The sequence below is a fragment of the Humulus lupulus genome, chromosome 9 (genome assembly GCF_963169125.1).
Source record: "Humulus lupulus chromosome 9, drHumLupu1.1, whole genome shotgun sequence".
Classification (NCBI taxonomy): Eukaryota; Viridiplantae; Streptophyta; class Magnoliopsida; order Rosales; family Cannabaceae; genus Humulus; species Humulus lupulus.
In genome coordinates this window covers 35088173-35160261 of record NC_084801.1, presented here as the reverse complement: position 1 = coordinate 35160261, position 72089 = coordinate 35088173, and the positions used below count along the sequence as shown (strand labels likewise).

Below are 72089 nucleotides of genomic sequence, written 5' to 3'. Positions count from 1 at the left end.
ACTATTATTGGTAAAGTCTTCCTCTCTCCCAAGTATGCGTAACATCAATGATTTGGAAGAGCCTTTAATTCCAACTGTGGTGGCTGCAGAATGGATGTTAATGGTCTTTCAGGCCCCTCTGCTAACTCTTCAAACTTCTTCCTATATGGTTGATAAGAATTGATCCAGTTTCCATATTCTCTCGTCTCAGCATCATCATCATCTACTTCACCACTTGTTAACACCGCCTCTAAAGCAGCACTACTCACCCTTCTTTTCGAGACTCCTTTCTCTATCACATCCACACAGTAGCAACTATCACTAGCCACAGGATATTTCATTGCCTTGAAGACATTTAATACAACCTCATCTCCTTGATCTCTGAGTTTAAGCTCTCCCTTTTGAACATCAATGAGAGCTTGGCCTGTGGCTAGAAATGGTCTACCGAGAATAATAGGTACATCCATATCCTCCTCCATGTCAAGAACGATAAAGTTAGCAGGAAAAATAAACGTATCCACCCTCAAAAGAACATCTTCAATGATACCCCGTGGATGCTTCACCGATCGATCTGCTAATTGTAGAGTGACTGTTGTTGGTCTTGCCTCACCCAAACCAAGTCTTCTGAAGACAGATAAGGGCCCAGATCACATAAAGCTTGCTTACATTCAAATTGTCCAATTGTGCAAGGTATAGTAAAACTCCCTGGATCTCTCAACTTTTGGGACAGCTTCCTCTGCAATATTACACTACATTCTTCAGTGAGCACCACAGTTTCATAATCTTCCATCTTTCTTTTCTTAGACAGAAATTTTTTCATGAATTTTACATAACTGGGCATCTGCTCCAAGGCCTCACCAAAAGGAATATTAATATGCAGCTTTTTAAACACCTCTAAAAACTTAGAAAATTGTTTATCAAGAGTAGTTTTTCTAAGCCTTTGAGGATATGGACCACGAACTGGCTAGTAAACAACAACTAGAGGACTCTTTTTTGAACTCTGGTGGTCCTCAGTAACTTCTTTCCAAATTGTATCAGATTTCTCTGCCAACTCTTTATTCTGAATTGCTGACTGTTGTACACTGGACTGCTCAATTTGTTTACCACTCCTCAGAGTAATTGCCTGAACTTGCTCCTTAGGGTTAACTTCAGTGTTGCAAGGCAAGTTTCCATGTGCTCTATTATTTAGCATATTAGCCAACTGCCCCACTTGAGTTTCAAGATTTCTGATAGAAGATCTAGTCTCTGTCATGAACTGAGTTTGGGTGTTGGTGAGAGTCAATAATGCAGCTTGTAATTCGTTAGGCCTGTTTGGTGGAGCTTGATTCATTGGTTGTTGAGGCCTAGGCTGTTGCGATGAAGAGGTTTGATGCATTGGTTGTTGATGCATATTCTGCTGAAACTGGCCCTGAAACTGAGGTTGCTGGCCTTGATTGTTCCTCCAAGAAAAATTGGGATGATTTCTCCACCCAGGATTGTAAGTGTTGGAGAATGGATTATTAAATGGCCTCTGAAAATTTCCCACAGCTAGAACCTAAGCTTGGTCCATGGGAATGTTATTATTACTACTAGCAAGACACTGATCAAAAGAATGAGAACCACCACACTTGTCACACCTAGCTGCCATATGAATCGCATTAGCAGATACAATATTCTGTTGTAATTGTTTTGTCAAGGAGGCCACTTGTGCTGTCAGAACAGTAATTGCATTAAGTTCATGTCCTTAGATGACCTCTCATCAGACCACTGATGATTATTTGTAGCCATGTCCTCTAGCAATTTTTGTTTTACCAAACTTCAAATATGTTGAAAGGGTGCAAAAACTTGTTTAAAATATCAGTATATGCTGATATATTGTAGCTATAAGGCCGATACATCGCCTAAGGTTGATACGGAAAACACGTCGACTTCGCACAAACGAAACCACGAAGGCTCGGGATATAGAGACAGGTGATGTATCGCCTATAGGGGGTGATATATCGAATGCCCTTATGTGTTTTTGAAATTTCATGGAACCGAATTAGAAACAGCCCTCAACAACCTAGATTTGCTCCTGAACATTTTTGACCGAGTTATGGGCATCTGTTGAACCAAAAATTCTATTATATTCAATTAATATTCATTTATTTATTCTTTCTACAAGGGTTTAGTTTCACTCCTTGAACTCTATAAATAGGACCTAGTACTCAGCCATTTCATTCATCATTCAAGCATTCTTCAGAGGCTCCAAGCTGCTAAGTTTATTCTAGAGAGAAAATACTAGGGTTTTGGGATTTAAAAGCTTTTCAATCTAAGCTTTTTCTAAACACTTGGGAAGTAAGATAGAGTGACATTTCGGTATTGAGGTGTAGATCAAAGTCTTAGACTATCCAAGGTATTCTTATCCTTAGATTTAGTTCATCATAGTTCTTTTTATTTTTTTCTTTCATTTTCTTTTAGATCCTAACTTTTTATTATGGTTTTGGTTAGGTGTTTAAGTTCTTGAAACTTAAGGTTTCGGTAGGTTTCTATCTTGATGGTTTAGATCTCCTTTTCATCTCCGTTTCTTTAGAAACTCATGATTCTTATTGTTGGTCTTAGGAGTTTTCCAATCCCGCTCTTGTCTCCAATATCCCAGTTTTTGGTAAGGAAAATATGTTATATTATATGTGTTATGTTATGTTGATATATTATGTTATGTTGATATGTTATATATGTATATGAATATGTTTTATGTTCTAGTCACTTGAGTATTATAGTTGCTTAGATAGCAAATCAAATCCCAAGATTTTTATCATTATCATAGATTAGAGTTATGATTTACCCTACCTCGATTAGTAGACTGAGGGCCTAGATGGGTTATCAAATACTACTTTATGATCTAACCTACCTCGATTAGTAGACTGAGGACCTATATGGTTTTATCACATGCTACGGTAATGAGTTAATGGCCATTAATATTGTAGTCCTATGTTACGCCCTGGGTAGCCAAGATCGTTACACCGTTTGTTTAGAAAGGTGCAATGCTTGCTAATCAAGTCATTTAGTTAGAAACGTGTTACTGAAACTATAATTGAACTACGGTTAAAATATTTTGGTCATAAAAGATACATTTCATTTAAATAAACATTGCGTACATGGGATCCCAAAAGAAATAGAGTTTAAAGGACAGTATACAAAATTTCAGGATATATACAACTACTGGCAACTCTATGGACAAAATAAACATTTTAGGTTCTCCTGTCCCTGTACCATCTCTCGGCCCTGACAGCCGATCAGTTGACTATGTACATTCAGCCCCAGAGCTCTCCAACTCAGGACTGTTCCACCTTGCCCTTGCCTTTACCTGCACCACGCTGCCCCTGTGAGCCAAGGCCCAGCAAGAAAGCCATATTACAAAGCATACACGATAATCAACTGTCAGATATTTCACAAATCATCACTTAGATATACAATAGGTCTTATCGCCCACACAATCAAAGACAACAAACAACAAGCCATTAATCAGTCATCCAGATAACAAACTTGTCACAATCATCAGCTAGACAACAATACATATATCACACAATATCCAGGGCCGGCGCCCTTAGGCCGCACCCTCTAATTATCCCACTGACTCTGACTCGCTTAGGTCGAGCTCAGTGATTATGTACTTAACCTCAATAACCAATGGTCGAGCCGCGTCCTGTACACAAATCTTGATTCTGGCACTCTTAGGTCATTTATCATATGCCAAATGGCATAATACCATCTTATGACATCACATACACGTATAGGGAACTCTTAGTCCCAACATAACTATATAACCAAGTGCAATTTCTTACCTTTGAATCCAAGCACTTTGGTTAATAGAAACGATCCTTGAGCACGATCCCGACCGAGCCTTAGCGTTCACCAGTCACAACCATAAAATATAACCCTCACTAACAATCCATTTTGAAACCTAACTTCGGGACCAATCTCGAGCCCTCGGGAAGGCCCAATTCAACCAAACGGGGTGGTGGAATCGACCCCCGAGACCCCGAGCAAAAACCCTAAGAAAAATACCCAAAACCCATTTCTGGAGGCAGGGTAGCAATACAACGCCACAAGGTGGGCACTACAGTGCTACAAGCAGAGAAAAAATCGCCCAAAAAACCCAGGCATAGCACTGTAGCGCTCTATTGCTAGTGCTACAGACAGCACCAAAAATCCCTTGAGTTTTTCCTTCGAATTTCCCTGAGCCAAAACTCCATAAATCCCCTCCAAACCTCAACCACACTTCAAATTAAGCCTACCATCCACTACATCTCATCCCACATGGCCCAACAACATCAAACATGGCCACATGCATCATTAAACACAGAAAAATAAGAATTGAGTTTGAAGCTCAAAAACTCATCAGAAAAACCAGAAACAACCCAGAAACTCAAATGATCAAGTCTAGAATTGTTACCTTTAATGAAGAATTCGACCCTAGGTTGCCCTCTTTACCCTTCTAGCCTTTAGCTCCTCAGTTCCCAAAGCTCAAATCCCTTATTTCCACCCAAAGTTCAAGTTCAGAAACCAACTCCAACAAATCTCAGAAAACTCATCAAAACTTTTAAACTTTACCTTAATTGGGTAGCTAATTCTTGCTAAATCTTCTAGCTTCACCAAGAACCCGAGCTCCAAACTCTAGCCTAAGCTTCCTCTGAGTTACAACTTCAAAAATCCTCAAGGAGAGTGAGAGAGGAAGTGATCGATAGGGAGAGAAACAGGAGTCTCTCTGTTTTTCTTCTTTCTTTCTTCCTTGTCTTTCCTTCAGCTTCTAACATATTCTACAAATCCCACTAAGTCGAAAAAGGCAGAAAGACCCTTATCCTCTTTTTAGCCATCAAATGACATTTTTCCGTCCCATTAAAACCTAAGCCTTTAAACATTTTAAGGGCATTTTGGTCATTTTCTCCCAATTCCCGCTAATTCCTCAAGTGTCCCTAACGTTACCACTTAAATCCCGTCATCTAACTAATCACCAATTATTTTCCCCAATTCTTAATAATCTCCAATATATTTCCCAATGTAGAGTCCGAGAATGTTTACTTAGCCTAGCTATAGTAGTAGTAGTAGTAGTAGTAGTAGTAGTAGTAGTAGTAGTAGTAGTAGTAGTAGTAGTAGTAGGAGGAGGAGGAGGAGCAGCAGCAGCAGCAGTGGTAGTAGTAGTAGTAGTAGTAGTAGCAGCAGTAGCAGCAGTAGCAGCAGCAGCAGCAGCAGCAGCAGCAGCAGCAGCAGCAGCAGCAGCAGCAGCAGTATAGCAGTAGAGTAGTAGTAGTAGTAGTAGTATGTTAGTGGCCGTGGATTTTAGTTCAACTCATAGCAACAGTTATGGATTTTATAAGTTTAACCTATAGTTTAAGAATAATAATTATAACATAAGGTTTGATTAATATTGCTAGTCCTAGATATATTATTTATTATAACCTAAGGTTTAGATAGAACCAATAAGAGCATGACACTTGTCACAATCATGATTATTAAGGAATTAAGTATTTTGATGAATAGTTTTAATAAAAGAAAGATCTATAAGCTCTAGAACCTTCCAGCAACTGTTAGGATCGTGTTATGACTCAGTCAAAGTTGTTTATCCAATTAAAATTATGCTGAAAAAGTGCAAAACGTGTTTAATATATCTACGTATGCTGATATATCGCAGCATAGGGGCTGATATATCGCCTACGGAAGATACAGAAAACACGTCGACTTTCCATGAACGATCGAAAAAACCTCGGGAATACAGGGGGAGGCGATATATCGGATCCATGAGTATATTTTTTAAAGTTTAACTTTTTAAATTTTAAAAATAGCCTTAACCACTTAGACCTGCCTTTGAACGATTTTGACCGAGTTCTGGGCGTTAGTTGAACGAAAATTCAAATCTTTTTCATTTTATAATAATTTATTTATTCAAATTAAAAGGGGTTAGTTTCACTCCTTGAACTCTATAAATAGGACCAAGTGCTCAGCCATTTTATTCATTCTTCAAGCATTTGATCAGAGCCTCCAAGGTGCTAGTGTTACTATAGAGGGATACACTTGGGTGTTGGGTTAAAGCTTTTTCATTCTAAGCTTTTATAAACACTAGGGAAGTGAGAAATAGCGTGATTTCGGTATTGAGGTTTAGACCACTCCATAAGGTCATTCAAGGTATTCCTATTCCTTAAGTTCATTTCTTTATGATTCTATAGTTTTCTTTTGTTTCTTTTATTCAGATCCTAACTCTTTTATTGATTCTTGATTAGGTATTTAAGTTCTTGAAACTTAAGGTCCTTCATGGTAAGTTTCTTCTTGATGGTTTAGTTCTCATATTCATCGTTTTCTTTAGATTCTCACCATTTTTACTGTTGGTTTATAGGAGTGTTCTAATCCTGTTCTTGTTCCCAAATATCCCGGCTTTTGGTAAGGAAAATAAGATAGATTTTATGTGTTTATATGTTATGTTATGTTTATGTTATGATATGTATATGTATAGTATGTTTATAGTCCTTGGGCATATGACTTGTCTAGCTAGCAAGCCCCAAGAATTTATGGGAATATGACTTGCTTAACAAGCAAGCCCCACATATTTATGGGCATATGACTTGCTTAGCTAACAAGCCCCAAGAAGTATGATGGCCATTGTAGTCCTATATGATATATGTTTTTATAGTCATATGTTTATAGTATATATTTATGATATAGCCTTATGTTTATTATTTATGTTATATGATTGTTAGTAGCTTTTCCTTGTTGGGCATTAGGCTCACTCCTTTATTTTTAGTGTGATGCAGGAAAATGATTATGGAGGTGGAAGGATTCTTGGTAGGTTGGCTTGTGTGTTGAGGATGAATGGAATGAATGGACTGCATGTTGATCGAGGACGAAGTTATTTATTTTTAGTCTTTTAAATTATGTTTTATTAATGTAATTCTGCAATTAGTATTTAAAATTATGTTTTATGTTTTGTAAACAATGGGATCTCATACCCTATCACATTTTATTTTACACTTTTATGTTATTGGTACAATAATTATTTTAGAGTTTTAATAAAGTTATGATGATTTCTTATGTATGTTTTCTCCAAAAGTAGTAGCCATGTCTAGTAGTTTTTAATGGTCCAAGGTCTTAGAAATAGTTGGGTCATTACACTCAAATTCCCAGAAATACCCCCAGGCTCCCCTGAGCCAGGTATAAATCTCCACCGTGACTATAACGCTAAACTGCTCACTAGGATCACCTCGAGCCACAATCTGCAAATATATCCACACAATAATGTGATCTCAACAATTTATCGCAAATAATTACATTTATGTCTTCAATGGGCCAAAATTACGAATATGCACTTATAATCTAAACAGGGCCTACGTGCATACTAATACTCATAATCATGCATCTCATATATCCATATAATCATGTAAGCATGTTTATCACATAATCACGCATTTAATCATTAAAATCACACATAAACCAATTATGCTATCCCGGCACACTAATCAATGCCCTTAAGCCTTATTAGTAATTTTAGGTCGTTACATCCTATGTTTATATGATATACGTTTTTACATTATATGTTTTATAGTCTTATGTTTTAGAAGTTTTTCCTTGTTGGGCATTAGGCTCATTCCTTTATTTTAGATGGTGCAGGAAAATAAACTTGGAAGGCGAGACGGATTCATGGCAGCTTTGGAATGTGTATTGGGGATGGATTGAATGGATGGACTGCTGGAAGATCGAGGATGAAGTTATTTCAAGTCTTTTAATTTATGTATTTATTTCCACAATTAGTTTTTGAACAATTAAATGAAGGTTTATGCTTTCTTTATGTTTTATGTATTAAACAATGAGATCCCGTATTTTGGATTTTTATAATAAATTTCTATTATTTCTTGAATGTATTCCAAAATAGTAGCTATGTCTTAGTAGTTTTTAATGGTCTGAGGTCTTAGAATTAGTTGGGGCATTACAATAATCCAAGGAATGAAATATATTTGGCTTTGTCTATCAATAGTCATCGTCCATTTGGCTATAAGATCCACCGTATTATTTTTACTTTCATCATTGCCAATAGAAAGATGTTCAATGTCAAAAAATTTGTATAGTTGTCGTGAATATGGGTGAATGCTTTACCAAATGCATATGTAGAATCAATCATGCCTATTACATATTCAAAAGCATTTTCAATTAATATCATCTAAAAAATTGGGCAGAGTTTCCTCTGTTTCTATAGCATATCCAAAATTATTAGTACCTATAAATTCAATTCAAACAAAACATACAACAAACAACATGCATAATTTCGTCCATAAACCGCATCACAAATAATTCACAGAACCTACTTCATTGCGACACACATGTTCTCAACCTTTTGTTATTACCGCAACAAACAATTTCATCTCAGAATCTACTTCACTATGGATTAATATCTAATATATTAAATCTCCTCTAACAGTTTGTTATCACATAACAGATTGAGTTCAAGTTGAATTGATACATACCTCATGCCAAATAGCATAGCTAAGGATCCAATATTATCCATGGAGGTTACTTGATAAACGTATTCTAATGTGATGAAGATATCCTCAAGATCTCCTATAAACTCCGGGTCAACAGGAACTTGTACAACCTCATATATTCCTTTAATGGAATAGTACTCCTTGACTATAAGTTTTAGACTAATATCAATTATGTACCATTGTTCATCAGCTAACCAATTTGAAGGTTCTGTTTGAGCTCTTATGTCTAACATCAGTTCTATTCTGTTGTAGATTTATATCTCTTTAGTTCTTCAATCTCAGCTTTTAGATGAGCAATCCCCTCTCTTGCAGTCATTTTCTTCGAGTTTTTTCCAAACATTTTGGAGACGGTCACAGTGAACCTACAAAATAATCAACCAATTCAATCAATAAATCAAGCTAAAGTATCAAACTCGCCAGCTCGAACACGACTTGGGTGTTCCAGTGTCCCTAATTCTTGAGTCAAGATGTCATCTCGACCTTGAGCTGTAATTTCACCACGACTCAATTTTTCTTTGACCTCCTCCTATTCAAGATATTGTTTGGTCAACTTAGTTTATATAAATAAAACCAATATGATAATTATAAAATTGTAGAACACTTGCTATCTTATTGGCAATCTGTCGGTCCAACTCTGTCATGAGAACTTTATTTTTTTCACTCGATCTAAGCCAAACTTGATACCACTCCGGATTTTGAATACATCGTTCTTTTTTCTACAATGTTCAAGATAATTATAGTTATATGTTGCGCTAATATCAACCATTATTTAAACTTTAATATTAATTATACTTACCAAATCTTCTCTTATATTAGTCATTCCTCTACAAGATGTTTGATGCCTTGACTTCATTAGTAATGCACGTGATTTCTGTTCTTATGCATTTTTTGAAACTCTGGACTTAGAGGGCTAGCTACAAATTTTACCCATTCTCTTTTGTCAAATATATCTCTATACTTCTTTGGGGGAAATTTGAGTTCTTCCATCATACCCATTTCAGCCAAAGCTTTGATATACTCAGTAGTGAGTTCACTTTTTAAATCCCTTATTATATGACCAGCTTTTTTCAAAATCTCACGTTTTAAGGTCTGAGGCATGTTGTGACCACCCTGAGAATATAAACAAGAAAAGTAATTATTAAATTTGAATATCACATAGAAATACATAAATATCATAATGATAATTTCTTACAATGATATCCTCCCATAGACTGTCTTTCAGATATTGTGGGACCTTCCTCCAATCACCTGAGTTGATAGAAATCGTGGCTCGTACTCCAGATCCAAGATATGATATCATATTTGTATACACATCACCTGTTCGCTGTCACAGATCATTCCATTCAAGATCTTTCTTGATTCCTTTGCCTTTTTGTTGGGACATTTAACTCATTCTTGTTTTACCACGACTCTGTTGTTACTCATTGTCATCTCGTTTATCTGTCATCTACAACATATAAATCAATTAGTATTATAATCACAAGTATTATTGCATTACACAAATAAATAACCGCAAGTATTATATAACTTACAATTCATGTTTTCTTTTCTTTTTTATTTTCTTTTTGGTCGATTCACAATCGTCCCATATTCCTTCTTCGATGTCGTTTCTAAGATAATCACGATCATCGGTATCGTTATCGCTATCATTATCATTATCTTGAATGTTCTCAACATGTTCATATATCAGTTGTCCAACAATGAAATAATCATGATATAAATTATCATTTTCGTCGTCATCTTCTTTTTCTAAGAACTTCCTCTCGGGAACTGATAAAACGATTGACCATTTATCATTAACTAGATCAGTTATATAAAACACTTGTTTTGCTTTGGCATCCATGATAAAGTGGTCGTTCTTGTTTCCCTTCTTACTTTAATCAACCATAGTGAATCCAAGTTTGTCAGTTTTAACTTCAGTATTGTTGTCTGCCCAAGAACAATTAAGAAGATGAATATGAAATAATGAATAATCTAGCTCCCATATTTCTTCAACAGCCCTGTAGTATGTCAATGTGCCTGAAATGGGGTTATTATCTTTTTCACTGGCAAAATGTATAGCTTCGGCAACTACACTTACTCCACTATTTTAAACCAGTCGAGCATCATCTCTTGACTTAGTATGAAAGTGTTTCCCCCCGAAAATGTAAGCTTGGTGCTTTATTACATCAATGCTTGCTCCAAGAGATATGTGCTTCAACTCAATCGAAACTCCATGATTTTGTTCTCCCAAATTCGTCAAAATTGTATTCTTCAGCCACCGGAAAAACATTTTACTATGCTTATCTATAACTCATTTCTGTTTATTTTTAACCTTGTTTGGAATCATCGACTGTAATAACTCAAAGTGATCACTAAAATAGAAAAAAGAGTACAAACAAGTTTAAACAACAAAAAGAAAATCATTACTCTAATATATATGATTGAAATGTATTCTCTACTTACATTATATATGAATGAATCTCGGGATTATTTTGCATCACAACTCATTGAGCTTGATCTAATTCCGCCCTAGATACAGTGATCACTGTTTCATTCCCTCGTAGTCCTTTATCAACCCCATCTGTGTTATTTTGTGGTTTGCTGATTCCGATTGCCTCAACCCCACTCATGTATTCTGAGCAAAATTATATTGCCTCTTCCGATATATAACATTCAACCATACTAGCTTCAGGAGGATAGTGATTATGCACATAACTTTTCAACAACTTCATGCTCCTTTCAAATGGATACATCCATCTTGCCCAAACTAGTCCACAGAACTTGGCTTCCCTTACTAGAAGAATCATTAAATGTATCATAATGTCAAAGAAGGATGGCAAAAAAAACATTTCAAGGTTGCATAGAGTTTCCACTATCTTACAAATGCAATGCATCCAAGTTTTTCATTTCTAATTCTTTTCCCCATAAATGATTGAAGAATATGCAAACATTTGTCAAACAATCTCGAAGTTTTTTCGTTAAGACTGACCGGATGTCAATCGGAAGTAATTGTTGAATTAACATATGAAAATCATGTGATTTCATACCCAACAGCTTAAAATCCCCCATGGATACCAAGTTTTGAATTTTGGATGAATAGCCATCAGGCACTTTCATCTCTGCAAATGATTTACATACGACTTCTTTCTCTTCTATGGACAACGTGAAACAAGGAGGTAAATATGTGTGTTTACCTTTCTCTGCAGGTGCTAAATCAGTTCGTATACTCATTTCAACAAGATCTAAATGGATAGTTAAACCATCCTTAGTTTTTCCGGGAATATCAAGTAATGTACCTATAATACTTTCGCAAACATTTTTTTCTATATGCATGACATCCAAACAATGTCGAACAAGTAAATCTTTCCAGTAAGGGAGACGAAAAAAATTGATTTCCTTTGGATTTCTTCATTTTTCCATACTTGAAATCAATTTTCTCTACTTCTTTAAGAATTTGTTGCCCCGAAAGGGGAAAAGGAGCAACACCTTGTTCTTTGTCATCATCAAATTCTTTTTTTTTCCCTAAAATGATGATTTAGGGGCAAGTATCGTCTATGACCCATATAACACATTTTGCGCCCGTTCGACAGACGAAGAGCCCTTGTGTTAGTGTAACATATTGGACATCCCTAGTAATATTTTGTGCTTAACTCTGATAGATTACCATAAGCCGGAAAATTATTAATAGTCCACAACAATACAGCTTTTAAGTTAAAGACTTCTTTCTTAAAACAGTTATATGCCTCAACATCATTTTCATACAAATCTTTTAAATCATCAATTAATGATGCCAAATAAACATCTATATCGTGTCCTGGTTGTTTTGGGCCTGAAATCATTAATGTGAGCATCAAAAACTTCTTCTCATCACTAACCATGGAGGAAGATTGTACATAACAAGGAAGACATGCCACAAACTATGCCTACTACTTAGAGATTTATGTGGATTTACACCATCTGCAACTAGACCTAGAAGAAGATGTCTTGCTTCAGTTTTAAATTCTGGATTTAAGTTATTAACTTTTTTCCAGGCCTGGGAATCTGCAAGATGTCAGAGTTTACCATCTTTCACTCACCTAGTCTCATACCATATTAAGTTTTTAGAGTTTTCTCCACTTCAATATAATTGCTTAAGCTGTGGAATCAAAGGCATGTACTACATCACTTTCTGAGGAATAAGTTTTCTAATCTCCTTACTCTTGTTAGGTCTGCAGCGGGGTAAATCACATTCTGGGCAAGTGTCCATGTCTGGATACTCTTTATGTGTCATTTGGACATGCATGGATCTTCTCATACTTCAACCCTATGCAATTTAAAGTTTTTTTCACTTCATACACAGACTCAGTGAAGCAATTATTTGACGGCAAAATCTCCTTAAAAGCAGCTAAAAATTAACTAAAACATTTATCGCTAACTGCATTTTCTGCTTTTACGTTGTAAAATTTCACCATCGATGGTAATATTTGTTTCAGACAACCATTGAATAATGGTTTATCCTCATATCTAACCAATTTATTGAATTTTGAAGGATCATCAACAAACTCTTCTTGTGCTTCATCGAGCAATTCCATAGGATGATCGTCAAAATCACTATAACCCAAATCATCAAGCCCTCGCCTCCCGAATGGATAGGGGTTATTATTTTTCAATGATCCCCCATGCCAATACCATGTACGATAATTTGTATCAAATTTTCGACAAAATACTTGATTCTTTATCATGGTAATATTTCCTTTTTATCCATTACCAGAATCTACACACGGACAATAAATTATTTTCGGATCACTACAATTTGTTTGGAAAAATTCTAAAAATTGGTTGAATCCGTCTTGAAATTTTTGTGTTTCTGTTACGACCCCCTTTCTTAACATACATATATATAGTGTAAAAACAAAGTTTAACCTGAATATAACAATACTGAAATTCTGAATTTACAAAAACTTTATTAAACAATACATAACTAATGTTCATAACCTCAAACCATACAATAAAAACTTCATCTTACATACAAATCTTAATACTTTTATAAATAATTTTCATGGCGTTACTACACCTTAACGTAGAAATGAAGATGTATCCAACCAATAAATTGAAAAGCTTTATGTAAATTACAACGTTCATGAAATACTTTTAAAGCTTTAAGTAAATTATAAAGTTCACAAAATACTTTTAATGAAATATAATTATAAAAACAAGTTTCTCGTTTATTTATAAAATAGCATAGCAGAACTCCACTCCCTTCAGGTCAGCCCCATATGTACAGTCATGTTGGCTCCACGTATACTCATCAACAATTTATATTTGGGGCCTCTTACCTACAATACAAAACATTATCTGATGAGCTAAGGCTCAGTAAGCAGAATAACTACCTCATATGCATTGAAATAAACGTGTAACATGCTATGTATTTTCTTTCTTTCTTTCACTTTCCTTTCTTTTGGGCCCTAGAGGATGCTGCTGCCGGCATTACATAGGGAATCACATTCCCACCTGAACATAAACATGATAATAGGGAATTTCTCCCTCATAAACATTCATTATATAGGGACGTACATCTCCCTCCTTACATTTTTGGGACATAGGTCTCCCAAGCAGCACCTCTACTTTAACGCTTTCAATAACTTGTTTGTGAACATTAAGCGTGCTTATGCATAATAAATATAACATTCTTGAAAATAACTTATGCATAAGAACATGGCAGGATAACATATAAATGCACATAAGACACATAAAAGACTTGTATTGTAGATGAGGATTCTACTTACCTTGCGTCTTGATAAAACAACTGAAATTGTTAGCTTCCTGATAAAAACACAAACTATTAACTTACATAAAATCTACATGATGTAACTTTAGTTTATGATTGTTGTTATTCTATTTTTCTTATTTTATTGTTTATTTTATATCTAGGCGTATGGTCATACTATATTTTTCCATGGGAAGGTTCTGGTCTAAAAGTCGTGGTCATGGTCATACGGAAAAGTCCAGGTCATAATACTTGTCCATAATAATAGGGAATAAGGTTATAAGAGTCCATAATAATATTCCAAAGTATGACCATAGCCTATATAAGTTTAGTATTATGAGGATACATAAAAAAATAGTTCATATTTCAATTTTAGCATTATAAAATATGACGACATGGTAAAGAAATCTATATATAAATTTTGGTATTATAACGGCATAGTAAAATAATCTATATATAAATTTCGGTATTATAATGGCATGATAAAATAATCTATATATAAATTTTGACATTATAACGACATAGTAAATTAATCTATATATAAATTTTTAAACATAGTAGCATAATCTATATATAAATTTTGGCATTATAATGGCATGATAAAATAATCTATATATAAATTTTGACATTATAAAGGCATAGTAAAATAATCCATATATAAATAATAGTTAAATAACTGAACTGAAAGGCTCGGGAAGGAGCTTACCCAAAAAGGTCTTCGTAGGCTAGCGTTACAAACAGAACTTCGCCTAGATTTTAGAGATTTAAAACTTTAAAAGAGTGTTAAGAAGAGTTTTAGGCAGAGTGAGAGAAAGAAAGATTTTTCGTAATTCGAAAATGAATTCTGAAAGGCTCTATTTATAGGAAAACATTGGGTTACTATGCTGCATAGTAAAATAATAAAATATTAAAAATATCAAGCATAGTAAAATAATAAAATATTCAAAATATCAAGCATAGTAATTTTCTTAGGTCATCACTATATCACTACTGCATCAACATGTGGGACCCATGGGGTGGACCTCGCTGTGGGACCCATGTGGACCCTACTGTGGGACCATTGCGGACCCTACTGTGGGACCCACTATGAATAGTACCCGGTGAATAGTAAAAATGAAAATTTCCCAATCTTCTTATATTACTTAGTTTAACATTTTTGACTCACAAACTTTTCTGAAAATGTTTCTCTAACACCCATAAATTAATTATTCCCACCTGTTAGTTACTCCAACAACTTAGAATTATTAAAATCTCATAATAGAAAACAACTATATCCCCAACGGTCATGATCACCAACGGTCATGATCACCAACGGTCATAAACGGCTAGTTTTTGTCTTATAAATACTTATTCCTTCAACCATTTACTTGCACAACTTCTTCATCTCTTAACCTTCTAGATAAAATTCATCATCAAATCATGAATTTCTCTTTATTTTTCATAACTTTAGTGATTGTTTGCTTGTATTTAGCATCATTCTATGGGTATTATACTAATGAAATGCCCATGAATGTTATAGTTGCATATTCATTAGTTATTCTTCCACTTTACTTAATAGCTCTAGCATTCGGTTAGCATTGTAATGCACTCAAAAGTATGAATAAAAAATATCTTCTTTTATTTTTCATAATTGTTGTAATGCATTTGTAGAAAGAAATGGGAGTTACAGTTTCTCTATTCTCAAGAATCCATTATTTATCCATAATGATAATATCTACCTAATTCCTAAGTCAATAATGAAAAGAAAACTAATATTGTAATTGAACAAAAATATGTTCAATTAATAATTCTAAAATGAAATGGGCAAAGTTTCATCTATTTTTATAACATATCCAAAATTCATATGTATTTACAATTTCAACATAAACAAACATAATTATTTCATATATTAACCTATAAAACATGTTCAATTAATATATTAATCTTTAAAAAAATTGGGCAGAGTTTCCTCTTTTTTATAGCATATCTCAAGTTATTACTACCTATAAATTCAAATCAAACAAAACATACAACAAACAACATGCATGTTCTCAACCGTAAACCACCACAGCACACAAAATTCGCAGAACCTACTTCACAAAGACACATGTTCTCAACCTTTTGTTATCTTCGCAACACACAATTTTATCTCAGAACCTACTTCACTACGGATGAATATCTAGTATATTCAAACTCCTCTAACAATAGTTTGTAAATATCAAAAATAAAAATAAAAAATTAAGTAGTAATTACTACTCACCTTCAAAATTAATCTTCAACAATTTCAATACACCTCGAATTCAAACAAATATTTCCTACAATAAAAGCTTAAACATTGGTTAGTAAATATATGGTAATTGAATTGATCCTAAAATAATATAATTAACAAAAATAAACTTTAAAAAAATTTATTACGTAAATGATATAAAAAATTTATGTAAGAAATAATATTATAATATAAAAAATTATGTAAATAACAATATTTTAAAGATTTAACATAATTAATATTAACTTTAGAAAAAAAAAACCAATAAATTAGGTAAATAATATAAAACATACCCAAAAACTGAAATATATATTAAAAAAGCAAGTTTTAGTGATCAATACTTGTTTTAAACAATGAAAATGTCTTCTAATACTCTATAAACGTTCAAAAACGTTAGAAAAAAGCTTGAAAACCACCATATAAACATACATTGAAACACCATTAAACTCACTCAATATTTTTTTATTTTTTCCCTAAAACTTCAAAATAAATCAATATTAGGTATATTTACCTTATTTAAAGCATTAATATGGAAGAAAATGAAAGGAAAAAAAAATCAATAAAAAATGGTGAAAATTGACTTTACCATGGCAAGGGACGAAGGGCGTAGCCGTTCTCTTCTTTTGCGTATGTCAAATGGAAAATGAGGGGAAATAGGCCTCGGGTTTGTTTTACAGGGAAGAAGGACCTATCTCTGCACTTTTCTCTAAAGAACTGTTGAGAAAAGTCGTAAACTTTTCTCTGCGGTTTTTTTTAAAAAATCACGAAGAAAAGTCCCCGCCTCCCCACTCTTCAAACTTTAGACTGCATTTTTTTTTTTAAAAAACTGCAATAAAATAGTACGCGGGTATTCAATGTGATATTTTAGACTCATTAAAACATTTTCGCTACGCTTTTTCTTTAAGGTTGAAAAAAAAATATAGAGAAAGCCTATATTTGTAGTAGTGGCAATTGAATATTAAAATATAAAAATTTATAAAATCAATTATAAATTTAAAATTATTAAAAAAAAATAAGCACTACATAATATATATATATAAAATAAATAAAAGTTAAAAAATAATTGATTTTGTACAATAAAAATTATTATTAGTGGTTGAAAGACTTAGATTGGTCTCGATCACCGTCGATCTCACTTTGATGTGGTAGTTTATGTTAGGATTGTTTAAATACAAAGTCCAAGTAGTCTTACACAAGCTAGGTGTAATACACTAAATTGTTTCACATAATGAAGATGCGAAAATTGACTTTATGTTGTAGGCATGTAAAAATTGTGTTTTTGGATCCAAAGTGATACATTGAGGTACCTAAGATTTCCAAAAACGTTTGGGAGCATTTGGAGGTATTTAAGGTCAATTTTGAGAATTTTGACCTGCCTAGGTGGCGTTGCGTCGCCGCCTTAGAGGTGTTGCATCGCCTAAAATCCCAGAGTATTGGCGATGCCCAGAAGGTGACGCATTGCCTGCTAGTAGGCAACACATCACCTATAAGGCAATCCATCGCCTACAGACAAGTGGCGCGTCCCTTGATGCATCTGTATAGACACGTGTTTTAAGCTCTAAATGATGTGTTTAAAAGTTCTAATCCTATTGGTTGAACTTAATGACGGTACCTACACTATAAAAGAGTTCTCTTAGAGTTTTGATTGACTTGATCACTCTCTCAAATCTCTCTCTCTAGCTCTTAAGATCATAAGTTTTCTCCAAGAAATTCATAAAGAAAGTGCTTGCCTTTGTGAATTTCAAAGCTTGTTAAATCTCAATTCCCTTTCCTATTAAAGAAAGCCTCAAGTACCCATCAAGGGCTAGGAAATAGAGAATTTGGAAAGTGATACTCCTCGTGTATAACCGTTGGTTTTGATTCTCATCAAAAAAGAAGAAGATTCAAGTGATGTTCTAATTAGGGTTTGAAGCTTGTAAAAATATACAAGACTTTTGTTCTATAACTAGGGTTTGTATTTTTCTATCTCAATCTTTTATTGGTCTCTGTTAAGGATAATTGCGTGTAGATTATTTTTATTGTGGTGGTGTAATCTCACTCTCTCCCAACAGTTTATGGGACCCTTGACTAATTATAGGGTATTTCGAACCTAATGAATGGTCGGATCACCACTTGGGGTGTTCCAAGATAAACAATAACAATAATAATTAATAATGTACTTGTTGACTGTCAATGGTCAAAAGGCTTCAATCGGTGTCAATTGATCAGTCTTGATATCACTTCGATGTAATGGTTTTTTGACAACCTTGACTGAATATGGGCTATTTCGGGCATGATTAACGTTCGGATGGCCTTTGGGGGTGAACAAAGCAATAAAAATATAATAAAAATACTATTTTAAAAAAATAGATATGTCATTGAAATTGTCCCATATGTCACCGCATATATCCAAAAATACCTCTCGAATGAATAGTGATGGCGCAAACATTTCCTCCACTCTGGCCCATCAATTGCGGTGACACTGTCATCATAAACACGAAAAATGTTGCTACAATTACCCTTTTTCCCCAACCAAATTAATGGGGGTCATCTTTTGTGGTGACATACCTTTCTCCCTGCAAATAATGTTGTTGTTGTTGGTACTTTTTCTTGCAATGAAACCTTATTTGTAAATAGAGAATTCAATATTTATTTGAATGCAAGGGACTTGAAATTTTGACAAAGATAAAAAATTTCTTTAAATTTTTTTTCCGTGTTGGTTCCCTTGTGTTACACCCAGATTTCAAGATAAGAAGTTATGACCCCAAAAAATTGGGCTCGTCATGTGTGAGCTCGAAACATATGCGGTCATCATATGATCCAACCGTCGGACCTCTTTGAAGTAAACAACGACCTCGAGGATGTGTAGCCTCGAATATTCTCTTAGCTCGCAATGGTCATGGTATGGCATGTGAATATATTTTTCCCTGATTGCCTTCAGGCGAGATGGCTCGAGCTCAAGAAGTGCAAGCTCGGATGTGACAGCATCGTCAGTATCAAGCTAGGTGACAAGCTCGTGATCGATCGATAGTCACGGCAAGTTCAATGCCAATTGTTGATCTCGAAGATTTGATGAATCATCTGGGTTAATCAGTTACGTGTGAATATGTTTATTGTTGTACAATCCCAATAATTAAGGGATATCATTTAGTCTGTTATCTATTCTAGATCTTCAAGGGACGTTTCCGTGTATGTAGGAAATAATTCATTAAATAGCATTATATTAATTGATTAACATAATATCTTCCCGAGATATGTGGGAATGAATTCTGCAACCTTCTCTATAAATAAATAAGGAAACACCATTCGTAATGGACCGATTTCTGATTTCTGGAGAGAAAACTCTGGACAACTCTTCTCTGAAAAGTTTCCATAAAACTCCCAAGTCTTAATAACACAGACTCGTGGACTAGGCAGAGTTAACTGCTAAACCACGTAAAAATCCTCTTGTTTTCCTCTTTGTTCATTTGCACCAATATTTTATTGTTTAATTGCCTTACTATTTAAGTTGACAAAAAACAGCGTCAATAGTTTGGTGCTTTCACTGAGAGCCATTAAACAGTGTGTGCATAAGTCTGTTTAGTTAGGAAGCCTCTCATATTAGCAATGGCTGCAAATGATCCCAACATTCCTGAGGAGGAGATTTTAGATGAAGCTGAGTACCCCCGGCGCCCTAGAAATCAGCCTATGGTGCATTCTGACCCCGATGAGAGGAATGGTTCTTTTGACTCTCGGGGACCGCCTGCCCCCAGGGATGACGAGGACACATACTACAATCCTGAACGATACGTCCCAATAATGGAACCTGAACACCATCAACTACGAAAGCAGTTGGCAAAAGCTAAGAAACGCAACGAAGAGCTAACCAGACTAGTTGCTGAAGCACAGGTGGCTCTGGCCCCACCTCTGCAAGATGCCCAGGATCTGCCTCCGCGGGATGTTCACATCCCACCACGTAGGCCTTGGGGGCGGCCACGCAAAAACGCTGCCACCCGAAGAGCGGAATAGCCTCCGCCACCAGCAGAACAACTTGCTTCACCGAGGCCCCGGAGAAGTAACCGGGCTGGGGGTCCTGCCAACCCAACTGTGGAGGCACTAGCCAGAGTAGGGAATAACTGAGCCCCCTCAGAGGCTCGGACCCGAAATTCTGTTACCGCGCAGAACATTGCAGAACTTGATCGAGAAAACTCAGGGCCTTCTAGGCCCCGTAATGGATGGCAACCACCATCGCCAATAAGGCATCCCTCACCAACTCGGAGGAACACACAACCGACCTATGGTGATAAGGAAAGGAGAGCTTAGTGAAGGCGTGGAAATAGGGAAACTGCTAGGGAGTATAGGGGTCCCCATTCCACGAGAAGCCAAATGTCTCGATCTCACACTATTGAGACGAGACAACAAGCAAGAAACCCATCTCAAAATAATCGTGCAACGAGCCATGTCAGTGAAGGCTCAGGTGACATCAGGTCTATAAGTATATACGACCAGGAGCGTAGAAACATTGGAAATCGAGGTGATCACCCAGATTTACGGGGGCATTTAACCATAATTGGGGGCGTGACAATCCCCCGAATTCGGACCTGAGAGACCATCTCAACAGGCGAAAGCACCCCGCGTTGAGGCGGGGAACTGGAGTTGTAATCAACGATAACCAGTTCCCGCTGCTTCAAGTCAGCCCCCCGTAGATCCAGTCCATCAAAGGATTGAACAGTTGGAAAAAGCATTCAGGCTCTTGCAAAACGAACGAGGCCGGGAATGGGATGAAGAGTTCGATGAAGAACTCAAGCCCTTCTCCCCGCATATTTCAAGCACCCCGTTCCTCAAGGGTTCACAATTCCTCATGTCCCACCCTTTGATGGTTATTCAGACCCGTACAACCATTTAAGTACGTTCAACACAATCATCTTTCCTTTTAATCCTTTTGATCTTCTCTGAGATAATAATCTCAAACATAAAACTGACCACCTGGCCCACCAGAAACTCTACTCTAGTTCTGGTCAAAACCTTTAACCAACATGTTGCATAGGCAATTACTTTTCTATGTCACTGAGGTGTCATAACAACCCACAAACTGATTCTAACATGCAAGAAGACTCAGAACTCCTTCCCAAGGCACCTGTAATATCCTTACCACCCAAGGAAACTCCTGCCCCTAAGGCGTTCTGTAAGAACCAATATTTTCAGTATGAAAAATTAGGTTCAGTCTTGTCTGGAATGGTCTTATGTTATTTCTGGAGTTTGTTCGTTTTTAGTAAGTGTCCACGTCAGCTTGTGTGTACAGCAAGGTTGTTAGTGACTAACAGCTGTTGTTTGTTTTCTGGTTTATACCTAATTGCAGTTAAGTATACATATTGGCTGGTTAATTAGTTATAACCAACTCTCTTAGATCGGACGATTGTATAGTGTGCTTTGTATTTTCTCTTCTCTTTCTTCTTGTGATTTTTGCAAGAAACTCCATTTAAGGTGGTTGAAGGTTTCTATGCAAGCTCTGGAATCAAGCCGTGATTGCTGAAGGAGTTCAGCTGGGTTTTGATGCTATAGATCTGAAGGTTTTCAGATATGAGATATTGTTGAAGGGAGTTCAACATTGAAGCAAGGGGATCTTGCATCTATAACCGAGGGATTTGGTTATTTAGGGTAAAAAGCTTCACTGTATTTTGAGATAGATTGTATAGTTTTACAGATTGATTCTTGAACTGGTTATTGTAAAATTACTTCTTAATATAGTGAGAGTTATTACCATGGTTCAGGGAACCCAAGCACTAGTCGGCTGGAATGAGATTTCAGTGCAGACGAAGCTTGTAATTTCGTGTGTCAACTCTTATGATTTTGTTGTTAATGCTCAAGCATAAATCAAGATATAATCTAGATGAATATTGTAAAATTGGAAAGATAGGCAAAAACTTAGGTTTTTCAATTGGTATCAGAGTCAGGTTGTTTCTTCTGATTTTTTTCTCGATCCTCCTATCTTTCGTATACTAAAATTGATAATTGATTTGTCTTTGTGTAATTCACGATTCTTGTTTTCTGGGTTCTCCAGTTGACACTAACCCTCTCTGAGATCCGACTCTGGGAGTATATGTTTTTTGTTTGTTTGAGTGTTTGTACAGAATGGAGTTGTTCAGAGAAGGAGGTTCCACATCTCGACCCCCAATGCTTGAAGGGGCAAATTATCCTTACTGGAAGACAAAAATGCGTGCATTCTTGAGAGCTGTTGATGAACAAGTGTGGATGGCAGTCGAAGATGGATGGAAGTGTCCAACCTTTGTTGAAGATGAGGTTGTTAAGCCTAAACAAATGGGTCTATGGACTCCAGAGGAGATGGAAAGGGCCAACTTTAATTCAAAGGCTATGCATGCTCTCTTTAATGCAGTTTCTACAAATCAGCTGAAAGTTATAGCCAACTGTGAAATTGCCAAAGAAGCTTGGGAGAAACTAAGAATAAAAAATGAAGGAAATGATGCTGTAAAGAAGTCCAGACTAAGAACTTTGGCAAAAGCCTTTAAAAATCTGTCTATGGAAGAGGAAGAAACTGTAGCAGAGTTCCATGCCACATTGTGCGATATCTCGAATGAATCTTATGCACTTGGAAAGACTTACTCAAATGCAAAACTGGTTCGCAAGGTGCTTGGAGTTCTGCCTTGAAAGTTCATGTCAAAAGTTACCTCTATAGAAGAAATGAGAAATGTAGAGGAACTTGATCTTGATGAGTTAATTGGGTCATTGCAGAACTATGAAATGAGTCTCACACGGTGGAAGAAAGGAAAGAAGCAAAAAGATTCTGAAAAAGAAAAAACTTATAATAGTCTTGCATTTGTGCATAAGGAGGAAAAGAAGTCGATCTCAGATGCATCTGATGGATTCACTAATGAGACTTTTGCTTTGCTGACCAAGAATTATGCAAAATTCTTGAAAAGTAGTTACAAGAAAAACTTTCCAGGAGGAAAAGAGAATGGTCCCAGAAGAAACTTTGGTGGAAATAATAAGCAAACCCAGCAGTCGGTGACAAGAAAAATAGGGGAATACAGTGCCGAGAATGGGACGGTTTCGAACATATTCAAGCTGAGAGTGCCAACACTCTTAAGAAGAAGAAAGCCTTAGCAGCTACCTGGAGTGATAGTGATGAAGAAAAGAGCTCCAGCTCAAGTGACATGTCTGATGAAGAGAAACAGGTTGTGGAATTTGTGGCAAAGAGTCATCAATCAATGTGTTCAGAGGAAGATGGAAACTCAAGCTCAACTGATGTGGACAGTGATGGGAGACAACATGCATATGAGGAGATGTTCGCTCAATGGGAGTATGTGGCTAAACAGATCAAAGGTCTCACTTGTGCCAAACAACAACTTGAATATGAGAAGGATAGGTTGGAGGACAATGTTAAAAAGCTCACAAAACAGCTTGATGAGAAGGACAGTGAGATTTACAAACTGACTGCATATTTAATAAGGGCTAGACAGGCTCTTGAGTTTATCCCTCCAGGAACTGCAGCAATTCACCACACCTTGCAACTTCAAAAACCATACGGAGATAGAACATCCATTGGTTACAAAATGCTTTACAAGAAAGGGGGAAATTTGGGAATTAATGATCCCTCTTCATCCAAGAACAATGAAGACAAGACTCATGATGACTCATTGCACAATACTTTTAGCCCTAGTTTCCCAGATCCCTCTAAACAGGTCAGTGTCTCATCTGGACCTACCAAATTGAGATTCGAAGGAAGGAAGACTGCCCTGGATGGTCAGGTTCAAAAGGGGAGATTTGTTCCCATTTGTCACTTTTGTAACAGAAGAGGACATATTAGACCCAGATGATACAAGTTGCAGATGTATTTGAATGCTATGACCGATCGTCCAAATTGCTTTCAACAACTAAATCGAATTAATGGGAAGTTATCGTATAGTGAATGGAAACCAAAAACTAATCTTAGCACGAATGTTGGATTAGCTGCTCACACTTCTCTTTCAGCTTTTCACGAAGATCAATGGTACTTCGACAGTGGATGTTCACGACATATGACCGACAATAGAAATGTGATGGTGAACTATAAAGAAGGAAAAGAGGGAGTTGTGACCTTCGGTGATGGGAACAATGGTCAGATCTTTGGAAGAGGTGATCTGGTGCTAAATGGAGTAGACTAAGGTGTTGTACATTAAAGGTCTCAAGGCAAACCTTATTAGCATCAGCCAACTCTGCGACAATGACTACACTGTAAGTTTCACTAAAACTCATTGTCTTGTTGCAACTAATGGGTGCTCAGTCTTGACAGGTAGTAGAACCAGCGACAACTACTATGCGCTAAGCAATCAAGTTTTGTGCAACAGACCCTTTCTTGGTAAGCCAGACCTGTGGCACTATAGACTGGGGCAATTGAACTTTAGAGACCTGGAGAGAATTGTGAAACTTCAAGCGGTTCGAGGGATGCCTGAGATGAAGGTCATTAGAGATAGGTTGTGTGGGCCTTGCCAACTGGGAAAACAGACAAAAGCCTCACATCCTCCTATAAACATGCTACTCATCTCCCGTGTGCTGGAGTTGATTCATGTGGATTTAATGGGACCCATGCAGAATGAAAGTCTAAGTGGTACATGATTTGTTATGGTTCTTGTTGATGATTACTCTAGGTACACTTGGGTAAATTTCCTCAAAGAAAAGTCAGACACCTTTGGACTCTTTTCAGCCTTAGTTCTCAATCTCCAAAATGAAAAGGAATCTAAGATTGGGAAAGTCTATCGGCTTCGAAGTGACCATGGAAAGGAGTTTGAGAACACTGTGTTCTCTGATTTCTGCGACCAGTTAGGAATAAAACATGAGTTTTCAGCTCCAAAAACACCTCAACAGAATGGGGTTGTTGAAAGGAAGAATAGGACTTTACAGAAAATGGCTCGAGTAATGATGCATACTAAGGACATCTCTAAACGTTTTTGGGCTGAAGCAATTAATACAACCTGTTATGTCTGCAATCGGGTTCATCTTAGAACTGGCACGACACAGACTGCCTATGAACTTTGGAAAGGAAGGTCTCCTAATGTCAGTCATATGCACATTTTTGGATGTGTGTGCTATGTCCTAAATGATAGAGAACACTTAGGAAAATTTGATCCAAGGAGTGATGAAGGAGTGTTTCTTGGGTATTCACGTAACAGTCGTGCCTATCGTGTGTTCAACAAAAGAACTCATTCAGTGGTTGAGTCCATCAATGTTCGATTTGATGACTTGGAAAACTATGAAGAACCAGTGGCAGATGATGAAGCTCCAGTATTAACTACACCTGTTCCAGTCACAGCTAGACAAAACCAAATGTTTCCTGACACTCCGTCTGGATCACTTCATACTGAACCAACAGCCTCAGAGGAACAAGAAGCTGGTCCTAGCGGCTCCAATGGTGATGAGGAAGTCATCAGTGCTCTACCAAAGGAGACTCAACATGCAAAGCTTTATAAAAATGGACCACCTTCCTGGATTCAGAAGGCTCATCCACCTGATATTGTTATTGGAAATCCAAATGCCACCATGGTCACCAGAAGAAAAATAAAAAATCTGATTGCTTTCGCCTGTTACTTATCTCAGATTGAGCCAAAAAGTTCCAAGGATGCTCTTTTAGATGAGTTCTGGCTTGCTGCTATGCAAGATGAGATGTTCTAATTCAAACGAAATGATGTGTGGATCTTAGTACCCTTACCTGAAGGAGCTAATGTTGTTGGAACTAAATGGATTTTCAAGAATAAATCGGATGAGTTTGGAACTGTCATAAGGAATAAGGCAAGGTTAGTCGCACAAGGTTACAATCAGGTGGAAGGAGTTGACTTTGGAGAAACCGTTGCCCCAGTTGCAAGGTTGGAATCTATTCGGTTACTTCTTGCAGTAACATGCCATCTGAGAATAAAATTCCATCAAATGGATGTAAAAAGTGCGTTTTTGAATGGGATTCTCCAAGAGGAAGTTTATGTGAAACAACCTCAAGGTTTTGAGGACCCTCAGTTCCCTGACCATGTTTTCCAATTGAAAAAGGCTCTATATGGGTTAAAGCAAGCTCCCCGCGCATGGTATGATAGACTTACTGCCTATCTTGTGTCAAATGGATTCACCCGTGGTAGTGCAGATAATACTCTCTTTATCAGGTATCTAATTGATGGAATATTTTTTGCACAGATATATGTGGATGACATAATTTTTGGGTCAACTTGTGAGAGTGAGGTTACTAGATTTGTGAAACTTATGAAAAGTAAGTTTAAGATGAGTCTAATAGGAGATCTATCTTATTTTCTAGGACTTCAGATTAAGCAATCAGATCAGGGAATGTTTATATCTCAATCTAAGTATACCAAGTCCTTGTTAGAAAAATTTGGTTTCACTCATGTCAAACATGCACGCACTCCTATAGGAAACACCTCTAAACTGAATAAAGATGAATATGGTGACCCGGTAGATCCAACCCTGTACCATAGCATGATAGGAAGCCTGTTGTATCTCACAGCTAGTCGTCCTGACATTTCCTTTAGTGTTGGTCTATGTGCCCATTATCAAGCCAATCCTAAACAGTCTCATCTTACTGCTATCAAACATATTTTTAAATATCTTGCAGGGACTATCGAATTTCGTTTATGGTATTCATGTGATACAAATATGTCCCTGGTGGGGTATAGTGATTCTGATTGTGGCTGGCAGCTGTTGTACTCAGCTCATCTGGCTCAATAAGATGCTCACTGATTATGGCCATCCCCAAAAGTCATTGACCCTCTTTTGTGATAGCACAAGCGCCATTAACATTTCAAAAAACTCAGTTCAAAATTCAAGGACCAAACACATTGACATACGTTATCATTTCATTAGAAACATGGTTGAGTCTAAATTGCAAACAATTTCTCATGTTTCCACTAATGCACAGTTTGCAGATTTGTTGACGAAAGCTCTTGATGCTCAAACTTATGCACATCTACGAACCAGCATTGGTCTCTGCACCATCTGAGAGGTTTGGTGTCACGTCTGGTCACATTTTTTTTCTTCATGCTTTGCCAAATTTTTTTACCTAAGTTTGTGTGAATTACTTCTTTCTTGGTCACTGCTTCTTAATCACACCATTTTTTTTTCCAAGATTTAGAATTGAGCCTTTATTTTCTCCAGCTCAAAAGGCTACCATTATTGGATGCAATGGGAAGAGCTTCCTTTGAACCATCATATGCCCTGAGGAGTTTGCTCCTCCTCTTGGTATTTGATGAGCAAAATAAAAAGAAAGGAGATGGCTACATCTCTGATGATGAGTGAAAGCCAGTGCTGGGTATTTGGAAAACTCAGAGTGTTTGTTGTCAAAAGAGGATATATCAAATAAAAATACATCAAAAAAAAATTTAGTTTTGAGTGAGTGGACCAGTTAATGATTCTTGGTCCACATGAGGTCTTTTTGCACACACAAATGAAAATAATGGCTCAAATCTCTTGTTAAGAAAAAAATTTGTGTGTTTACTTAGGTAGTGTTTTTCAGAGTGTATCCATCACAAACTTTTCTCATTTTTTTTGGTAAGCATGGTGTGTATATTTTGACCAGATATTTTTTTTATCCATGTTGAGCTTATCAGAGTTGTTGTTCATAAATCTCTACTGCCATTCAAGTGTGAATATTTCTTTTATATTGGCTCTTTAGACTTTATTTTTTGTTTCATTTTTTTTCCAAATGTCATGTTTGGTCTTTCATATATTAGTTTGGGTTATTTTTTTTAATGGGCTTTGGCATTTTTATTTTGTGTGTACATTTTTAAAAAAATGACATTTTTCTCATGCACGATCAATCACTTGTAAGGGAATTCATAAGGTCTTTCTATAAGTATAACATCTCTTGAGCTTGTGTGAGTTTTATTTATAGTGCTCCAATCCCAGAAACCCTAAATGTGTTCGGCATTATGAAACAAAGAGAGAATCACCGTCGTTCGGTTGTCCGACCCTCTCCTGTTGTTGCTGTGATTGTCTCTCCTCCTACGGAGATGGTTTTCCCTACTTCTGTGGATGCATCTGAGCCATTTGCAGTCGCTACATCGCCTAATCGGGTTGTGTCCCCTAATTCTTATCCTAGTTTGGCTATGGCCATCGTTCCGGTTCCGCCTACCGTCACTGAGATGTCTCCATCTCCTCCGTCGACGTCCCTTCCCGAGGTGGTGACTGCGTCTGCTCCTCCAATCAGTCCTACGGTTGGTGTGGTCAATGCCCATCCTCCTTGTTTAGTTGGTAAGTCTTCTCCACCCGTCTCTGTATCTTCCCCAAAACGTGTTACTCGTTCTTCTGTAGTGTCTGAGTCTCCACCTGGTGAGTCCTCTCCATTGCCGAACCCAAACCCACCATATCTTTCACCTCCCAAGTCGCCTTCTATGTCTAAGCACTCCTCACCCAAAACTCCCAAGACACGGTCTGCCTTCAAGTCCAAACCCAAACCCAAACCCCATGTTCCTGTACAATCCAAAGGAAAGGGTAAACTGCCTGTTTCATCACCTCCCACAAAATCATCAGCTCCAAAACGTAAGCCCAAGGACACTCAGTTTGAACTCTCTCCTAAAAAATCCAAGCGTGCCTCTAGCCCTAAGGATTCTGTGTCTTTTGTTGATCCATCCTCTATTCAATACTTTGTTGATGCTACCAAGGCCTCACATTATCAAAGATGGTTTGTAGTGAGAGACTTGTGGCCTGAATATTCTGTTGTTTTGGAGGATTTTCTTGATTTAGTTGCTCTTTTACAGTCTAGGCATTGGGTTAATTCAGTGTCCAAATTGGTGTCTCCTCATCCCATTCTCATTAGGGAGTTTTATGCTAATTTAGATAGGTCTGTTTTAGATGGGAAAAATGAGGATTGTCTTACTGCTTTTGTAAGGGGTAGTCGTATAAAATGTGCACCATCCACTATAGCTCGTGCACTCAAGGTTCCAAAAGTACTTAAACCTGCCTATAATAAGTCCTAGAGTCTAGATCAATCTACCATGGGTCAAGTTCTAACTGGCCTGCCTGATTATGTTTGGGGGAATCATGATATTCCTATAACAAAGTTGACTCCTTTCTATCAGGTTCTTCATCAAGTGGCCTTGTATAATTGGTTTCCCAATTCTCACCTCTCATCTGTTACACTTGAGATTAGGAAGTTTTTATATGTTGTGGGTACTGGAGTGTCTATTGATCTGTCTACTCTCATCTATGATCGAATTTTTGATGTGGCTTCCTCTATTGGTACTCGTAACAAGCTGCCTTATCCAAGTCTGATTCAGAAGATTATTCAGCCTGCCAAACCGCCGTTGACCACTCATGACTTCCAGGTTGCCAATCCTATTTTGTCTAAAAGTTTTCTGGCAATTCTCAACAAGAAGGTTTCTTCCACTTCTCCTTCCTCTTCGAAGTCGTCTAAGCTCAAAGCTCCTTTGTTTGAAGGTTTGTCTGATTCTAGTTGGCAAGTACAGTTGTATACCGAGTTCAAGGCCTTCACTAAGCGTTACAAGAAGTATCAGAAGCGACAATTGGCCTTTGAAGCTTCTATGTACAAGCTTGTTCAGGTTGTCAAAACTATGGTTGTTCAATCTGAGTATGGCTCTCAGTTATCACCTTCGATTGATGTCTCTCCTCCTGCATTTCATCGAGACTCCTTTGGCGAGTCTTCTGTGGCTCCTGATCTTCTGTTCCTATTCAGGGGGAGTCCTCTAGTCCTTCTCAGGTTTCATCTCAGGTGCCTCCAGTCTCATCTACAGTGCCTCCTGCTGACACAGAGTTGGACACATCAGTTCCACCAACGCTTCCTGATGCCCTTCCTCAGGCTCCTGATTCAACTGCCCCTCTCCAGGGGGAGCCATCTGATGCAGCTGTCAACTGATTGTGCTCGACCATTATGCTCAATGAAGGGGGAGATGATCTTATATTACTTCTCTTATTTTTTTTTTTTTAGTGTTCTTGTTATTTTAATAGTTTAAGACTTTGTTTACTGTTTCTACAAACTTTTATATTTTGTTCGTATTTTGGTTGTTTAAGACTCTGTTTAATGTTTTTCCAGACTATTGTTGGTTGCATGGTTAATATTTTGATTTACATTGATTTTTTTGTCATTGACCATGATTTTTCAAGGGGGAGATTGTAAGAACAAATATTTTCAGTATGACAAATTAGGTCCAGTCGTGTCTGGAATGGTCTTATGTTATGTCTGGAGTTTGTTCGTGTTTAGTAAGTGTCCACGTCAGCTTCTGTGTACAGCAAGGTTGTTAGTGATTAACAGTTGTTGTTTGTTTTCTGGTTTATACCTAATTGCAGTTAAGTATATATATTGGCTGGTTAATTAGTTATAACCAACTCTCTTAGATCGGACGATTGTATAGTGTGCTTTGTATTTTCTCTTCTCTTTCTTCTTGTGATTTTTGCAGATTTTTGCAAGAAACTCCATTGAAGGTGGTTGAAGGTTTCTGTGCAAGCTCTGGAATCAAGCTGTGATTGCTAAAGGAGTTCAACTGGGTCTTGATGCTATAGATCCGAAGGTTTTCGGATATGAGATATTGTTGAAGGGAGTTCAACATTGAAGCAAGGGGATCTTGCATCTATAACCAAGGGATTTGGTTATTTAGGGTAAAAAGCTTCACTGTATTTTGAGATAGATTGTATAGTTTTACAGATTGATTCTTGAACTGGTTATTGTAAAATTACTTCTTAATATAGTGAGAGTTATTACCATGGTTCAGGGAACCCAAGCACTAGTCGGCTGGAATGAGCTTTCAGTGCAGACGAAGCTTGTAATTTCGTGTGTCAACTCTTATGATTTTGTTGTAAATGTTCAAGCATAAATCAAGATAAAATCTAGATGAATATTGTAAAATTGGTAAGAGAGGCAAAAACTTATGTTTTTCACGTTCCTTGACCTTGGCAAATCTCCGCAAGAAATACATCACAATACCATCGTCCAAGACGATCACAAATCCCATTCAAATAATCCTTTGAATGCTCTGTCCATCTAATTCATCAAGACAACTCAACAATAGTCACACTCTCAAATCATAGCTTAGCACTCCCAGTGCCCTTATCTGATATAAAACAGCCTTCTACATATTCTTCTCCCTGCCTAGCTGGTAATAACTAGATCCAAGATTCACCTTAGAGAATACCATCTTACTCACTAGCTGAACCTTTAATTCTTACAACTCTGCTGAGCCATTCAAAACAGTGCCCTAGACCTGAATCCATTCCTGGCACTAATCCAATCACCACTCTATCTCTTCATATAAAAGAAACCCTGGCAAGTTCCCTGGAAGCATATCCAAAAACTCACAGACTAATCCAGTCTTTTCTGACCCCACTGACACAATCTAAGTGGTATCCACCACACTAGCTAAGAGTTTCATGCATCTCACTGCCACAAAACTCTAGCTCTCACTACAAATGTCATAGACATACCAAATCCATGCATAGTGTCAACTGTCACAAGGCTTTCCGCTCTCAAGCCCAAGAGTTACTATACTTTCCTTGCCATTTAGCATTGCCCCATAATTACTTAACTAATCCAAATCCAAGATCATCCTAAGTCATTCATAACCAACTTTATCATAATCACTGATGAGTCCTTTTTATTATAACCCAACTCATCTCTTAAATCACTAATACAATATTGCGTTCCCATCACAACATAACCATGTGATCTGCATATCATCTTTATGCCTCTCTATATATGCAACAACAAAGGAATAGCATGGCACCAAAACCAGTCAGCATAATACAAAATCAGAACTAGAAAACTGACCTTCCACCCTTGAGGAACTAGACTCAGTCTCAGACTCTGACTGCCTAGGAATAAACACTCAAGTTGGAATCGAGTTGTCCACCCTCTTTTGCTCATCCTCTCTTAGCATTGGGCAATCCTTTTTACCATGTCCAAACATTTTACATGAGAAACATGCCTTTGCCCGGCATTCTCCCAGACGCCTTTTGCACCGAGTGCATACTAGACGAGTCTTCCAACTTTCATTCTTGCTTACTCCAATAAGTGGAGGTACAACAATCCGAGCTCTGTGCTCCCTAGCACTCTTCTTCTCTTCTCTTATGCTCTCAACAGTAAGAGCCTTCTCTACCACCTGAGCATAGGTAGAGATTTCATGCACTGGGGCAACTCTAATGCCCCGAGCTATTCTAGGATTCAATCCTTGAATAAATTTTTCCTTCCGAGCTACATCTGTGGGTACCATGTCAAAAGCAAACTTGGCCAACCCATCAAATCTATTAACATACTCGATTACCAATGCCTTTCCCTGGACAAGATACAGAAACTCATTCATCTTAGCAGTCTTGGCTACTTCACAATAATACCTTTCATTGAGCAGCTGCCTAAATTATTTCCAATCCATCACAGCTGTGTCTCGTGTCTGGGATACTACTTGCCACCACATCCGGGCATCATCTCGCAATACAAATGTCACACAAGCCACCCTATCGTGACCTACCAGCCCCATACTGTCAAGAATGGAACTGATCATGCCCATCCATTGCTCAGCTCCGAATGGATCTAGGCATCCCTCGAAGACTGGAGGGTAATACTCCTAGAATCTTCCACAGATAAATTTCCATCTGTTCTCAACCCTAGGCTGAGCCAAAGCTGATGCCACTCCTGGCATAACCAAGGAAGAAGTGTTTCCCGACAGGTTCCGCTGTTGCTTCAAACACCTGATCTCTTCCTCATGCCTCTGCAATCTTGATTGCAAAGCTATAAGCATTTTCTGGAAACTCTAAGGGGCAGACGATGAACTCAACCCCTAACTAAAACTCCCAGGCTCAGTATAACCACCACCAGGCCTCATTATCTGCCTTGGATATAAACCTGTTGATTGAATCTGCAGTCAATAACTTGACCCATTAAATATGATGAGCATATTAAGAATTTTCCCCACAAGAACAATCTTTCCACACCACATTCACAAATCACCTGCAGTGCTAAAAATATGCCCACGGCATTCATACATCAATCATAATCCCTGCTCTTCCAACATTCATACCATGCCTCCAACTTCGGCATGCAAATATTACAATTATATATATTCATGGAGCAGGTAATCATATGATCACATTCATATATATATTCACAGAGCATATAATCATATAGTAAAGCGCCAGGATCTATCATAATCTCATGCTCCCTAATACAATGTGCAGGTAAAGCATTTACATTCTATTTAAGCAGATAAGCACATAACTACAAAAATAGTTACCATTCCCTGAGTGAAGCAATCTTCAGTGATGAGTGTACATGCCCAGCTTGTCTTTAGGAACCATAAACCTTGGCTCGCTCTGATACCAAGTTGTAACGCCCTAAACTCCAGGGACCATTACGGTGTGCCTTATAAACAATGTTAAACTCGCTAATCGAGTCATTTGGCCAAAGTCGTGTAACTAAGTATGATTAGCAGTTTAGGGATTAAAAATTTTGGTTAAGATATAATGTTTCATTAGAACGTTTACTGTATACATTGGGATCCCAAAATATAATTTAAAGGTTTATTACAACAAAATATTTACAACCAGCCGATCTAAGTGTCAAAACAGGGTTTAACCCTAGTTCTTCTTTCAACCCTCGGTTGTGGCGGTCGAGCAGCCGCATATGTACACATCTTCACCTAAGCTCTCCAACTCAAAGATGGTCCAGCTTTCTTTTGCCTTTACCTGCACCACATAGCGCCCGTGAGCCGAAGCCTAGCAAGAAAACTCAATATGCTCACGAACAGTAATAACATGTCATCAAATCATAAGGCACACGCCTAGCAAATATAGCCCTATTCAAGCAGGCAAATGAGTTCACGTAATGATGAATATACAACATCAACCGATGATCATAATAATCATCCCCGGCTTTTAGCCCCAAATAGAAGAGTGACGGTTGTAATCGTCACTAAGGTAGGTTCTGTTCCCTTTATAAATAAGTGATCCTTTCACTAGCTTAAGCAAGATAGGTATCTGGTGAAACAGTTACCAGCATAAACCTATCGAGTGACCACAAGGTCACTAACATGGGATTCCGCTCCCTTAGCCATGTGACGATAGGCTCACCGGGGCTCTGTAGATAAGTGATTATTTAACTAGCTTAAATAAGATAGGTGTTCGATGAACTAGTCACCAATATAACCTATCGCATGACCATAGAGTCACAACCATGGGATTCCGCTCCCTAGCCACGTGACAAACAGTCACCTAGGCCTTTGGCCCTGGCTCTGAGTAACTAGTCCTAGACTAGTCAAGTGCTTATAATTTTCATTAACCTTAGGTTCGGTCCAACATTAATGCTCCTAGAGTCATTCAACGCTGATATCGATTAGATCTAATCTTTTATCAGCCCTGCGTTCATGACGTTTATGCCGCTTCTGGCTCTTAAGTCAGTAATACGCGACCGGTGCCGACCCTGACTAGTCAGCATACACAAGTAAGCAATGCTACCAAACATATATCATATGTCAAATATCTGAATATAGGGCACTCAGCATGCTTACTAAACAATTGCTAGCATAATTAGGATCATGCATAAACACAGAGACTCAAGCTCTGAACAATCTCATATTCAATATTCATAGCATGCCCTAATCACATGTTTCTCGTGCAACACATGCATCACATTTAATCACTTGACATGCCTCAAAAATAACCATGCATGTCACATTTAAACATCCAACATGCATCAAGAATAACCATGCATGTCATATACACAAGGTGCAGTTTTCTTACCTTTGGTCCAAGCACAGGTTACCAATAAACGAGCCACAAGCACGATCCTTACTCCAAGCCTCTAGTGATCACCTAGTCACAACCATAAACAGTGATCCAATAAGTTCAAGTTCTAAAACCAATCCCGGAACCAAGACCTAGCCTCCGAGACATCCAATCCCACTAAACCGGGTAGTAGGAATGATCCAGAGGCCTAAGGTTTGAGTTTCCAAGCTTAAAACATCATTTCGCCCATAAATACCCTCAAGCGCCGCGGCCCACAGCCAAAACAAAGGCATCAGGGGCAAGCGTCGCGGTGCCCTATACCTAGTGTCGCGGCCCCCAGAGCTCCCAAAGTATTCCACCTGCTTCATCAAGCTTGGGCCGCGGCGCCCAAGAACAGGGTCGCGGCCCAACCTCGGACCAGCCATTTTTCACTAAGTTTAACCTTTTAAAACCTCCCAAAAACCTATCCAAACATCTCCAAACTCAAAAATCAAAGTTCCCAAACATCCCCATGATCCAAAACCAATAAAACCCAAGCCTCAAATCTAACAAAAACTCATCAAAACACAATGTCCAATTCAAGCTTAAAAAATTTTAAAAACCTAAAACTTAAAACTTGAATTACCTCCGATTGAGTTGTTTCCAACTAAATCCTCCGCCTAATCTTTCCTAGGATCGCTATGCCTCGATCCTCGCTTGAATCCGAGTCCAAAAACTCAAGTTACCTTCGAAAATATGATCGAAGACGAAAATGGAACTTAGAGGGAGAGAGAACATACAAAACGTTCCTTTTATTCCTTTAAAGGTTACTTCAGGCTTAAGTAGCCTCAAACAAATCCTAACGCTCGGGGTCCCGAAAACATCCCCGGGGGAAAAATAGTCAAAACCTCCAGAATTTCCACCTGATCTTACTAACTCCCAATTTATCACCAAATATTCATTCCCATTACCCAATAACCCGGTAATGCTCTAAATACCTGTAATGCCCCGGATTCCCTACTATGGTTAACGGCTGGATTGGTAGGCCGGGAGGGCCATAATTGCTTAGTTATTCCATTAAATGTGTTTATGCATGTTTATGAGAATTATATTATAATATAATGTTAATTGTATGCATGTCGATGATATATGTTGAGACCACATTATGATCTGGGTTTGTTCGAGCTATTCGACATGAGACGATCGTAGATTATTGATTAGCGGTTTAGTCACAGCAGGTCTAAGTGACGGGACTTGGGTTGAGTCTCTGGGTGATTTTGATGATTAGAGTGTTACCAGGAGATAAAGGGTAACGGGATGTGAATTATTGGTATTTGAGATTATTGAGAATAGCGGGAATTTGAGAGCGTTAGTTATGATTAACGAGTTAGAAGGAAAGTACCAAGTATGCCCTTGGGAGCCTTTAGAAGGTATTAATTGACCTAGGGGTAAAATGGACATTTCACCCCTAGGATAGATATAACACTTGATGACTGAAGAAGGTGAAGGAAAACAGAGTATACTTTAGAGTTCTCCCGTACCTTCTTCTCCTCACTGTTCTTTGTGGTTTTTGAACCAATTTTGAGGATTCAAGCTTAGGAAGCAAGCCTTGGGAGATTGGGAGTGTGTTCCACCATTGAAGACCATCATAAGCCAAGCTTTGGGCAAGTTTCTAACCATGGTTTTCTCTGGTTTGCTCTGTTTTGGTTTGTTTTGCAGCTGAGATTACTAGGGTGAATTCATGGGTTTTGTTGGGAGTTTTGGCTAGGGTTCTCAAGCTTGTGATGTTTGGGGTGTGTTAGGATGGTTTTTGGGTTTATTTGGCATCAAGAATAGGCTTTGGAAGCTTGGGAATCGAGTTAGAATCAAAGGAGTTGAAGAAGGTCGGTTCAGGGGTGTTTGGGCCTGGAGGTAGCGCTACAGCGCCCACCCTAGGGCGCTATAGCGCTCCTCAGGAGGCTTTCTGGCGCTTGGGAGGTTCTGTGTAGAGCACTGTGGTGCTAGGGGTTGAGCGGTGTAGCGCTACCCTGTTCCTTCCCAACCTCGTTTTGAGTGTTTTTAAGGGTTTTTGACTTGGGGTTTCAATCCTTAAGGCCCGGGATCGAATCTACTCACCGTGTGGGCATGTTTCGAGGTCCCAAGGGTGGTACTTAAGTTAAGACTCTATTATTATGGATTCTCATTAATGGAGATTATAATTGGTTGTGATTAGGTAACCGCTAAGGAACTAAAAGATCGATTGTTCTCAGGGGTCGTCTTTATCATACTTCTCGCTCGAACTTGAGGTAAGAAAACAGTGTATGGATACAGTTGCACCCTGTACAGGTATATGACATGCATGGTTTGATATTGAGGCATTTTGGTTGATATATGTGAACATGGATTGCATATTAAATGCTAATGAATGCTGACTACCTGTTTAAGACACTGACTAGTCAGGGACCGACTCTAAAGTCGATGATCACGCATTGAATGGCTCTATGGCATTAATGCGGGACCGACCCTAAGGTCGAAGAATTTATAAGCGCTTGCCTGGTCTACGACCAGATGTCTATAGCCAAGGTATATGACCCCGGTGACCGTTAGTCACGTGGCTGAGGGACGTTGTCCATAGCTTCGACTCTAGAGTCGTGAGGAAGGTTATGTTGGTGACTAATCACCATACACCTGTCCTGATCAATTTATGAGAGAATCACTTATCAGTTAAGCCCTGGTGACCCTATCGTCACATGGCTAGAGGGAGCGCTGCTCGTTATTGTGACTGCTGGCTATTGTCACCTATTTGCTGGGCTGATAGTCCTAGATGATTATTATGATCGTTGTTGATATTATATCATATTTTATTGTGTTTTCTTGCCGGGCCTTGGCTCATGGGTGCTATGTGGTGCAGGTAAAGGAAAGGAAAAGCTTGGCCAACTTTGAGTGGAGAGCTTGGCCGATGTGATGTACATACAGGGCCGCTTGACCGCCACGGTCAAGGAGTTCTCAGAGGGACTAGGGGTTTACCCTATTTTTGCCGCTTAGGCCGGCAGGGATTGTAAATTTGGAACTGTAGCGACTCTTTTGTATTACGAACTACTTGTAAACATTTCGAAAGGCTCATGAGCAGTTTATTTACTTAATGAAATGTACCCTTTCCTTTTTACTGGTTTTACACCTTAACCTGATAATAACTCTTAGATCACGTTTTTAACCAAAGGACTCGGGTAGCAGGTCAAATTTCTGGTTCACCGTTCACCGTAACTGCTCTGGGGTAACCAGGGCGTTACAATACCCCTTGACTCACTCCGAGTCAAGAATAAATCCTGTTGTGACTTTCTCACTAGCTTACCTCCTAGGATCATCTCGTGTTGGGTAACCCTGGCATAACCAAATAATAATAAAGCACCACACACATATCACATATATGCCAAATATGCCCGAAATGGCCAAAATATGAAAATCACCTAATTACTCAGAAATGGGATCACATGCATATTTAATACACCTAAACATGCATATTATTATTTAATAACAAAATAAATCAATTATGGCCCTCCGGGCCTCCTAATCAAGGTCCTAAACCTTATTAGGAAATTTGGCGCATTACAGGAATAATCCCGAGGCAGAAAGGGGAAAGAAGAAGAAAGGGGAAAGTTATTTCTCCGTATACAAGGTGTATACCGAGCTCAATGAGTCTTGGGAGAATATCTACCTGTCTAATGAAAACCATGTCCCTTTCAGACGGCCTGACCCCATGAGAAACCAAAAGGCGAAAAGAGACTCCAACAAGTACTGCAAATTCCATAGAGATATCGGACATACAACTGATGAATGCAGGCAATTAAAAGATGAGATCGAAGGTCTGATCTCGAGAGGATATTTTAGAAAATATGTGAGAAATCAAAACCCCAATCAGGCTTCCACCAGCCAAATGGCAGCAGCTGCACCACATGCCCAGAACAGCAACTCCCGAGCACGGGAAGATGAACGACCCTCTCCGATTGATGGAGAATATGTCATAACCATCTTGGGGGTACCCCATATTGCGGGATCGGGCAGGAATGCCAAGAAAATATATGTGAATGAGATGAAAACCGGTGACGGGTTTCCCTACGAACCCGAACCCAGAGATCCGAAACAGCAAAGGGTTGAATCTTAACCCATAACTTTTACTGAAGATGACGCATCCCATGTATAGTTCCCTCATAATGACCCGCTGGTCATAACCCTTCAGCTCGCGAACAAGAGGGTACACCGATTCCTGATTGATAACGGGAGCTCAGTAAATATCCTCTACAAGGCCACTTTAGAAAAGATGGGACTCACGCTTCGCGATCTAAAGGCCTGTGCAACGACGTTGCTTGGCTTTTCAGGAGAAGGGATTGCCTGTATGGGATCCATCGAACTCTCCGTAACCTTGGGAGACTTCCAAGTCTCGACAACCAAGATGATGGAGTTCGTAGTGGTGGATCTTCCATCGGCTTACAACGTACTGCTCGGGAGACCCGCCCTAGTAGGGCTGGGGGCAGTTTCGTCTATAAGGCATCTGGCCATCAAGTTCCCGACTTCTAGTGGCATTGGAACTCTGAAAGGGGACCAGCTTGCAGGGAGGGAATGCTATAGCATTTCCGTTAGAGGGAAGAGACAAACAAGTGCGCAAGCACTTGTAGTAATTCAGAGTAAGGATGGGGTAATCTTTGAGATTGATCAAGAAATTCACCCTAGAGTAGAAGACAGGGCTGACCTCGAGCCATTAGAAGAGCTCGAAGAGGTCGATCCCCCAAAAACTATGAAGGAGGGGAAAAACCTTTCAGAAGAAACAAAGTAGCAATTAATCTGCTTCTTGAAGAAGAGCCAGGATGTCTTCGCATGGTCGCATTCGAACATGGTAGGGATAAGTCTGAATGTGATAAGCCACGCCCTTAACATTGATAAGAGCTTCCCCCCGAAGCAACAAAAATGAAGACTCCTAGACGATGACAGGAAGAAAGCCCTAAAGAAAGAGGTCGACAGGTTAAAGGCAAATCAATTCATACGAGACGCCTTCTATCCTGATTGGGTCACCAACCCAGTACTGGTTCCAAAACCTAACGAAACATGGCAAAGTTGTATTGATTACTCTGACCTCAATAAGGCATGTCCTAAGGACTGCTTTCCTTTACCTCGGATTGACCAGCTTGTAGATGCCACAGCCGGGCACGGACTTATGTCATTCATGGACGCTTATTCTTGATATAACCAGACTGCCATGCATGCCCTGGACCAAGAGCATATGAGTTTTGTGACAGATAAAGGGCTATACTATTACAATGTCATGCCTTTCGGGCTTAAGAATGCTGGAGCCACCTACCAAAGGCTCGTAAATATGATGTTCTCCAAGCAGATAGGTAATAACATGGAAGTGTATGTTGATGATATGTTGGTCAAATCTAAACATAACAATAACCATGTGGACAACCTCAAAGAATGCTTTGCCATGCTATGAAAGTATAACATAAAGCTCAACCACCAGAAATTCTCTTTTGAAGTATCGTCGGGGAAGTTCCTGGGTTTCATTGTGAACGCGCAGGGAATAGAGGTTAATCCTGACAAGATCCAAGCATTGATTGACATGCCCTCACCTCGATAGCATAAAGATGTCGAGAGTTTGACTGGATGGATGGCGGCATTAAGTAGGTTTATCTCGAAATCTAAAGACCGTTGTCTCCTATTTTTCAACCTTTTGAGAGGGGGAAAAAAATTCGAGTTAACAGATGAATGCGAGCTGCCATTTTAGGAGCTCAAAAAGCACCTCGCGGATCATCCCATCTTGTCGAAACCTATCACAGGAGAAATTTTGTACCTATATCTCGCTACAACCGAGCACGCCATCAGCGTCATGCTCGTCCGAGAAGACCAGAATGTATAAAAGCCAGTATACTATGTCAGCAAAAGGTTACTGGGGGCAGAATCGAGATACCCCTTAATGGAGAAATTGGCTCTCGGCCTAATTCACTCATCTCGAAAGCTCCGACCTTACTTCCAAGCACACCCCATCCATGTGCTGACTGACCAACCACCACGACAAGTCTTGTCGAAGCCAGAAGCCTTGGGCTGATTACTAAAATGGGTTGTTGAGCTTGGGCAATTCGAGATCACTTATCATCCAAGAACAACCATAAAAGGGCAGGCTCTGGAAAACTTCATAGTGGAATGCACTGGAGTGACTGATGACAAAGTTATAACCCTAGCCCGCGAGCTGTGGAGACTTTATGTCGATGGGTCCTCCAACGAGAATGGATCAAGGGCAGGAATCATATTGATCACTCCAACTGGAAGTCGATTTCACTCCGCCTTAAGGTTTGGCTTCGAAGCATCTAACAACGAGGCTGAATATGATGAGCTATTGGCTGGACTCCAAATAGCCTAAGAACTCAAGGCTAAGGAAATACATTGCTACAGTGACTCGTAGTTGGTGGTCAACCAAATTTTGGGGGAATACCAGGCTCGCGGAACAAAGATGGCTGTATATTTAGAAAAAGCAAAAACAACACTCGAACATTCTGAGTTCTATACAATAGAGCAGGTTCCCCGAGAGCAAAATTCAAATACAGGTGCACTAGCCAGGCTCGCCACATCCGCCGAAGTCAACGCGCTAAATGTTGTGCCAATTGAGAACCTAACAACACCCAGTATTAGCGAGCCTGAACAGGAAGATGTATGCATGATTAACTCCGAGTCGACCTGGATGACCCCAATAGTTGAGTACCTTGAAACCGGCATTCTCCAAGCAAAACGGAACAAGGCTCGAAAACTGATGTATCAGATTCCCAGATACACTATTGTGGAAGGAAGGCTATATCGGAGAGGATACTCTATGCCACTACTCCAATGTGTGACTCCACCCAAGGCCAAGAAAATCCTAGAAGAGATTCATGAAGGATTTTGTGGGGACCAAACTGGGGAGGGCATAGCCTATCTAAGAAAATAATACAACAAGGATACTTCTTGCCCACTATCAAAGCAGACTCGTTTGATTATGTCAAGAGATGCGATAAGTGCGAACGGTTCACTACAATCCTGCGAGCTCCACCTTCTGAGCTAACTATGATGACCTCCCCATGGCCATTTGCGGTCTGGGGAATTGATCTCATAGGCTCGTTTCCAACTGGCAAAGGTGGAGTTAAGTATGCAGTAGTCGCAGTAGATTATTTTACAAAGTGGACCGAGAACGAACCTCTGGCAACGATTACCTCGAAGAAAGTCTTGGACTGTTGTGGTGAAAAACATAATCTGCTGATATGGAATGCCAAGGAAGATAGTATCAGATAACAGTACTCAGTTTGACAGTGAACTGTTTACCAATTTTTGTGAGAAAAATGGTATAATGAAGAGCTTCTCCTCTATGGCCCATCCCCAAGCGAATGGCCAAGTCAAAGCCGTGAATAAGATTCTAAAAAGTTCTATGAAAAAAAGATTGGAAGAAGCTAAGGGAAAATTGCCCGAGGAGTTGCCCCAAGTCTTGTGGTCTTATCGAACCACAGCTCGCACTTCAACAGGACATACCCCTTTTTCTCTGGCATATGGATGCGAGGCCATTCTACCAATCGAGGTCGAAATACCCACTATTTGAAGCCATACTTATGACCAAGCCTCGAACCAATCCCAGCTCGAAGTAAGTCTGGACTTGATCGAAGAAAGACAGAACGAAGCTCAACTAAAAAATGATGCATATCAGCAGCGATCTACCCGATATTTCAATAAAAAGGTTCGGGACAGGAAATTTGGATTTGGAGACTTAGTGTTAAGGTGTGTGATCCTAGCAACGCGGGACCCAGCCGCGTGGTCGGGCCTAATTGGGAAGGACCTTATCAATTCGAGTCAGCTATTCGACCTAGTGTCTACAAATTGGCAAGATCAAACGGAGAATTGGTACCACGAGCATGGAATGTCGAACATCTGCGACCTTACTATCAATAGTGTCAGAATGATGTTTCCTGTAACCATGTTTGTTTATCTTTACTAAGCTTTTGTTAATAAATTGTTCAATTCTGAATAAAGTTCATTTCTGTTTCAATATGTTGTATTTTTTGAAAACTCTCTTAATTCAATAACCTATGGTCACACTCATAGGATATTAAGGGGGCATCAGTGGTATACATACCATAAGTTTGAAAAAATTGCTCAAAAATAAGCATACACAAAAACAAGCAAATGTATGGACTGTTAACCAGATTATTAAAAGTAAAGTGTTTGGATATAACCAAATGCGCGAGCTAAGATAATTTGGACATAACCAGATTATTAAAAGTAAAGTGTTTGGATACAACCAAATGCGCGAGCCAAGATAATTTGGACATAACCAGATTATTAAAAGTAAAGTGTTTGGATATAACCAAATGCGCGAGCCAAGATAATTTGGACATAACCAGATTATTTAAAATAAAGTGTTTGGATATAACCAAATGCGCGAATCAAGATAATTTGGATATAACCAAAATATTAAAAGTGTCTGGATACGACTAGATACGCGAACCAGTGTGATCTAGATATAACTAGATCGAAAATATGTAAGTGTATGGATTACAAACCAAACACGACCGAAAAATAAGTTTGGAACAAACCAACTAAAACTAATCGACAAAAAGACGGGATATAAATAAACTCACTTCAATTTAAGTCGAGATCGAGGCTGGAATATCTTGCAAAGAGATAGTTTCAACCTCATAGCCTTGGGGGGCTACCCGAGGTCAAGGAAAAGTAACTAGAAAAGCAGGATATAACTAAACTACCTACCTTACATGCCATATAAGTACTTTTGAGTGCATGGTAAAAGTAAGTTCTGACCTTGACAGATGACGAGATCGGACATGGATATATCGACCAAACTATGTGAGAATGCATAGAAACTCGAGCTAAAATCCAGCATGTGTTTGTATGAATAAACAGACATAAAGGCAAACTTTTGATATAAATTGCTTAAAATATTTCAATTTAAGAGATGTAAAACAAAAATACTAAATGAAAGTCGAATATGGTATTATAAATATCATAAGAAAATAGCTCTTTTTACGAGCTACAAATTGTCTTAGCCCCAAGGGCATGAAAAACAAAAGCCATAAACTATTACAAAAGCTTCAGAGGGAAGCAACCCAGGTTCAAGATTTAGGAGGCGGGAGCACCCTCCTTAGCCTTCTCAGCATCCTCCTGAGCAGCCTCCTCTTCCTCCAGCCGAGCTTGCCATTTGGCTAGAAGTTCGTCCTCGAAAGAGCCTAGGAAGCTGGTGTTGAGATCGGCGTTGCTGGCCCAAATTTTGTACATGGCCAGGTCAACCACCCGATCTTTCCTCTCCTTGAACTCTTCAAGGAGACGAGCCTTTTTACCCTCCATGATCTCAAAGGTGGCCTTTTTCTCCTCCTCGAGCTTGGCGTTCAGTTTCTCAAGCTCCTCAACCCTGGAGTTCAACTCTTTACTCTCCTTTTTTGCCTCCTCGAGCTTGGCTTCTAGCTCCTCAAGCTCCTTAACCCTGGAACTCATCTCTTTGACCTCGGCCTCTAGTTTTGACTTCGCAGCTTTGTACTCATCTGCGAGCTTGAGCTGGAGATCCTTCGCCTCCTGAACGTAAGACATGCTCGCATGGACCTTGTTGTTCAACTTGTAATTTAGTTGAGCAACTGTGGTAAGAGACTAGCACACAAACGAATCAAGTTCGAACATACTCTAAGAAAAATTCTGAAAAATAATAAAGTGCGAGAGGTTATCGCAGCGACGAGCTCGACACTCTTGTCATAGAGGACATTACAGTCTCGAGCATTGACCAAAAACTGCCACTAAGGAGCCTCAAGATTGTTGATGCTTTGGCCTACTCGAGACAGGACGTCCGAGCTAAGGGTGGCCCCATAAGCCCCGGCAGCATTGTCGATGACATACTCATCAACATGAGTAGAAATCGACAACAGGTGCCCCTTCGAGGTCGCTGGTTTCTTCGGAGTTGGGCCAAGCATTGGTAGGATCTTGATGGCAGGAGGCAAGGGAGGAACATCTATTGTGGAAGCATCGACCTGGGAAGTAGGGTCTGCTACTGAGCTCGGAATAGTAGGAGCTAGGGGAGGAGTCACCTCGATCCTTTTAGGGACCTTAGCAGGCCGACCAGATTTTTGCGAGGCTCTCAGGCGCTTGCTCTGCTTGGCCTCCTCACCCCTGGCGAGCACGGTCTCGAGATCAGAGTCCATAGTACCTACACAATCAAATCACATTAGAAAACGTTCTCAAGACGCTAAAATTAGCATAATGCAGACAGTTAAAGGAATTAAAGTCAAATGACGAGGGACTTAACTGGAACTCTCCCCCGAGCTTATGCTCAGCGACCACGTAATTCCCTTATCTTCAGAGGAGGCAGGGGGAGTCCCTTCCCTATATGTAGAAGTAAACCTCGAAAGGTCCCTATAATCATTTGTCCCATATTGGATGGCTATTCCATCCCAAACTTCATTCAGACTATACATTGTGTCATACTTCCCTAGCCAGCTATCAAACCTATGGACCCTATCGTCTACCCAAGACCATACATAAAAATTGTCCCTATCATCTGGGCATAAGATCAGGGTGTTGGGTTTATGCTTAAGTAGCGAAGGATACCATACAGCCGAGCTAAGGATGACCGTACCTCTATCACTCGAGCTCAAGGCCTCATCATTGGCATCGTTCCCTAAGCACAGACTCCTAGGACGACGAGCTGGGGATCGTGCCTTAGAGCTTCGCCTCGGGGGAATGCTGCCAGTTGGAAGAGGCACAAACTCCCACTTGGTGTACTTCTTGTAGGCTCTATCGTCTGTGGATTGATCCTTCTCCAGGAGACCACAGGCTCAAAGATTATCTTCATGAAGAAGATAAGATAGGGAGCGCCTACCATAAGGGAGTTGAAGCAAAGTTTCCTTGTGCTCCTTCATCTCGTCCGTGGGAGTAGGGGGTGATAGTTGGCTGGAGAATTGAATATATTATGAGTGGTTCGAGCTTAAACAAAAATTGAGCATGAGCGAAAAAGGATCGTGTACTTATGGATTTGCCTGAACAAATAATATCTAGAGGGAGCCAGGCCGTCCATCCAAAAGAATGCCAACTTGAAGTTGGGAGGATGGTTCGACAAGTCCTCAAAGATCTTCTTCTCCATGGGATAGCTCGAGAGATAGTAGAAGTCATCTCCTCCTCGAGCTCGGGAGGGGTTGCTTTTCAAGCAAAAGAGATACAAAATATCTTTTGGTGAAGGTCCTTTCCACTTTAGCTCGTGGTAAAGCGACCTCAGGGCTGACAAGACCCTGTATGAGTTGGTCTAGAGTTTGAAGGGTGTGAGCCCAGAAAAATCCAGAAAGTCCTTAAAAAAGGACTTCAAGGACAATAAGTCCCCTGCCCTAGCTTCAACTTACTGTCGGGATTGCCATCTCCCGGGGCGTAACAACTCTGTTCATTGGAGGTCAGAGCTCGACACCTTAGTGAGCCTGATAATCCTAGGCTATGGCGAGCTAGGAGTTTGGTTATCTGCCCCAATGAAGATACCGAGCTCCAATAATGCTCGGCCTCGAAAAATTCTCCCCTCGAGGTGGGAATGGCAGTTGGCTACGAGGTGGATGGGTGATTTACTGATTCCTCCATCAATGAAAATTTGAGTTCGCCTAGTTTAAATGCGACCGTCACTTTAAGAGTGGGGTCGAGAAGAATTGGTCTGGTCTCGGCGTCCAGGTCTGGATAGATTGCAACCCTAAGTTTCTTCCTCTTTCTCTCTTCGATCTCGTCGATCTGGCATCGAAAGTGAGCTCAAGTATCCTCTTGCTCACACTTCAATTCGTGCTCCCGAATCAGCCGCTGGTTCCGAGTAAAGGGTAACTCTGGGCTCAGAGTTGTCGGTGAATAAGGAATTGCAAGTATTGGCCCCCACCGCTTTTCCAAATTTTGCGACATCTAGCAAGAAAGAAAAAGGGTGAGGGCAAGTTGAACAAGAGATTAAGGATAAAAATCAAGACGGTCTGAGCTCGAATGCTCGAGACTATGGAACAAGCTCGATGAAAAGAACGATATCAGGCTCGAAGGGTGTATTTGACGCGAAGGGAGGAAAGTGGATTTATTTTTAAAAGATCTCAGATTTTCAGGGAAAAAGTTGGCGGTTACTCAAAAAGTGATATTTTTGGGAAACGTGCAATTTGAAAACCCTAATCCTATACCCCGTTTCTTGGTATACACAATATGATATTCGCAGTCAAGATAACCCAATAAAGAACCATATTTGCATCATTTGTGCAAAATTGGGGTTTGGGAAATTCATAACACCAGATAAGCCTAAAAACTACACGACATTGACTAAAGCATTCTAGTACAATACTAGTAAATGTGCCTAAAGTGCTACAACATAAACATGCATGGAAAAATAGAATGTACATGAACATATGAGATCAAGAACAGATACTTACACAGTGTGGCTGGTGGGTACAGAGAAATTGATGATCGAAGGAGAGGTTGTAAAAATGATCTCACAGAGTCGAACAGGCCGACGTTGTTCTATTTTCTTGGTTTAGAGAACATGCAAGAACTGGGCAAATCGGCATCTAGTTTTCCTTCTCTTTTTTCTGAAAACACAAAGACGTAAAAATGAAAGGAGGAAGAGGACGGGCATATTTATAGGCCACAAAAGAATGTCAAACGACAAATCAATCTAGACCGTTGGACGAGTTTGGTATCTGATCGAATGAACGGGTACAGGCATGGCAATGGCGGCAAAAAGGTGGCAGATGAGAAGACGTGGGCATGGTGCAAACATACTCAAGTACTCTGATCTTCCAATACCTATCTGACATGTGTCCACACTCGAGTGCAATTGATGGTTCAGTTTCCAAGAAGACCAGTTCAAAAGTTTCCTTCTCATATGATTCGAACTGATACTTTTGAGGGGGCAAAATGTTACACCCAGATTTTGAGATAAGAAGTTATGACCCTGAAAAATTGGGCTCGTCAGGTGTGAGCTCGAAACATATGCGTTCATCATATGATCCAACCGTCAGACCTCTTTGAAGTAAACAACGACCTCGAGGATGTGTAGCCTCGAATATTCTCTGAGCTCGCATGGTCATGGTATGGCAAATGAATATATTTTTCCCTGATTACCTTCAGGCGAGATGGCTTGAGCTCGGGAAGTGCAAGCTCGGATGTGACAACATCGTCAGCATCAAGCTAGGTGACGAGCTCGTGATCGATTGACAGTCTCGACAAGTTCAATGCCAATTGCTGATCTTGAAGATTTGATGAATCATCTGGGTTAATCAGTTACGTGTGCATATGTTTATCGTTGTACAATCCCAATATTTAAGGGATATCATTTAATCTATTATCCGTTCCCGATCTTCATGGGACGTTTCCGTGTATGTAGGAAATAACGCATAAAATAACATTATATTAATTGATTAACAGAATATCTTTCCGAGATATGTGGAATGAATTCTGCAACCTTCTCTATAAATAGAGATGGAAACACCATTTGTAATGGACCGATTTCTGATTTCTGGAGAGAAAAATCTGGGTAACTCTTCTCTGAAAAGTTTCCAAAAAACTCCCAAGTCTTAATAACACAGACTTGTGGACTAGGCAGAGTTAACTGCTGAACCATGTAAAAATCCTCTTGTTTTCCTCTTTGTTCATTTGCACCAATATTTTATTGTTTAATTGCTCTACTATTTAAGTTGACGAAAAACGGCGTCAACACCTTGCAATTATTATTATTTGGTTTTCTTATATCATATTTGTATATATATATATATTTATATATGAGAGCTTTCAAAGTAGGAACCCTGAAAAAGTTCCTACCGGTAGGAACTTTTTCTATTTTCAATACATGAATAAGTTGTAATCTCATTTTTTTTATATGACAGTGTATATTATAGTTCTTAAATACTTCCTACAAATTTTTGGAAAATTTTGAATAATTTAGGGTGTCGAAATGAGAATTCAAACAACATTTTTCACGAGCAGATAAAAAACAATTTATATACACATGAAACAAGTTATTTGCATCCTAATTTCGCCACCCTAAATTATTGAGAATTTCTTGAAAATTTGTGGGAGGTTCCCAATAATTATAATGTACACCATCATATAATAAAATTGGGGTTACAGCTTATCCATGTGGCAAAAATAAAAATAAAGTTCTTACCGATAGGTACAAAATAAAGTCCCTACTCTAATAGTCATAATTGTTAGTACCCATCTATGGGTCTTCCATATATATATATATATAAATATTTATATCAATAATCTCTACATATATGACATCTAAACACAATATTGACATAGATATATATATAGGACAATTCTTCTATAGGGGCTTCACTTTAAGCCCTACCGGTAGGGCTCTCAGTGTTTCTTGACCCGTGAATAGTTTTCGGCGTAATTTTTTTTATGACCGTGTATATTGTAGCTATTTAGAGCATCCTGCAAATTTTCAGAAAATTCTGAATAGCTTACATTACCGAAAACTAGGTTCAAACATGTTTTCCAAGCGCATAAAAAAAATTAGTCACGCGTGCAACAACATGATTGAACTTAGTTTTCGGTACTGTAAACTATTCGAAATTTTCTAGAAAATTTGCAGGATGCTCTAAATCGCTACAATATACACAGTCATAAAAAAAGATCGCGCCGAAAACTGTTGATGGGTCGAGAACACTGAGAGTCTCACTGATAGGGCTTAAAGTGAAGCCCCTATAGGAGAATTTCCATACATATATAAATATATATATACATTGCTACATGAATTTAAAAAGAAATTAATAATATAATAAAATAATAATAGAAAAAAGTCATAGTGTAGAGTAGTATACATGCATTAGTTATTTTTAGTTTTTAATATATCTCACAATGTCCTTTGGTGAATTTGATGAAGAAAAAAAACTTCAATCGCTTGACAAAAAGTAAACTATCACACAAATTTTTCAAATAAAAAAAATGATACATATGACTTTATTTTTTTTAAATATGATTTAATTATTTAAATTATCGTAAAATATCTTTAAAATATCATAGTTTAATTAATTAAATAATTTTTATTTAAGTTTATGTTCGTTCTAGTTTTTGAATTTAACCGTGACAACAGGAGATTATATATTATTATATGTTTAATATAATATTAATATTATACATGGACTTTAAATTTAAGTTTGTTGCTAGTTTTTTTTTTAAAGTTTGTTTCTAGTTGATAGTAGATTATATTATGTTATATGTTTAATATGATATTATACTAATATCTGAAGTTTAAGTTTAAGTTTAATTAAATTTTATTTAAGTTATAAAATATATGATTTTATTATTTTTTAAATAATTATTATTGTAAAATATCTTATTTTTTAATTATTTATTTATTTAATTTTATTTAAGTTTAAGTCATGTTTACAATATAAGAATATTCTGTTAGATATAAAAATATTTCATTAAAATTTAAAAAAAAAAAAAAAACCGTTAAATCAATAATTTTTTTATCTACGCACTTTTTTTTACATAGAAGAGATATGATGAGAAAAGACATTCCAAATCGTCATAATATATAAAGAAGAACTAATTAATTAATTATCATAATTTGTGTCTCAAAACAAGTAATAATAGCACTAACATATATGTTTATATATGACGAGAAAAGACATTCCAAATCGCCACAGATTTTCTAGTACGTAATATGTATAGTTCTTAAAGGAGTAATTTTGTTGTTATATATAAGATAGACTCATAATTATTACAGATTGATGGTTTGTGAATTTGGAATAGAGAAAATAGCGATGGTTTGTTGTAGTTTAGAATATTTGATGAGTAGTATAGTAGTGGCTAGAGTAATGATGGGTTATGACATTATAGTTGATGTTTGTTGAGTGGACAAGTAAAAAAAATTGGGTTTGGATGAGTAAAGGTTTATGTTTTAGATAGTAGAGAATAATAGAAAGTAGTAGAGTTTTATTGATGGTTTGTTGTTTGTAATTTCTAGTTGCATCATTTTGTTACCCATGATGGGGTATTTATAATGGCTAGCCTACTTTACATTTGTGGCTAGAATTACTTGTTCTAGATCCTTCTTTTACTATAAGGATTATTAACTACACAATTTTACTTGTTTCTCAAGCATAACTAGAAAATTCTAGACTTAAGTTTTCTAGAAATCCTTATAAGAAATTCTAGAGTAATCTTATTATAGAAATATCTAGAAAATTCTAGAGTAAAGTATTCTACAAATGTCTAGCATATTCTAGAGTATTCAAGAAATGTGTAGCAACTTCTAATACTCCTCCTTGGTACACATTTCAACAACTCCAATCATGTCTCATAGTAGCTCAAACTTTCCTCTTGGTAGTGCCTTTGTGAATATATTTGCTAACTGTTCTTCAGTCTTACAGTGCTTGAGTTCTATTTCTTTGTTTGTTTCAGCTTCTCTGATGAAATGATACTTGATGCTTATATGCTTTGTTCAGTTGTGAAATACAAGACTTTTGGCCATTGCAATAGCTGATTTTCTATCGCAATAGATCTTTGTAGCTTCGTCTTGTGATTCTCCCGTGTCTTCAACTATTCTTTTCAACCATATAGCTTGGCTTGTAGTCATTGCTTCGGCAATATACTCTGCTTCAGTTGATGATTGCGCAACTGTCGCTTTTCTTTGATTCCTAGGAAAATATCCCTCATCCAATTAGAAGGCATATCCTATCGTGCTTTTCATATCGTCTAGTGATCCTGCCCAGTCACTATCTGTGTAGTCGATTAGTTTTGAGTCATGGGTGAATCCATACTATATTCCATAGTTCTTTGTTCCTTGCAAATATCTAAGAACTCTCTTGGCTGCTCCGTAGTGAACTTGACTTGGATTGTGCATGAATCTTGATAGGATATTGATTGCATACATAATGTCTAGTCTTGTAGCTGTCACATAGAATAAGTTGCCAATCAAACTTCGAAACTTTGATTCATCTGCTTTTGGTGAGCCATCCTCTTTCTTGAGTGCTTTGTTGTTGTCTAGTAGATTTGATACTGTCTTATATCCCCCCCCCCCCCCCCCATTTTGAACCTCTTCAATAGTGTCTATGTATACTTCTTTTGTGAAATTAAGATCCCATTTTCTTTTTGAGTTATTTCAATCCCGAGAAAGTAGTGCATTAGGCCCAAATCAGTCATCTCGAAACTTTTCATCCTGTCTTCTTTTAACTTCTTGACCATCTTCTCATTATTGCCTGTGCAGATGAGATCATCAACATATAAAGAGACAATAAGTGTGTCATTCGTTCCTTGAGTCTTGATGTAGAGTGTTGGTTCACTTTTGCTCCTCCTGAAGCCTTGTTCGGTGAAGTAGTTGTCGATCCCGCTGTACCATGCTCTTGGAGCTTGCTTTTGGCCATATAAAGAGAACTTTATCTTCTTATCCTTACACCACAAACCCTTGAGGTTGCTCCACATAGATTTTTTCTTCGAGATAGCCGTTGAGAAATGATGACTTCACATCTAGTTGGAAAAGCTTCCATTTCTTCTATGCAGCTAAAGCAATCAAAGCCCTGATTCTGTCGAGGGGTGCAGCTGGAGCAAATGTTTCATTGTAGTTAACTCCATGATGTTTTGAGCATCCCTTGGAAACTAACCTTGCTTTATGCTTTTGAATTGAGCTTTATCTTGTAAACCCACTTGGCTCCTATAGTGTCTTTGTCTTGTGGAAGATCTACAAGCTCCCAAGTCTCATTCTTCTCAATCATCTTTATCTCTTCTTCCATAGATTTTCTCCATACTTCTTGCTTTTGAGCATCTTCAAAGCTTTCTGGCTCCATAAGCATTAAGTTGCAAGTCTCGTAGATATTTACTAAAGGTCTCATTCGCCTTGGTGTTGATTCTGGAGGAGATTTTGTGTCTTGTACTGGTTCTTGCGTAGTTGGTTGATTTAAACACCTAATTTGATCATGGTCTTCATTAATTTCTTGTCTTGGCGATAGAGGAATGTTGATAATCTTCCTTTCTATTTCTCTTGTCTCCTAATTGTATGTCGCATCTTCGTCGAATTGTATGTCTCGGCTGATTATGAGCTTCTTCATTCCTAAGTTATATACTCGGTAGCCTTTTGATTGAGTACTATAGCCTAAGAAAATTTCTTTCTCAGTCTTCTCATCTAGCTTGCCTCTTTTCTCTTTTGGAATAGGTGAGTAGCATATGCAGCCGAATACTTTGAGATGCTTTGCTGATGACTTTCGTCCACTCCAAGCTTTAATCGGTGTCTTATCTTGCACAGATTTGGTTGGACATCTATTAAGCAAGTAAACTACAGTGCTTACTGCCTCTACCCAAAATCGTTTTGGAAGACTCGTCTCCATGAGCATAGCTCTTGCTATCTCCATAATAGTTTTGTTTTTTTTTCTCTCACACACACCATTTTGTTCTAGCTCGTATCCAACAGTGAGTTGATGCTTAATGCCTTCATCTTCGCAGAATTTGTTGAACTCATTAGAAGTGTATTATTTTCCTTTGTCACTTCTTATTGTATTGATGTTGTGACCACTTTGCTTTTCGACACGGGTTTTGAATTTCTTGAAAATATCGAAAGCTTGCGATTTTTGTTGCAAAAAATAAACCCATGTCATTCTAGTAAAGTCATCGATAAGAAGAATGAAGTACCTGTTTTGATCATTTGACGGAGTACGCATAGGCCTGCAAACGTCTATGTGGATTAACTCTAGTGGCTCTTTGGCTCTCCAAGCTTTACCGGATGGAAAAGGGTGCCAATGTTGCTTTCCGAGCATGCACCCTTTGCAGATAGTGTTGAGCTCCTTGATTGCTGGGAGGTCTTGCATTATATTCTTTTTGCTAGAGGATCTTTAGCCTGTGGAAATTGAAATGTCCGAACTTTCTATGCCATAGCCACGATTCATTTTCTTGCGCTTGCATTGCGACATTGCTTGCGTATCTCCATTGTAAAGGAAAACATATGTTTTCTTTCATTTTTATTTTTGCAATTTCAAAGGATTTGTCTTGCTTGTCATAGATTGTGCGAGAACCTTCTTCAAATGCAAAGAGTACCCTTTTTCAATCATTTGTCCTACATTGAGTAGGTTCTTATCGATGTTGGGTACCAAGAGTACATCATTGATGTATCTCTTGCCTTTTTTGGTGTCAATGGCAATGGTTCCTTTTCCATCTGCTTCCAAGAAGTCACCATTACCAATCTTGGATTTATCAAGACTACAAAAGATGCTTTCATTTTTTGTCATGTGATTAGTGAAACCACTGTCAAGATACCAAGTATCTTTATTTTCTTCTGTTGTAGCTTGACAAACATAGAAGAGATTATTTTCATCATTTTGTTCTTCTGAAAAATTACCTTGATGGAATTTCTTAAAACGACAAGTTTTTTCAGTGTGGCCAAATTTTTTACAATTTTGGCATTGAGGTTTTCCTTTAAACCAACAGTCTTTCTCCAAGTGACTTTTTCTTTTACAAATGTCACATGGAGAATACTTGTCATTATTTTCTTTTTGTTTTTCTTCATAACTCTTGCTTTTAAAATTTTCTAGTGATTTTCTCCCCATCAACTTTAGATTTTTGAGACCGCGAATTAATTTTAGGCTTAAAGACATTTTCAGTCGAATTTTCACTATACCTTTCTCACCTACTTTCATATGCTTCGAGAGAGCCCATTAATTCAGTTGGTGATAGATTATCTAAATCTTTTGTTTCTTCTACCACAGAGATTATTGCATCATATTTTTCTATACAAGAAATTAGTATTTTTTCTACTATTTTCTTGTCATAAATTATTTCCCCATAGGCTCCCATTTTATTTTCTATTTCTCTTATTCTAGAATAGTAGTCTCTTGCAGTCTCATTATCCTTCATTTTAAAATTTTCAAAATCTCTTCTGAGCTTTTGTAGTTTAACAATGCGTACCTTTACTGTTCCTTGGAACTCCTACTGCAACGTGTCCCATGCTTCTTTCGCAGTTGATGCGCCCATAATCCGTGGAAATATATCATCTGCCACAGCTTGTTGCAAGCAGAATAACATTTGAGAATCTTTTTGTTGATTCTCCTCCAGGGCCTTCTTCTGAGTCTCCATAAGTGAAGACTTGTCTTCCAGAACACTAAATCCATGTTCAACAATTTTTCATAGATTTTGTGAACGAAAATAGGTCCTCATTTTGATGGACGAAAAATAATAATTTTCTCCATGGAAAATTGGAAGAGGTAGAGATGAACGGCTAGAATCAGAATTCATGGTGAGTTGGAAATACTACGCCCGGTGATGATCGAACGAGGCTCTGGTACCACTGATGGTTTGTGAATTTGGAATATAGAAAATAGTGATGATTTATTATAGTTTAGAATATTTGATGAGTAGTAGTAGTGGCTAGAGTAATCATGGGTTATGATATTATAGTTGATGTTGTTGAGTGGACAAGTGAAGAAATTTGGGTTTGGATGAGTAAGGTTTATGTTCTAGAGAGTAGAGGAAAGTAGAAAGTAGTAGAGTTTTATTGGTGGTTTGTTGTTTGTAGTTTCTAGTTACATTATTTTGCTACCCATGATGGGGTATTTATAGTGGCTAGCCTACTTTACATTTATGGCTAGAATTACTTGTTCTTGATCCTTCTTTTACTATAAGGAATATCAACCACACAAATTTACTTGTTTCTCAAGCATAACTAGACTTAAGTTTTCTAGAAATGCTTATAAGAAATTCTAGAGTAATCTTATTATACAGATATCTAGAAAATTCTAGAGTATTCAAGAAATATGTAGCAACTTCTAATACAGGTATATAAAAATGAGATTTGAGTGTAATAAAAATGTATGAAAATGTATGTTCGAATCATTATTAATGGAAATATGATATTTGAGTGTTAATATTTTAGATTGGATTAAATAATTTGAGTGTTAGATTATTAGATTGGGTTAATAAAGTTTGATTATTAGATTGGGTTTTGTTTCTTTAAATTGAATTTTCTTGTTGTTGTTAATTTTTTTTAATCTTAGTATTGATAATATTGATACTTCGTTGTTGTTGTTAATTTTTAGTAAAATTATGTTATTTTGAATAAAAAATTGAATAATTCATAAAATTACGACTAACAGTTATAAATTATATAGCTGCTTGCAATTACTCTGTGTATGTTCTGGGACTAGATTTTTTTTTTATGTGTTATCTGCGAGTTTTTAAAATTTGGGATAGATGAAAATACAATCGTTATGCTGCCAAATTTTTTATATAATTATAAAATTTAAAGATTTTGTGAATACTAGTCAAAGTACTCAATAAAATTTATAATTTAACAAATAGTGAATCGATAAGTAAAATAATATATATTTCTTAATTATGAGTAAATAAAATTAACAATAACATTATGCAACAATTTTTTACTAAAAATAAGCATTGATCTTGAATATTAATTAAATAGGTTAAGTAATAAATTCTAAAGTAATTAAATAGCTTTAACCTAATCTTAGAAATTTTGTGAAAATTAATAAAACTATTCAATAAAGCATAAGTAAAATATGTAAAATAATAATATTTGTTAAATCTGATTAAATAAAAATAACAATATATATAATTAGAACACTAATTTTAAACATAATCTTAATCATTATTAAAATTACATTAATTGTAAAGGATTAACCATTTATTGTAATTAAAATTTAAATTAATATTTGAAGTTAGAAAAAAAAAAGTATGTCAAATTTAAATATTTTTAATAATATTTACACTTAAATATATTGTAGTTAGACATCATAAAACAACGTATAATTAACTTCAAAGAGGGTGAGTCATTGAAGACTCTTAAATATGCCTCTCTCTGAATTGTTCAGTTCAGACAGTTTGTTATTACTGTATACCTATAGTGTGATTTGCTACTCATTTATACATGTCATACTTATATAATATTCTTTAATAATTAAATATGCTAATTTTATAATAAGTAATTTTATGTAAAGGTTAACTTATATGATTGATGTAATTTGCATTTCTTAGATATGTCGACAGTCATTGCTCATTCTCATGGGGTGATGGAGGATCTGATCCACCCCTGGACAATTGCATATTCTTGCTGACTGCGAGCGAGGTAATTACAAATGACTTTTTTAATTTAAGTAGGTTATTAATATTTATGTTTACATATTAAATTATAAATATTAAATTTTTAAATAATAGCCTCTCCAAAAAATGTGGACGCCATAAAGGATTAACCACAAGACATGAGAAGGAAAAATTAAAGTGTCTTTTACCTCTTGAGTGGGATGTGAGAGGACAAACTTATAAAAAAGTAGGAGATTACACAACTTGTTTCAATAGGGAGGTAGGGTTACTGGTGAGATAGTATATGGATCCTGAATGTAAAGATTGCTCAAGCATACTGGAGACCTCTAAAAGAAGGATACTACAACGACTGGAGGTAAATAATTTTATATTTATGTTTCTTTTCTTTAATTACATACCATATTTACTAATAAATATTTGTCACCTAGAATGATCTTTTTGACATTGGACGACAAAGATATGCAGCAGAGCACCTCCTAGGAATCTTGCACGGAATAGACAAATCTTGTGCTAAGTAGTATGCATATTGGAAGAATGATATGGGTGAGCATCTTAAAAAATTTGGGTCCACAAATCAATACACTGTATGTCCAGCGGAGCAGTGGCAGAACATACTAATTACAAGCGTCTTTTGTTGTAGAAACGTTCTTTGATCAGCTCGGCAAATAGGAAAAAGATGAAAGAACCAAGTCACGGGGGTTCTCAGCCCATACTAGATTTGCGATAAAAAAAATTATGTTAATGTCCTTGTAAATTATTTTCTCTTATTTACTTTTCTTTTATTAATTTTGACAAAATTTATTTTGATTTTTGTTTACGTATGTGATAGAACAATCTTGAGACTAGGAAACTTGCATCGATCCCAAATGCTTGGATGAGTACTCACCACAAACAATGCACAGGGTGAGTGAAGGAAAACAACCAAACAAACCTGAGTATATTAACTTTCTTTTTTTTAACATATTTGAGTTGTTTTTACTTTGTTAATTTGCAATTCATAACTTTTTCTTTTGTGTGTGGTAGCAAAAATTGTGTTTCGTTCATCAGACGGAACTATCACAGTCTACCACCGAGGATCTGTCAACCCATTCGACTTTACCGTCAGATGATGACTTGTCACTAGTGCAGACAATCTTTGGAAAGTGTCGAGGCCATCAGATGGGTTACAACCTTCTACTTACCACGAGTCATGTTGCACATCCGCCTAGCTATACCCAGACCCCTCCACCTCAGCCACCACACTAGTCCAGAGATGACGAGATGGCTGAGATGCAGGAGTGTATTAGACAGTTGGAGGAGCACATCCAAACTCATTGCATTGACCCACGTTCTCAAAATCCACCTCGATCACCTTAGGATCTCGATGTCGAAAGGCCAAGCCAGTAAGTCAAGATCACACTTATGTGTTTTGTATTCACAAAACTTATCTATTTATAGTACAACGCATCTAGTTACTTTTTTATTTTTAGTACAACTCATCTAGTTAACTTTGCAAAATCATATGTATATAGTTAAGTGTTGAATTAAATTATTTTATAATAATTTTGTCATAGTCTTTCAATTATATTACATACTAATTTTTGTTATGTTGATCTTTATAAATATATATTTAATAAATAAAAATATAAATTATTTTGCAAAATTTTCACTGTTGTCGGTACAACCTATACCGACAACGTGTCATCGGTATGGCCAGAGACATAAACAAACTGGCGAGAGTTTTTGTCAATGACTTAACATGGGTATATACCAACCACTTGTTGTCGGTATACGCTTTACCGACAACACTATACCGACAACATGTTATTGGTAAAACTTTTACCAGTGACATTTCGGGTTCTACCAACGATAAATGTACCAACATCTTTTGTAGTGTATATAAACTATGATCAAATGAAGTCAACTATTCTATGTCGTTATATTATTTATAAAAAAGAAAAAGGAAAAATATTATGGTTAGAAATTATATGAAGTCACATATTGACTATTATGGTGTTAAGTCTTTCAAAAATATATGATCAAGTAAATATGAAGTTTCCTTTTATTTTAAAATCACATTGTTATGTGAAATTGTAAATAAAGAATACATCATTAATTAATTTCTTCCATTGGCATATCTCACGAATTCACATATAATGTGATTAATAACAGAGCTAAGTGACTTGGGTGGTCCCTAGATTTAAAATAATAATATAATGAATTAAAAAAATTGAATATACATGTGTGTTAATTAGTATTGGTCACCTAAAACTAAAAAAAATAACATAATCTATATTTTTATTATATTATAATTGTATTTTGTAACTGTCATGTTTTTTTATTAAGATGTCATATTGATGTATTTATGTATCAATATTTAATAAGCAAAAATTGGTATATATATTAGTATAATTTTTATTGAAAATATTTTTGACTCCTCTACTCAAATATATGAATTACAGTCACACATCAAACAAAAAAATAGAGAAAATATCAAACAATAATCATCAGTATATTTAACAACATATGTATGAAATAACAAAACAGAAAGAAAAAAATACATAGCATGTATCTCAATATTCTATAAAAAAAAAATTAATTTATTGGTGGCATAAGACTTTCTAAAATCGCAAAAACTCTTTCTTTCTTTTTTGCTATTTAAAGAGAGAAAATTAATTATGAACGAACATAGTAATCATCATTTTCGTTATCAATGGTGTTTATTCACTCAAAAACTGAGAAACATTTTCTGCCCACCATCTTTATCAAAGTCAAAAAGTTTAGAAGAAATAATTAGAGAACATACATTAGAAATGTATGCAAAATATATATTAAACCCCTTATGAAATATAGATTGATTATATATAACATTAAATTAAAAGAAGAAAAAAAAGGACAGAAAGGGCGCACTGAAGTACCTTCCACTGAAAAATCTATCAAAGCCTTGAAAACCGAGAGGCAATGACATGATCAATGAATCCTAAAACTGTTTCTTCAGAAAAAAGGTCTGAAACCGTATAACAAAAAGCACTACCAACATAGCTCCAAAACGGACTCATATGAAAATAAAAAAAATATATACAATAGATTTGTAATATCTTTTTTGGGGTCCAATAAATTATTTTGAATGTTAAGTTTATTTTGGGAAACTATAACATTTCAAAATCATCCAGAAAGAAAATTTTGGTTGTACCTATTATTGGAAGAATTTAATAGCTTGTCGAGTAATTTTGGATATCGAGTAATAGTATTTGACATGATATTCATGATACAAAACCCTATTTGAACATGTCATATTTATCCATATATATTTATTTTGATATGACAATTTTTCATATTGCATTTTGTACATACTTATATAAATATGTCGTCACATATATCACAATAACGATATTCGAGTCATATATACATAAATTTATATTTATGTTTTACTTAAATATTTAATTTAATTTTTTCACGACATAAATATGTAATATTTATTTATTATTATAATTGTTATTTTATCTGTTAATTGGAAAATACCAAACTTTTAATTAAAAATATTGGCGACATAAATACATAATTTTATATAATTGTTGCATTTAAATACAAAAATTTTAATATTTGTAACATAAATAATAAATATTTTTTCTTAAAATTATATATTTTTTATTATTTATGCTACAAAAATTAAAATTTAAGTATTTAAGTGCAATAGTTATATAAACTTATATACTTATGCTACTAATATCTCTAATTACAAAGTTTTGTATTTTTCTATTTATGAAAAAAAATCACGATTGCAACAAAAAATACATATTAAATATTTATATCATAAAAAAAATTAAGTATTTAAGTGCATGCATGAACTAGCATTTATGAAATTACATTATCATTTTGTGTTTGAATCAGTCTATAACATGTGGGTCTACATTATAAATAATATACAATGTTTCTTATCCACTTTTCAAAGTTTTTGTTTTTCTAAAAATTTGCCATTTTTATTGATATGGTAAAGAATTTGATATATCTTCATATGTGTATTTGAATAGTTCTGGTTTCTTATTTGTGAGTAATTTCCGGATGACTATATAGGAAAAGAAATCTCACTCAAATCTTATATTGGAATCTACATTTAATAAAATTGATTTTTTGCGCAAATATATGTAATTATTAATATGTATGAAAAAAAATATGTATATGTAGAGAAAAAATACTAACAGTTCTATATTTACTTTTTTCATGTTTTATTGTTTAATTTCAATAATGATTTTTGGGAATATTACATTATGGATTGCATTTATATTAAGAAATACTATATTAATACAATGAATTCATATTACAATATTAATACTATATTATATTATTTTTTAATTTATATTATAGAGATTCCTTTTTAAAAAATAGACTAAATTATGATGATGGGGTATATTTATAGTAACTAAATTGATTGGGGTATATTAAAAGATTATGTTATTAATTAGCGTGTTTCCAATTCACACCCAAAAACTCTTCAGTTATCTATTTGGATTGTATCCAAAAATATTGTGCATTTTAATCAATGAAACATATTGTAGTAAACATAAACTGTGGTCATGTTGGGCATACTGTTTCGAAAAAATAAACACAAATGTTTAGTTTCAGTAAAATATACTTAACAGTTTTGTGGTGTTTGTTAAGTTATTGAAACAAAAGTGTTTATCAGAGTAGCTTATTACAAGGTTTAATTTATGCATCAAATATAACCAATTAATTTATTATTTAGTTTAATTATGCATCAAACTAATTGGAGATGCATCAAACATAACCAATTAGTTTATTATTATCTAGTACTGTAATTTTTTATGCATAAATTTCAGTTGTGTTCGGCACTGTAAATTATTACACACATATAGTTGTTGCACGCTTGACTAATTTTTTTATGCACGTGGAAAACAACGGTGCTGTTTGGTAACCATTAAAAAAACAGTTTTTTATTTATTTAATTAAAAATTTGATAATTAAACATAAAATAGCGTTTGGTAACTCTATTTTTATTTTTTATTTTTTAAAATTTTAAACAAAATTTATTAAATTTTGAAAATAGAAAATTTTCACTTTCAAAATTTTTTTAAACAGTTTTCATTTTTTCCTTCTCTTCTTCAAATTAACACATCACATTGTTAAACAAAAAATAAAAATAAAAGTTATCAAACACGTTTATTATTTTTTGTTTTTAAAAACAAAAAACAAAAATAGTTACCAAACATATTTTTATTTTTTAAAAATAAAAAAATAAAAAAATAATAATATTTCTATTTTTGTGTTTAAAAAATTTAAAAACAAAATTTTTACCAAATGGACATGTTTGAACCTTATATTTTTACACTGTAAATTATTCAGAATTTTTAAAAGATTTACAAGATGCTCAAATAACTACCACGTACACGGTCAAAAAAAAATTGCGCCGAAAATTGTTCGCGGACTGAAAACACCAAAGGAGTGCATCGATGCGTCTCTTTTTGTGAGGTGCACATAGAATCACCCTATATGTATTTATCTATATATATATATATATATAAATTTATGGAAGACTTCTCAATGGTTACTACCCATAGATGGATACTAACAATTATGATAATGTGACAACATACTGATTTGGTATAGCAAATTACTAACAGGTAAATATTTTTTTCTACATTAATTTCGAATTTAGTTATTTTTTTATCATAATTAATTTTGTCTCTAACAAATGAGAGACACTAGCTATGGTAAAAATAGTTTTTTATTTAATTAATTAAAAATTTGACAATTAAACATAAAATGTGTTTGGTAACTCTATTTTTATTTATTAGTTTTTTAAATTTTAATTAAAATTTTGAAAATAGAATTTTTTCACTTTCAAATTTTTTTTAAACAGTTTTCAATTTTCCTTTTTTTTCTTCTCTTATTCAAATCAACACATCATATTGTTAAATAAAAAATAAAAATAAAAGTTATCAAACGCGTTTATTATTTTTTGTTTTTAAAAACAAAAAACAAAAATAGTTACCAAACATATTTTTATTTTTTAAAAATAAAATAATATTTCCATTTTTGTGTTTAAAAAATTCAAAAACAATATTTTTACCAAACGGCCCCTATATTTTGAAATTGACATGCATTTGAAAAATAAAAAGTTTACAATGTTATATTTTCATAATAAATACACGTTTTTCATTAGGTGACTCTTCCAAAAATTTGAAAAAATCAAAATTTATATTTAGAAATATTAATTAACAACTATAAATATGGATCATTGATCTTAATCCAATGATTAATATTAAAATAATCACTCATGGGTAGTAACTATTAAGAGTACACTCATATATATATATTATAGAATATTAATTCATTCTATTATATATTGAAGAAAATTATAGACAATATTTTACCTTAATTTTTTTAATACATTTATGTCATACATTATATTAAACATATTTAATTTATTTTTATGATATTGTTTATTTATTTAAAATTTATATGATAATTAAAGAAAATAATAATAAATAAGTATGTTTATAATTTTAAAACTAAACAAATGTGCCTTGCATGTTATTTTTCCATAATATATATATATATATTTATAGGAATATATAGTTGGAGATCCATTCACTACATATAATTTGTAATTTGTTTTGTTGTTTTTTAATACATTAGTATAGCAATATATAAAATATATATATACTGATTTAATTCCTATTACCTTTTAGTTAACATTTATAGACACATTTCCTTTATTCTGTGTTAGTTTGTAAGTTTGATACTATTTTTTAACTAATAATAGATGAATTAAGCTTCTTAGGGCTTATTGTAATTATTCTAATTTTTAGTATTATATCAAGGTATGAATGATATATAAATATGTTGATAATTTAAAAGAGACGTAATTAATATTGACTTTAAGTGCATATAAAATTAATGTGTGAAAAAGCCAAAACCTACTTTAATGGTGAGGCTCTGAAAGCAATGGAAGTATAAAAACTTCAGGTTTATCTGTGCCTTTGAGTGAATATATATATATAGACATATTTTTACACATTTGTTTTTGCAAATTAACTACGTTGCAGTGGCTCTCTCATCTCATGTTACCTTGAATGGTCATATTCTAATATTTTTTCATTTTTCTTTTCTACCTATCTTATCTTCTTAAAATTAAATAAACAAAACTTTCAAAACATAAAATTTAACATAAGAGTATGATGAGGAGAATAAAGATAATATATATAAAAAACCCGAGTGCCTTAAAAAAAAAATTATTGATTATTTGGAATTGTAGGTGACTAGAACAGTGGGTACTGTTTATGGGTGTAAAACTCAGAGATTATTTTTCTCCATTAAAATACAAGAATTCGAAGCTTTTATGTATATTAGAAACTTGTTGTGTATTGAGGATAATAATATGTCCGAAACGTTTCGCCGAGAAATGCGGCTACTTGCCGCCTCTTTACTTTCCCATCACTTGTGTTTTTAAAAATGACTTTCTTAAATTTTTTTAATCTCTAAACTCTTCCCTAAAGAAACACAAACCAATTATAATAATACACTATTATTATTATATTTACTAATAATTAATAAAAGAAAGAAGTATACTCACATCATAAATATAAATAAATAAATAAAAAATTGGCCTCAGTTTGGTGATAAATCACCCAGCTCAAGGCCAATTAGTTTATTAAAAAATAAATAAATATATCTAATCAAATCTCTCTCTCTCTATCTTCTTGTTGCGTATAGAGAAGAAGATAGCTGTTTTGTGTGAAAAGTCAGCGTTTCTTTCTCTCTCTCTCTTGTTTTCTCTTCTCTCTCTAAACATCATTCCTTTTCCTTGTAATCTCTAATAATCTCTTTGTTCTTTTGACAAGAAACAATAGCACAAAAACATCATCTTCAAACAGAACCCCTCCTTAACCTTTTTCATTTCTTCTCATAATTAACCCCAAAAATCTCCAAAACCCAAAACAGAAATATATAGCATCATACATCCAACTCACCTTCTTCTTCTTCTTCTTCTCCTTCTTCTCAAATCTCCACAAACCAAAGAAAATTTGCATGCCCTTTTCACGTCAACCACAAAAACTCTCCATAGCTAGGGTTCTTCACATATTCGTTCTCTCCGTCTTTCTCTTCCTTTAAATACATACATGTATACCATAATGAAAATTCTATTCTTATCCTTATTATCCATGTCCAGTACTAATTTCAGTATTGGGTGTAAAAATCCTTAAAAACCATGTGCAGCTTCTTGTTCGAGCAAAGAAAAAATATTCAGAATATTACTATGGACGAGCACACCATCAGTAGCAATAGTAGCAGTAATAATATTAATACTATCATCAACAATTTTCAAGGCGATTTAACCGACATAGTTCGACTCAGACCTGGCGGAGTAGCAGGACTAGTTCCAGCTTCTTCTTCTTCTTCAAATTCTCACCATCATCATCCTCATCTTGATGTCGTTTCTGGTTACGAAGAAGACCTACTACTACACAACATGTCAAACGACAACACTAACAACAGCAGCGGCGGAGGAGGCGGCGGCGGCGGAGCCTGGCAGTTATTCTCCTCAGCCGATCCCCTCATGATGAATTACTTCGGCGATCCATTTTCCAACTTGCGCCCGGATCCACTTCTCCACCACCACATGACCGCCGCTGCACCTGGGCTTTTCGGGAGCCCGAATTCTTCGTCGCCCACAAGGGCAAGCGATTTGGTCAACGGTGGCGGAGGAGGAGTTGGGTTTTGCAGCGGCGTGAACGGACTTGTTGGGCCGAGCCATGAAGATATGAACATGATGAGCAGTACTAATAGTAGTGGTGGTGGTATTAGTGGCAGGCCTAGTTGCAATATCTTCTCTCGAATGCTTCAGATCAATCCAACTAGTGCAAACAGTTGTAGTAGTACTCCTACTACTGCTATTGCTTCGAAGTTGCCTTGCAATAGTAATACAACTACTAATACGACGTCGTCTTCTCAAGGTGGAGATTCGCCTTCTCCGTCGCCTCCGCCGCCGTCTATGGCTGTGGCTTCGCCGAGGGGAATTAATGTGAACAGCTCACAGCAAGGTGGTTGCTTGGTTGACAACAATAGTAGCGGTGGCCATCAGATCTCATCTCCACGGAATCCGGGAATCAAGAGAAGGTTAGTTAGCTCTAGCTACAGAAAGAGAAAAAATAAAATAAAATTAATAATGTATATTTTATTTATTATTATTATTTTGGACAAGTTGATTTGGAGGAAGACAAGCAGTCTTGATTGAGTTACTTTTTATCTATTTTTTTCTTCCTCCCTTTCTTTTAATTTTACTGCTGAAACTTTAATTTTATGTTCTGATTCTTATTCATAAATTAACAAAATATGAGATTGGGTTTGGGTTGAAACTTGGGATTTTTTTTTTTTTGTGTGTAAATTATGGGGTTTTCGAGTATGTTGTTTGAGGATATGAACATATATTATTGTTATTATTCAGGTTAGATTTTTCAGTACGGTCAAGCATTAATGCTATGTTACTACCAAAAGTTATGATTTCTTTGATGGGTTTTAATCAATAGGCCGATCAAAAGCTATAAAAGGGGGTGTAACGTGTAGTTGTGTAACAATTATATTCACAGACTTAGCTTTCATGGATATATATATATATATATTGTTTATCCTCAAGTACTTTTTTTCAACCCAAACCCACCTGAAAAGGCCAAACTGTGTATAAATTATATATCGAGTGATTAGGATCTGTTGGCCATTTTTCTTTTTTGCTTTCTTAAAGTATAAACAGTATAAAATAGTAGTCGTAGTAGTAGTAGTAGTACTGCTCCTACTACTGGAACTGATCTCAAAGCAATCTTAAAACCAAACTATTTCGAGGAAGTAGATATTTATATATATTTACTCAAATATATTTTGGTAGTTACATTAATGTGGAAGAAACTAAATAATACAAAATTAATATATATGACTGCATATTGATTATTATTTGTATTTGCAGAAAGAGTCAAGCAAAGAAGGTCGTGTGTATTCCAGCACCAGCAGCTGCAAACAGCAGAGCCACTGGAGAAGTAGTTCCCTCTGATCTTTGGGCATGGAGAAAGTACGGTCAAAAACCCATTAAAGGTTCTCCTTATCCAAGGTATAACGATAATTTAATATCATTTATGTTATCATTCATCATTCTCGGTAACAGAAAATTATTCCTAAGATATAAAAGAAACTAAAAACTTTTTAAGGCTGCCATTTGCTTATCATTTTTCTGACAACAACAATTCTGCAATACACTTTTACTACTACTACTACTACTACTACAACTAATGATAATACTATTTATTATTATTGTTATTTCTTAAATTGATTGATCTTAAATTCATAATTCTTGCCATTTTCATCAATTCAAACCTACTTGTAGATAGCTAGAGAAATATATATAATAATAATATATAGTCGTACTTTCATAGTAGTTAGTGACATGAAGTCAAAACTCGAATTAAATTACTACCTAACAAAACATTACATTATGTGTATGCATTGCTATAGTTATTTACATATGATCACTTCTCTCTCTATATATAATATATTTGTATGTATATGCATACAGGGGCTACTATAGATGCAGCAGCTCAAAGGGGTGTTCGGCAAGGAAACAAGTAGAGAGGAGTCGAACTGATCCAAACATGTTGGTGATAACCTACACATCTGAGCACAACCATCCATGGCCAACCCAGAGAAATGCTCTAGCAGGGTCAACGCGTTCTCAGCCATCGAAGAACACCCCAAATTCTATTAAGAACACTCCATTAATGAGCTCTCAGCTCCAGAAGAGTAACGTTTCAAGCCCAAAGGAAGATTCTGCTCACCAACTAAATAACAATAAGGAGATGGGGATGATGACTCATAGCCAAAACGACAACAGCAATGCAGTCGTTGGAGGTGGTGGAAGTACTAGTTCGACGACAAGTGCTTCTGTGAAAGAAGAGAATGTTGATCATGAGGTACATGATTATGACCACGAGATTGATGAGAAGCTTGATCAACTGGATGATAGTTCGTGTCACGACCACCAGTTTAATAGCGACGAAGTTGTAGGGCTATTTCCTTACAGGCCAACCATGCCGGGACCAAACCCTACCGCGGCGTCGGCTGATCAGGATTTCTTTGCTGATTTAGGAGAGATTGAAGCTGACCCTTTAAACCTTTTGTTTAGTCAAGGCTTTAACTCCGTGGATCATGATCATCAACACAAGGGGATGTTAATAAGCAAGGGTTTGGACCCTTTCAACCTCTTTGACTGGTCAGGAGGAGGTGGTGGTGGAGACAATAACAATAACAACACCAACAAATAAAAGAAGAAGAAGAAAAAAAACAAAAGAGTAGAGATCATAACATACTACTTATAATATATACAACTACTAGTACTACTCTTGTCTCTTGAGCTAGTTTGTGGAGGTGTTATTTTTTTTTTTCTCTCTCTTATAATATATAGCAAGGTCATATGGATTGAGTTTTTTCTTTTGGAATATCTTAGGAAGAGATTTTTCAATTTTTTTCCTACCCTTTTCTTAATTGTTTTTCTTTTCTTTGTTGTTATTGGTCAGAAGAGTCAGAAGAAGAGAATTGAGTAAAAAAAAAGAGGGGAAGATAAAATGAAAGAGAGAAAGAAAAGAAAAGAAAAGAAAAGATAGAAAGACAGTGGTGATTGATTGCAGAAAGAGAGAGGGCAATGGGAGTCCCTACATTCCTTTTGGAATATTGGTGGATGGGACAGAAAGCTGAGGAACAGAAGGTTGCAACAGTAAAAAGAAGTACATCCATCAGAGACATGACTAGAAAGCTCAGTGTGAGATTGATCGATATATATGATTTTTTATATATATATATATAAATTGTATGAAGAGATGGGACTTCCCTTTCAAGCTTTTCTGAAGAAGTGGGAAAAATTATTCGAGTTCAGGAAGGACCCAATAATCTTTTCTTTGGTTTGTTTTGGTTGGTGTTTCTAATTCAGCACTCTCCAAAATAAAAAAAATAATATATGTATGAAAGATGACAAAAGAATATAGGAAAAGATTACTAAAAAAAAGCTTGACTTTTCTAATCAGTCATGTCTAGGGATGTGTAGTATAGAGATAGAGATGATCATATAATACAGGCTTTGGGTTCCTCAGCTTTCTGTTATTTTTTTTAAAAAAATTCATAATTATAATAATATCCATACGACTCCAAGCACTGCTGACTGCTTACTGTGTAAATATTTTTTTAAATTAATTATGGGTTATTGTTTATGAGAAGCTCTCCTATTTTAATTTAATTGATTAATTATATTGTACTTACTTGTCTATTTATATATATATATATATATATAATACAATGCTCCGGCCAATCAAGGTTGGCATTTTAATCATTTTGCACGAAGGATGTGGTTTGTGCATCCATAGATTTGTTCAAAGAAAAAAAAAATACACACTATTCATAAACGTTTTGTCATTTTATGCATTTCTAAATTAGATAAGCTATAGATGAATATCATAAGAAAGTATTAACAACTTTTCCCTTTGAATAATAATTTTTCATAATTTGTCCAATTTCTTTCAGGATTATAATATTATTAGTTGGCCTTTTATCGTTTTCCGCTTATTGATTTGTATTATATAATTGCATGCTCTCTCATATAAGTAACCTTGAAGTGGTCCTCTAATAAAAGACCTCATTAACCGTAGTCTTTGGAATCATCTGATTTTGTCATTTTTTTCTTTTCTTTATGTCCTCTTTTTATTATTGGTTGATCTAATTGATATATTTTTCCATACTCGTCCTCCACTATGTGCTTAATTACTATGATTTGGTCATTAAATTTTTAATTTTAGTAATATATTTTAATTTCTTAATGATGAAATCATTTTTGTTAGAGAGAAAAATGTATTCTTATTTGAAAATTTTGATAGCACAAAAAACTTAATTGCTAGGAAATTAAAATTTTGTGGATAATAATGAAATTAGAAACGCAATATATGTGGTTATCATTCATATGCGACGATATGGGGTTAACTAAACATATATGCAACTTGTTCTGATGCGCTCTTAATTACTCATCATTAATTAATATATATATAATTGAATAATGATAATTATGTTAGCGTACATTGATTCTTGGGATCCCTTGATTCTTTAATCCACTTTTAATTTTTATTTCCCAGCTTGTATACTTTTACTATTACGAGACCTCAACATTACATACTTAAATCCTTTACTTTCTTCTATATGAGATCTCACTATCTATTTGGCCAATACAAACTTTTGCCATACAGATTTATACACGTAAGAACAGGTGTCATACTATGAATGGCTCTGGCATATTATATGTATACATATAAAATTATTATATGTATACAGTGTATTGTACAAATATAACGTAATATGCGCCTTAAGATTAGACACACCCAAAGTATATATATGCCTTCTGACTACGCACTAAAAAGTTGATGTCTTTCAATACCCAAAGGAATCTACAACATCATCAATTAATCTACTGTATGTATGTATATATATATGAATTAATACAAAAAAATATTTTAGTTTATCGAGTACTGGTCAATATATTTCAGCAATAGAATTAACCAATTCCAATTTGGAATTACAAAAAAGTATCTTCTCATTATTTTAATTAGATGAATATTCCAATTTATATTATCCATCGTTATATATCTCTTATATATTGATTTTAATGATTTTTTATTTTTTCAATTAACTTTAACGGAATATTTTTATATTTAACATAATATTTTTATATATAATAATAGATTGTAAATATTGTTAGAATAATATTGTAGAAAATAATGAAATATACATGTTAATATATTTAGTTGAAGAACACAAATACAAAAATACAATATAAAGAATAAACAAAAGCTGAGGCATACGAAACACGCTTTCCTTAAAGTAGATTTGTCCCCTCTACCTGAACGGTGCTAGAGGATTCGTGAGTAACCACTTCCCAGGATACAACAGCAATCAACACTACAAGAAAAAAAGTTTTTAGAGGCGAAAAAATTAGAGGCGGACTTGGTCTGCCGGTAATGTATGGGTTATTAGCGGTAGACCCGAATGTGGAAATTAATTAAAAATATTAATTTTTTTATTAGTAGTGGACTTACCAATTATTACTGGCAGGTAGTCCGCCGCTAATACAATGCACGGGAAACGAAAAAGTGCGCAGTTTCAAATTTATTAGCGCTAGGTATTTTTTCTAATTACTCGCGGACTATTCGCTGCTAATAATATTAGCGACGGGTCCCACCGCTAATAGTTTATTACCGGCGAGATAATATTAATAGCGGCAGGTCCCCGCCAGTAATATCGTTACATATTGAAAATTTGGGACATCGTTTCATTCGTCCCTCTCATTTCTCCTCTCTCTCTCTCAGACTCAAAGTTTCTCCTCTCCCTCTCTATCCGAGCACCACCACCCCTCTGTCCGAGCACCACCACCTCTCTGTCTGAGCACCACCACCGCCCCCACGCTGGAGTGTATTAATTTTGTATGTATTAATTTTTTTAATTTTAATTGTTTGTATGTAGTTTTTTATAATTATAATTGTTTGTATTTATTTTCAGAACCTCCCACGCCGCGACGGAGTTTCGAACCCCACACCAGATTTTCAGACCACCATCAATGTATGTATATTATATATATATATATGAAGTGCAAGTGTACTATTTATTATGAGAGCTTTGATGTTTTCAGTTTAGGAAAATGAAATTGAAAGAAAAAATTAGATTATTAATGTATGTTTTTATTGTATCAATCATATTATGGTTTATGTTGATTTGAGTTGTGATATTATTTTAATAAATATTTTTTTGTTCTAGTTATTCTAGGTTTGTTGTTTGGAGATTTTAAATTTTGGGATATTACAAATTTAAGTTGTTATGTTGTCAAATTTTAAAAAAAAATTATATATCTTATACTAAATGTTCTGGGATTTTCTGAGTGCGA

At 36.1% G+C, this 72089-nt stretch overlaps 3 protein-coding genes across 4 annotated transcripts; 2 read left to right on the top strand and 1 right to left on the bottom strand.

The window, feature by feature from the left end:
* Positions 1-44: 44 nt before the first annotated feature.
* Positions 45-1309, bottom strand: LOC133799609 (uncharacterized). The gene is made up of 3 exons (XM_062237609.1): positions 979-1309; positions 699-873; positions 45-603 (listed from the first exon to the last, which is right to left on the bottom strand). Exons 1-3 carry the CDS (start codon positions 1307-1309, stop codon positions 45-47), a joined length of 1065 nt encoding a protein of 354 aa, XP_062093593.1.
* Positions 1310-28314: 27005 nt separating this feature from the next.
* LOC133799608 (proline-rich receptor-like protein kinase PERK8) lies at positions 28315-29361 on the top strand. The gene has a single exon (XM_062237608.1). It carries the CDS (start codon positions 28315-28317, stop codon positions 29359-29361), a length of 1047 nt encoding a protein of 348 aa, XP_062093592.1.
* Positions 29362-64857: 35496 nt separating this feature from the next.
* LOC133800879 (probable WRKY transcription factor 14) lies at positions 64858-69378 on the top strand. 2 transcript variants are annotated; one of them, XR_009876647.1, is made up of 4 exons: positions 64858-66250; positions 67092-67232; positions 67695-68542; positions 68692-69378. XR_009876647.1 is itself a non-coding variant. In XM_062238968.1 (3 exons), the coding sequence occupies exons 1-3, from the start codon at positions 65343-65345 to the stop codon at positions 68437-68439; spliced, it is 1794 nt and encodes a 597-aa protein (XP_062094952.1). In that variant the 5' UTR covers positions 64858-65342; the 3' UTR covers positions 68440-69378. The 2 variants fall into 2 exon arrangements, 1 of the variants encoding a protein (XP_062094952.1); XM_062238968.1 differs by having other exon boundaries at positions 67695-69378.
* Positions 69379-72089: the final 2711 nt, after the last annotated feature.

What these genes read in the sequence shown, in the direction of transcription:
- LOC133799609 (XM_062237609.1), bottom strand. Translation starts at nt 1,309, where the DNA reads ATGAATCAAGCTCCACCAAACAGGCCTAACGAATTACAAGCTGCATTA. An exon ending in AGTTACTGAGGACCACCAGA is followed by an intron (nt 874 to 978) that starts GTTCAAAAAAGA and finishes CTAAGTTTTTAG; the next exon opens with AGGTGTTTAAAAAGCTGCAT. An exon ending in CAGAGGAAGCTGTCCCAAAA is followed by an intron (nt 604 to 698) that starts GTTGAGAGATCC and finishes ATCTGTCTTCAG; the next exon opens with AAGACTTGGTTTGGGTGAGG.
- LOC133799608 (XM_062237608.1), top strand. Translation starts at nt 28,315, where the DNA reads ATGAAACAAAGAGAGAATCACCGTCGTTCGGTTGTCCGACCCTCTCCT.
- LOC133800879 (XM_062238968.1), top strand. Translation starts at nt 65,343, where the DNA reads ATGTGCAGCTTCTTGTTCGAGCAAAGAAAAAATATTCAGAATATTACT. An exon ending in AATCCGGGAATCAAGAGAAG is followed by an intron (nt 66,251 to 67,091) that starts GTTAGTTAGCTC and finishes TTGTATTTGCAG; the next exon opens with AAAGAGTCAAGCAAAGAAGG. An exon ending in AAAGGTTCTCCTTATCCAAG is followed by an intron (nt 67,233 to 67,694) that starts GTATAACGATAA and finishes ATATGCATACAG; the next exon opens with GGGCTACTATAGATGCAGCA.